Below are 61,660 nucleotides of genomic sequence, written 5' to 3' on the forward strand. Positions count from 1 at the left end.
AATAATCTAAATGTCTTTGTTCCATATTCTGTCCTCAAATGTCTACAGGACTCCTATTAACGTTCCTGATGATCCTTGCACATTCTAGGTCAAAATGAAATTATTTGTAGGGAAATGTCAGAGGTGGGGCTGCTCCATAGCTTCCCTGTGGGGCTGTAGGCACTCCCTACAAGTTGTGGCAACCTGCTTAGACAAGGGTGTCCCATACCCTGAGACAGCATCAGTCTCTAAACCACTAACTAAAACTCAAAAATTGGCATCTGCACCTTTAAAAAACAAAACGCAGCCATTACTTAGCTGCAATGCTTGAGCGCAAGGTCCTGACCTGGCCCTGTTGTTCTGGGCTAGCAATGAAGAGCATCTCCTCTTCCACTCTCCTGTCTGGCAGAGTCCTCGTTAATCCCAACAAGGCTGGGCCCAGGATTCCTGGGGGGCTCCACCCCCAACCCTGCTGTGTCAGGGAACATCACAAACAGTGTCTCTGGAATATCAGGGCAGTTCACGGTCTGTTCCTTGTAAGTCTCAGGCCCTGGCTTTGCTGTAGGGATGCTGTGGTTTGGACACTTGCTCTGGTGGTGGCCACACGCTCTCAGGCTCTAAGTGGTAGGACCCTTCTTCCCAGTGTCGCCCCCGCCCTGTCAGGGTTACGATCTAAGCCTGGCCTGCAGAGCCCCTTGGCTGAGGCGTCTTCCTGCGCTGGGCCTGCTGCCCAGGGTCCCCCTCGTTCTCCTCAGCTGCTCACTGCACCCAGCTCCGAACTGCTCCAGCCCCAGCTCCACCACTCTGTCTCTGCTGCTCTGCCTCCAGCTCCCTGGGCTGCTTCTCTGGCCTCTCTGCCTCTGGTTGCTGCAGCTCTGCTCCCAGGACAGGTCTGCTCTGCAGGCTGCTTCTGTGACTCTGCTCCCAGCAGTGACCTGCTTCCTGGGCTGCTTTTCTGGCCCCTCTGGTTCTGGTTGCCGCAGCTCTCCTCCCCAGGCAAGTCTGCTCTCTCTGGGCTGTGCCTCTGGCTTTGGGGCTGCAGCTCTGCTCCCAGGACAGGGTCTGCTCTCTCTGGATCTGGCACAGCTCTGCTCCCCAGCTCAGCTTGCTCCCCTGCTTTCTCCTTAGCTCGGCCCCACTCTGTCTGACCCAGGCAATTCCAGCTCACATGGAGGACAGGGCCTCCCTGGCCTCCTGACTCTTTGATTAGCCTGCCCGCCCTGTCATTCAGGCCGACCTGGAGCATTGGCCTCTCCCCATTGTTCCTGGGGGCTGTCAGTCCCAGGGTCCTGATTCCCCATTGACCCTTCTTCCTTTTTAGTACTGGGAGCTAGTAACTAAAACACCCCCCCACTGAATGTTAGTTAGTAAGGGGGCAACAGTCCCCTTACAAATAGTGTGGTCCTGCTAAGTACATTTTGAAAATTGTATGTGGGGATTTAGCTATTTGGTTCTGATACATTAATAGGAATTGCATAGCAATTATACACTGCAGAGCAGTTAGACAATATATCCTATGATACCGAGTCCTCTTTACTGCACTCTTGACATGAGAACAGTGAAAAGATGCCTTACTGTAATGAGAATTCAGGCCTTGCATGCTCAAGCCCCTTTGTGCTGCTTTTAATCAGTTAATTGCAGACAGCTGCTGTTGTCTTGTTGACATGCCTGTCTGAGATGGGCATAACTGCTACTAATAGATTGTGTTTTACTTGTTTACAATTCACCCCAAATAAGAGTAAAGATTATGTGGTAGAAGAGGGCTGATTTCATGGGGGCCTGCTATCAGTCATAACAGAAGTTGTTGCTAGTCTGACATCAAACATCTGTTTCTTGTCAAATTAGCAACAAGAGAAGATGCATCATTTGCTGAAAAGCTTAGCAAGAGGGAACTTTAGTTTTGGAAAGTAAAGATAGCTTTGATTATTTATTCATATTCCAAAAATGAGTGGAGGCCCAAAATGAGATCATGGCTCCATTCTCCTAAGCACTGCACAAGTGTGTAGTAAGAGTCCCAGCCTTGAATAATTTACAATCTAGAATGACAAGACAAAGGAGGGGCAAAGGAAATATCATCACCCCCAATTTACAGATAAAAAACTAAGGCACAGACTAAAGGTTTGATTTCCTCCCCAGTGGCGTTAAGCACTTGCAGTTCCCTTTGACTATTGGAAATGTGGGTGTTTTTAGCATCTCTGAATATCAAGGCTCTGACTGGCCCATGATCAAACAGGTAGTCTACTGCAGCCCCAGGAATTGAATTTATATCTTCTGAGTACCAGTCCTCTGTCTTAACCTCCAGTCTGCCATTCTTCCATAATAGGTTACCTCTATGGAATAATAACTTTGGTGGAGGGGACTAATGGGGGGAAAGCTCTGATTAGGGTTCAGTGACTTCTAGGTAAGCTTCCACAAAAACATCTACCTTAATGCAGTGTCTTTACCTCTGCACACTGTATTAGTGAATGTATATTGTGTTACTGAAATTTGGTGTCCACACTTTCAAAAAGGATGGTGACAAAGGTATAACAAAATCCAAAGATTGGAAACTGAAGCTAGACAAACTCAGGCTAGAAATTAGGTGGAACATTTTAGTAGAAAGGATAATTAACCATTGGAACAACTTGCCTAGGAATGTAGTAGATGTTCCATTACTTACAGTCTTAGAAAAACATCCAGTCTTGATGTAAAAAGAGAAGCTGTAGCTCGAACAAAAGTTATGGGCTGGATGCAGATATAATTTGGTGAGGTTCTTTGGCCTGCATTACGCTGAGGTTAGATAGAAGATCATGGTGGTCCCTTCTGGTCTTACATCTATGAATCCAAAACTCTGTGTACAATTATTTGTTTTGAATGCCTATCTAGTGATTATAATAGCATATTACAGGTGTACTCATTTCATAATTGTTTGTCAATTAATAAAAATAAGGGAACTATCCTTATTGAAACACTTTTTGACCTGATTGTCCTTTAAAACTGTTTTCCTACTGAACCGTCTGGACATGACCTACGTCAGCTGAAGGTCAATGACTTGATATGTAAATTAGCAATGTTTAACTACCAGCCTTGCAAACACTACCAAGGATTTCTTATTTATTATTCTTTATATAATAGCAGCACCCAACAGCCCTATTATATTAGAAACATAAGCAGACATGACCCCTACCCTGAAGAGCTTAAAAATCTAATGTCCTGATCCTTCAAATTGTTCAATAAGATCCCTAACTTCCATGGGGCTCTGCATGGGCACTGGAGTCTACCCAAATGGGACAGATAGATGGACACCCTACACCAGAAATAAACTGGGAGGAAAGGTAGATACACTGGAGGGTAGGGATAGGATACAGAGGGACCTAGACAAAGAAGAATTGGACCAAAAGAAATCTGATGAGGTTCAACAAGGACAAGTGCAGAGTCCTGCACTTAGGACGGAAGAATCCAATGCACCGCTACAGACTAGGGACCGAATGGCTCGGCAGCAGTCCTGCAGAAAAGGACCTAGGGGTTACAGTGGACGAGAAGCTGGATATGAGTCAACAGGGTGCCCTTGTTGCCAAGAAGGCCAATGGCATTTTGGGATGTATAGGTAGGGGCATTGCCAGCAGATCGAGGGACGTGATCATTCCCCTCTATTCAACTCTGGTGAGGCCTCATCTGGAGTACTGTGTCCAGTTTTGGGCCCCACACTACAAAAAGGATGTGGAAAAATTGGAAAGAGTCCAGCGGAGGGCAACAAAAATGATTAGGGGACTGGAACACATGAGTTATGAGGAGAGGCTGAGGGAACTGGGGATGTTTAGTCTACAGGAGAGAAGAATGAGGGGGGATTTGATAGCTGCTTTCAACTACCTGAAAGGGGGTTCCAAAGAGGATGGCTCTAGACTGTTCTCAGTGGTAGCAGATGACAGAACAAGGAGTAATGGTGTCAAGTTGCAGTGGGGGAGATTTAGGTTGGATATTAGGAAAAACTTTTTCATTAGGAGGGTGGTGAAACACTGGAATGCGTTACCTAGGGAGGTGGTAGAATCTCCTTCCTTAGAAGTTTTTAAGGTCAGGCTTGACAAAGCCCTGGCCGGGATGATTTAGTTGGGATTGGTCCTGCTCTGGGCAGGGGGTTGGACTAGATGACCTCCTGAGGTCCCTTTCAACCCTGATATTCTATGATTCTATGGAGAGGAAGGGGTTATTGGAGCCCTCATGGGCCTGCCACTCCATCCCAGAAAGGAGCAGTGGAGAGGTGAGTCCTCCAAGCAGCCTAGGCTGTATAGGAAGCAGCCAATTAGAGGGTGGCTACATGGAGCAGCCATTGAGGGCCTAGTGAGATCACATACAAGGGAGCTGCAGGGCAAAGAAGGTGCTGGGGCCTTGGGGAAGTGGTCCACGGAATTGAAGCAGCAGAGACAGAGGTTAAAGAGGCCTAGCAGGAGTCTTCTATCCACAGAGTCCCTGGGCTGGGATCCAGAATAGTGAGCAGGCTCAGGTCCCCCCACCCCCACTTACCACTGGGGAAGTGGCTTGACTCTTGATGGAGATACTCCCCTCCCCTTCCCAGCAGGGGGAAAACATGGATGGTGAAATGGCTGGAGGGTCAAGTCATGAAGAAGATGCTGCGGTACTTGGACTGAGGTGGGTCTGCAGACAATGATGATGGGAGAGACACCACCAGGAGATGACACATCAGCTGCCAGAGCTAATCCCTATGATGGCTAACAGGTGTTGCTGTGGTGAATGGACCCAGTGAGAGGAACTCATTGTAGGATCAAAGCTTAATTAAAAATATGATGCAACAAGTGATTCTAGCAAACAGGAGGAGAAGAGATGGAGGGTAACAGTAATAGAATCATGCTCATATAAGTGATCAGTGAGTACAACTTGATGATGCAGAATCAGTCACATATTTTAAGGATATTTCAAAATGATTATTATTAAGCCATAACCCCCTGCTCTCCTGGAACATTAGATGTGCTCATGTAAGCTGTTTTGTAAAATCTATTTTCTGGATTTTTTTTTTTAAATCTGAAACTTGAATGTCAAAAATGCTAGGCTCCCTGAGATCCATATTGTTAGTGGCAGCAGGATGTATTTTCAAGCTACGCTCTAGACTGTAGTTTCTATTCAGCAGTTTGCCCTGCCTACTGCCTCCTCTTATAGATCTGTCAGTGAGTCATTTTGATATTTCAGCTTCTTTTATAAAAATTATAGGGGGGAGGAATAATTGGGCTTTAGTATTAAAGTTTGGCTAAAGATGTGGAAATACAGTTAGATTTGGTGACTAAAGGGATGGAACTTAATGAATAGGGCATTGTTCTGCTGTCTCTCAGGGCCAGATTTTCAAAGTAACTCCAGCACTCACAACCAGGTACAGACATTTCAAAAATGCTCAGCTCCTGCGTAGGCACCAGTCAAGGTTGCTTCCCCACTCTGAACTCTAGGGTACAGATGAGGGGACCTGCATAAAAAACTCCTTAAGCTTATTTTTACCCCCTTAAGTTAAAACTTCCCCAAGGTACAAACTATTTTACCTTTTGTCCCTGGACTTTATTGCTGCCACCACCAAGTGTCTAACAAAATATAACCATGAAAGAGCCCACTTGGAGATGTCTTTCCCCCCAAAAATCCCCCCAAGCCCTACACCCCCTTTCCTGGGGAAGGCTTGATAAAAATCGTCACCAATTTGCATAGGTGAACACAGACCCAAACCCTTGGATCTTAAGAACAAGGAAAAAGCAATCAGGTTCTTAAAAGAAGAATTTTAATTGAAGTAAAAGAATCACCTCTGTAAAATCAGGATGGTAAATACCTTACAGGGTAATCAGATTCAAAACATAGAGAATCCCTCTAGGCAAAACCTTAAGTTACAAAAAGACACAAAAACCGGAATATACATTCCATTCAGCACAGCTTATTTTCTCAGCCATTTAAACAAAACAGAATCTAACGCATATCTAACAAGATTGCTTATTAACCCTTTACAGGAGGTCTGACCTGCATTTCTGCTCTGGTCCTGGCAAAAGAAAAACCAGACAGACAGAGAGAACCCTTTGTTTCCCTCCTCCCCCCAGCTTTGAAAGTATCTTGTCTCCTCATTGGTCATTTTGGTCAGGTGCCAGCGAGGTTATCTTTAGCTTCTTAACCCTTTACAGGTGAAAGGGTTTTTTCTTCTGGCCAGGAGGGATTTAAAGGTGGTTAGCCTTCCCTTTATATTTATGACAGCACCTGAAGTAAGGACCAGATTTTCAGTAGTGTTCAGCGCCCAGTAGCTCCCATTGTGACACTTTCTGTTACATTTGTCAAGAGAGCTCAGCACCCACTGTGCACACAATATGCTGAGTTTTCTTGAAAATCTGACTGCAATTATAGGAGCTGAGAACATGTGCCTTAATGTTCCTATGTTCATGATACAGGATGCAGATTTCAAGGAGAAAATGTTAGATATTCATAGGGTTGTCAGTTACATTGACTTCGGAATGGTTAAATTTGAAGCCTTCCATCCAGTGTCCTGCAAATTTAGGCACTTTACATAAGGCATTGACAGGTTTTGTCACTGACACTTCTATGTTATTGTCCATGTTTATTTTCAATTTCACAATTGACCTTCTGTCACTGTGCCTCAGTGGCTCACAGCTGAAAATACCTGAATCAGGACAAATTACTGAGAAATGGCTCAGAGCTGAGAGTACCAATCTCAGGACACACTGTCAGAAAACAGGGCAGATGCCCCAAACTGTTGGCATATTCCAGAATTAGATTTCACCAAGCCAGTAACAACTATACACTCCTGAATCACTATGCCAGTATTACCATAATGTCACAAACAGTCCCCTTTAGGTTCTCCAGCACATCTTGCCTCCCAGACAAACTGGACTTTGGGGTCAGGAGTGATTGTTGGTTTTAATAACCTTTTATCACAAAGGCCCACTCATTTACCCCAGGTCAATGGATACTCAGGATCTCACACCGAAGACAACACTATAGCAAATTTCTCTAGTAAACTAAATATTTATTAGCTAAGAAAAAGAAATGAGTTATTGAGAAGTTAAAGCAAGTAAGATACATTATAGGTGAGTCTAAGTTTGTAGTCCAAATGATAGCAGAGAGGTGGTTTCCATACTTGCTAGATCTACATAACCCTGACAGACTTATCCAGAATAGTGTTGGGCACCTCTGTCCAATCACTCAGAATTTCCCTGTCAGAATCCATCAGTCCAGATATATAGGATCATTCCTTTAAGTCAGTGTGTATATATAGGTCCTGCTCACAGAAAACAAGTAGACAGGTGTCTTAAACCATGTGGGTCCTTTCTTTGATGAAGAATCAGCAATGCAGACAGTCTGGGAATTCCTTTTGTTAAATTCAACAGCCCATGGTTTGAAGTTTAGCATGCTTCTCATTTAGAGTTCTAAGGCTTCAATCCCAGTTAATGGGCAATCCAATTACAGAGACATACATAAAGTATTTAGTTATAGCCATCCAGACCATCTTTCATTAGTTTTTATGAATAAGGCTAAAATAAATAAATAAAATAAAATAATTTCACACAGGTCACTGATTCCGTGACTTCTGCAGCTGGGGCGGCCCGAGGGACCAGCTGAATTGGCTGCTGCTCAGGTGGCCCTAGGCATCTGCTCCTGGGCGCTGCCCTGGAGCAGTGGTCCAGTAGTACCAGCAGTGCCCTGGGCCACCTCTCTCTGCCCGCTCCGCCCGGAGGGCCCCCACAGACCAGCAGTATCTGCTGGTACATCCTCCCTTCCCCAACACCTAAGATTTAGTTACAGGTATTTTTTATTAAAAGTCATGGACAGTTCCCTGGCCATGATTTTTGTTTATTGCCCATGGCCTCTCTGACTTTTACTAAAAATACCCATGGCTAAATCATGGCCTTATTTATGAACAATGTGATAGCCAGAAACAGTCCTTCATTAGTTTTCATGCAGTTTTACACATTAAGTAAATTCTCATTTAAATGCTAATACCTTCTTTGATCTAGGGCTAGGTACAAAGATAGCATTCACATGAAAAACAATACTATAACATTCCTTTGAACTATTCTAACACAGAAATGAATTAGTACACTTAACACTACTTTGAGATTCACATCCACATGAATTGTTCTAACTCTGACCTGAGCTGGTCTGTCAGCATCACAGGTGCTATCTCTTGTGTCAACAAATGGTGAGCAGATTTAACCAATTAGAAGACTCCTGAAGATGATGTCTGGAATCACTATGGCTGCATTACTGCAGCCAAGACTTGAATGGGGACCTCCTGGTGCACTGACAACAACTTTGTCAAGTGAACCAGAACTGTAATAGTTGCTAGGATCAGTTTCTCTTGGCTGTAAATTAAAACTTTATAATTTTTAAAATTTTCCTCTTTGTCTGCAGGCTGCATGTTGAAGCTAATCCTATCCTTGTTGCTTGTCAGCTGGTGGCTGGATACAGCAGCTATCTTCATGAATTAATAGTCTCCTGGCAAGTGACTGGATTAAACTTGTATGGCACCTGCACATTCCCAAAGATGAGATTCAAGCTGCTTCCAGGGACTCTGTAGGCAGTGTGTAGCTGGGTATTTTTAAAAAGGTGGTAAGTTTTTTTGAAAGATTTTTTTCCCCACATTTTTCACAAATTGAGAGAATTTTTCAAAAATCTCTAAGAGGTAACCCAAATACATAATCGAAAATGGAATCTTTTTAAGACCAATTGAGTAGATGTGCTAAGTTTTATCAGGTGAAAGTCACTCTCTTTGCATTCCTTACAGTACTTTTAACTAGAGGCTTACCACAATTGTTTACTGGGGTCACGTGCCATGATCTAAAACAGGATGTGTGTTTGAACAGACATGCTGAGTGGATGACATTGAACTTGGGTCAAAAATTCAGCATGCGCTTCTTTAGGACACCTGTTTTGAATGCTATCCAAAATTACCATTTTGATTAGTTATCTATTTTTGCCAAAATATAACAATGCCATCCTGTGAGGAGGAAAAGGAGCTGTTTAAGGGTAGTAGACAGAGCCAATTCTCCCAGTTATTGTATAGTGGTATATATTTTTGTGGATCAGATTTTTTTTTTTTAATTTAAGGCATTAAGTTCATTCACATGCAATCATATTCTACATCACATGTAACCAAAATGCATTTTTCAACAGTTTTGACTTATTCATGGATCTCTATCTTTAGTGACTGATTGTAATATAATCAATAAAATGGGAACCATTGGTTATTAAACCCCTTCATTAACAAGCACGTGACTTATATAAGAGGAGCTGCTGTCCTAATTAATTCAGGTATACAGCTACTTTCCCTTAGTGTCTGGGCAGAAACTTGCAATAACAACCTCTCATTAAGTGACAGCACTATTGTTCTTCCTTCTTCAGAGTAAAATAAAATGCTTATGATTTTGTGGGAAACAATGTCCTAATTTCAAATGAAAACATTCTTACATGTTATGTTCTTTCTGATAAGTACAAAAAAGTCATTCCAAAATTCTGTTAATTGTCTGAAGTGACATTATTGTGAGTCATCACAATAATCCCTTGAGATAGATTCCTCTTCATCCCTTAAAGGCATTTGGCAGACAGGTTTATAAGCATGATGGACAAGTCTGCCACAGCAACTGCACCTAGCAATTTCCACTCTGTGGCCCAAAAAGGGGATCCACTCTCCGGTCCAGGCTTTTCCGCCATCACTTCTCTTGGTGGAGATCTACATCTCCCTCTATCCCTCCTGACTGGGATATTTCCAGGCTGCAATCACTATGGCTGCATTACTGCAGAGTCAGAGTCAAACCAATGGTCAGAGCTGGAATTGGAAATCAGGGGTAGGGACCAGGAGCAAGGAAGGAGAGCAAGGCTCAGGGGTCGTGCAAGAAGGCAGGGTCCAAATGTAGCAGCCAGATAGGAATTTATCCAATTCATGGACAACTTCCTGTGCCACCTTCTGACTTAAGTAGCACAGCTGGGCCAATTGGTGGGGCTGGATGGTCCTCAAATCAGGACACGCATGAGTGGTACCACTGGTAGGGTCAGGGTTCTGTTAGCTACTCAACTCACTAGTTACTAGCAAGCCTCAGAAGGGCTGCCAGGACGTGAGAGTTGCCTAGGACCCATGGATCAGGTAAAAGACCCATGGATAGTCTCTGAGGGCACTCCCTACCCAGGGGACTTTAAGGGAGTCACTGGACTGGGTTTTTAGGCTGTCTCTTATCACAGAATCATTGTGTTAGAAGGGAACACAAGGGTAATCTAGTCTAACTCCCTGAAGGATTTTTGTGTCTAACCCAGCCAAAAAAGATAGCTACCCAGCCTCCTTTTTCCTTCAACATTCTCTGTGTAAAGTTGAAGTACTTATTCCCACAGCATCTAGTTGTCAGTTGTGTAATTTGGGCCCCTGTCACCACCTGGTTGTCCACCTGAAAGCAGGATACCCATTCTGGTGATTCCTGCACCCCTTGGAGAACGGGAGCTCTGCTGGTCCCATCTTTCCCCATGTATTCCACCCGGAAGGCAGTCATCTGTAGTGGTTGGAGCAGGAGTTAGAGTCAAGAATCAGCCAAGGATCAGAGCTGGTATCAGTCAGAGTCAAGGCAAGGGTTGGTGCTAGACTTGGAGACCAGGGGCAGGGGGCAGGAACCAGGTGCAAAGCTGGGGAGTGGGGCTCAGAAGTCGGGCAAAAAGGCAGGGTCCAACATAGCAGCCAACCACAAACTCACCCAGGTGCATAGATGACTTCCTGTGCTGCCTTCTGGGTTAAATAGCACAGCTGAACCAGTTAGTGGATACTCCTCCAATCAAGACACCTGTTAGCTGTGCCTGTAGAGGAAGCTGGAGTTCCATCAGCCACTCAGCCTACCTGTTACTAGCAAGACAGGATACAAAGGTTGCCTGTGGACCTGGGTTCAAGACCTGTGAATCCTCACTGTGGTCTGTAACATTTTGGTCAGTTTCAGCAATTGGATTTAGCGTGTGGGTGCTGAGTGAGGTTGGTGGTCTTAAACTCTATGGCTGTGTGAGCACTACACATCAGAGGCGGCAGTGTGTAGTGAATGTATAGTTATGAACAGCAGGTTACAACACTAGGGAGGTGGTGGGGCACTACCTGGCTAGTGGCAGTGTAGATGGGGAGTGTAGTTGGGTGAGTAGAGAGTCATGTAGGTAGGGTATACACAGGTACACACCCACAGGCTTCTGGCATGACTTTACTCATCTATGCTGCTATTTATACCCATGCTTTGGGGCTCCCCATGCATGTACTCTGGATGCTGCTGAAATAAGTATGCAGTGTAGACATGCCTTATTATTTCATTTCTCTGTACCTCATTTATTTATATTTTTATGAGGACAGTGCTTTCCTATATTAGAGGCCTCTTTTGAGGATCAAATCATTTGTTTTTGTGCATTTGGCTAGTGGATGATAATTGCCATCTAAAAAGCCTATAAATAAATTTCAAAACCCCATATCCTTTATTAAATGGCTCACTGACGCATTTTATGAGGCAAAGGGAAAGGTGTATGACAACAATGTGTATTTAAAATGTCCTTTATGTCAGAATAGTAAACAAAATTGTAGTGTTCTGTAACCCCCCCCCCCCAAAAAAAATTATACAAAACCATTTGTGGAAGTTCTAAATACAATCAGTAACTCTTTCTGTAAAAAGTCAGTGTTTGGGCATTTCTCTCAGTCTGTCTTGTATACTTAGTTGTTTAGTACTAAGTAACTAGCTTCTGCCTTAGCTCAGTCAAATTTCACTTTGGCATGGCCGTTCACTCACAGTTACATTCCTCTGTCTGGACAAACCTGCAGTAACTCCTCTTTGTTTAGGGATAGGATTTTAATTTATTTCTGCTACTCAGTAAAACTCAGATTCTGCTTTCAGTTAAATGTATGCTACCCCACTGCAGGCAAGGGTGTTACATACATACAACAGAGCAGAATTTAGCCCTAGGTAGACTCTGTACCCCTCAATGCCCACCTATTTTCAGTTCAGTGAGTCTAAGCTCAGTGTGCACTCCTACTCAAGAGCTAATATTTGATTTGATTAGATGATGGTAAATCAATATCTGGAGGTCAGTATGAGGAATTACTAGGGAAGCCCAATGTCATAGCAACCAAGGCCGGCTTCAGCATTTTTGCTGCCCCAAGCGGCAAAAAAACAAAACTAAAAACCTTGCCGCTGAACACGGGTTGCTACCCCAGAGCCCGATGTCCTGCTATCCCTTTACATTTGCCACCCCAGGCACCTGCTTGGTTTGCTGGTGCCTGGAGCAGGCCCTGATAGCAACCTACGGGTGACACTTCTTAAATACGAGTTTGAGTAGTTGGTCATTGCTCTTTCCTATAAAGATCCGAGCACTGTGGCTGTCATGTTTTCCTCCATATGGTCAATTTTGATTTGACTGTGGTTTGAATCTAATCATCCATGGCTATAAATTGCTAAAGCATGGTTTTGAATGCTACTGATGGAGAAAAGCTCACCTCATCCTTCTGGTGTAGGCTATGCTTTGACCTGAAATTTGTTTACTTGTTTATGTTCTTACATCACATGGACATGAAGTGTAGGTGAGAGAGGAAACTTTTGATATCTCCCTGCTCCAAAAACTGGAATTGAACTGGGGAAAAATCACATCTTAGCCTCATGGAGGGCTACATTTTTGTGTGTGCATTTTTATGAAACAGAAAGGAAGAACCATGGGATGATGGGAATATGTACAGAATTTTGCATATGTAGAGCCCTGGAAGGAATGAGTCCTATGGTGTGTTTTGCTCTAGAGTAGAGTTATATTCATATTCCTGTCATAGAAACAATATGAATTTGAGTGTTCAAATGGGAAGTATCATTCCAATATGGACCTTCAGCGGAAGCTAGCTGTTTGTTGTTCTCCCATCTCATAGTCCGGCAGCACACTTCTGGGAAATACAACAGGAGTCAACTGCATGGGCTAAGGAAGATGTGGAGAGAAATCTTGGCCAATGCCACCATGGGAGACTTTCTCCTATTTTGGCTAAACTGTTGAACAATCTAAAGGAGACTCAGTACAAAGTGAGGTTTGGAAGATCTCTGTACAGAAAGGAGAGCCTTGGCCAGGCAAGTTAAGGAACAGCTTCAGTCTCATTGCAATAATGTTCTGCGTGCTAATCTTAAGGGAGTGTTTCTGTATCAGACAAATTTTCCATCCATTCAGAGTCCAATATATTATTGGACTGTTACACCCTATCACATGGCCTATGGTAATTGCTATTCTGTTATACAGTGATAGATGACGTTTTAGCATTTGAACTGCATTAGTCCTCCTAGTTTACTGAAAGTGATTGAACAGAAATCCTAAGCATTGGCAATTGATGTGTGGCAATTTTGTCATTGCTGGATAAGGTTTGGCTTGTATCCTTTTGTTGCAGAACTGTAGGCAAAGTCAGTGAGTTAATAACGGTAAATTAGGAAGAAGAAGGATGTGAACTTTGCTTCACACTAATTCAATTAATTCTGTCCTATTGATCTTCATAAATGTAAGCAATGGCTCTTCTGTCTGAGCCCTCATGTTGGTATCCTTCCCTCTCTAAGTATCTGAATTTGGGTCTAATTTGTATTTTGTTCAGTTGTTTGATATTTATACACCTCTGAACTTAACTTGAATGAAACCCCTAACAACAGAAGGGGAGACGCTGAAAAAAAAAGAAGTATTGCTAGTCAGGAATTTTTTGACAAAGTGGTGGTGGTTGGAAAATACTGAATCATCAAAAATGAAACATTCTGGGAAAGGGCCAGTTTTGACAAATTTATTGTTTCAAATATTGCCTGGAAAAAGTTTTGAAAATGTCAGAATGTCCCATTTTGACTTTCAAAATGCAAAATTCCATTTTTTTTATGTGAAACTATTTTTCTGTTTAGAAATTTAAGCTAATTATAGTAATAAAATTTTACAGTCAAAACTGAAAGGAAACAGAAATAATTAAGCAAAATATTTCAATTGACCTGAACCTAAATTTTTATTTTTGTTTGGATGGTCACTTTGCAAAAACTTTCAAAATTTCAAGCTTTCCAGACAAGAAAAACTTTCCAAATCTCAAAAATGTTCCTGGAATGGGAAAACAATTTCCTGCCCAGCTCTAGAAATACATTCTTTGTTCTCCTATTTCTCAGCTTGTTTCATATAGATTTCTCTCAGCTTCCATTCAGATAGATCTCATATGTATTTTTCATGTATATATCTAGTCTTTACTTTCATTTCTCATGCTCAAGACTTTTGGAGTGCCCCAATTATAGTATATGAACTTTATTAGTGATGCAATGCTGTTACAGCAGAAAGCTAGAGAGACTTAATGACAGCCACTTCACCTGTGTCTATTGCATGTACTTCTTTAGCCCTTAAGCAATTCTCACTTTTGTCATAATAGCTCCTAAATCTTCTGACCTGGGACACAGAAAGAACACAGCCACCTAGTGAACTTGCTAACAGGAAGTCCTCCAGGAAAGATTTTGTTTAGAATCCTCACTAGTATGTAGGGAAAAAAGAAAGTTCCTTATCTTATCATTCTGTTGTATGGAGATGGATTATCTTGTAAGATTCTCAGTCCTGGGTCTTCTGCTCCTTGGCATTAAATAGGTGAAACTCCCCCGATCACTAACGGGTTAAAGCATGAAGCTTGGAGAATTCTGCTTGTCTTACCCTAGGGAACACAAGATTCAAGGAGTGATAATCCTGCCCAGCTGGTATCTTTAGAAAATCTTTCTTCCTTCTCTGTGTACCACAAACAGTGTGGAGTTGTTTGATTTTGCTGTTGAAAGTAAACCTTTTGCTCTCCAAGTAACAATTGAGTCCATATTTATACCTTTGAATAGCTAGTCCTCCAGAAAACCCAAACACATTATAGTAGGACATTTTTCTGAAATTTCCCACTCTCTCCTTAGGTTTGTCTACTAATGTATTAGACAGTGGATAAAGGCTAATGTCAGAGCTGATCCTGAGTCCACTGTTTATTGATAATGCTCATCTCAGCTATTGGGTATTAATACTGTGTGGGACTTTAGGATTTGTTCCAAGTACTAGAAGCTGTCAAAGTGTAAGGAGCTCAGAGATGACACTGCAAAAGCAACATTTATTGGTTCTAATTATTGAGACTTCTTTCTTTGCCTTGGAAATAAAATTAAAAGTAAACCCATCCAACATTACAGTAAGTTTTAAAACAACATAAAATGTTTGGCTTTATTCAATACACAGAATAAAAGTTGAGGCAAGCTTCACCATATCTGAAATTTTTGATAGGCTAGTGCACCTATTGCATTGTTGTCTAAAGTGGATTTTTTTGTTACAGTAGAAGTTAAAATAACTATAGCTAGCACTGCGAGTGGCTTTTCATTCATAGATTTGAAAGGGATTAAAAAAGCAAGGTAAGCATTATTATCGAAATGTAAGAGAAGCCCTAAAAACTTGCATAGCATTATCTTGTTTATAAATGGTTTGAAGACCTACTCTAAGTCCAAAAGTCAGAATTTTATCCATAAACGCAATTTAGGTTAGAAATGACACATTGTGAATTTATCATTGGTAAATTTCCCAATTGATTACAATGTGCAGATGGTTTATACAATGTAATTAAACTATACATCTGTTTGAAGCCAGCCTACATTACAAGTTTGTAATGGGCCTGACTCACCATTGCTTTGCACTTTCGCTAGTCATACTTGTGAAGTGCACACAAACCAGAACCACAGCATTTTTTTACATCAACTTTCTATCCATCTATCCTCAGTTCTGATACGATGCCCATTGCTGTACTGTCTGAGCATCTGAGGATGTAGTTATTCTCACAACACCCCACTTAAATAATTACCACTTTTTTACAGCAGGAGAACTACGTGACTTGTCTAAGGTCAAGGACGAGAAAGGTGGCCAGGAATTAGGGCCCTAGCCTAGGATTTGGGAGACTCCATTTCAGTTGTGTGCTCCACTTCAGACTTTCTGTGCGACCTTGGGCAAGACAGTTAACCTCAGTGTCTCAGTTCTCCAGCCTTAAAATGGGGATAATAGTACTTCCATGGATAACAGGGGTGTTGTGAGTATAAATACACTGGGAGGAACTCAGATACTCAGGCAATGATAGGTTTCAGAGTAACAGCCGTGTTAGTCTGTATTCGCAAAAAGAAAAGAAGTACTCGTGGCACCTTAGAGACTAACCAATTTATTTGAGCATAAGCTTTCATGAGCTACAGCTCACTTCATCGGATGCATACTGAAATGGCCCAACTTGATTATCATACACATTGTAAGGAGAGTGGTCACTTTAGATAAGCTATTACCAGCAGGAGAGTGAGTCTGTGTGTGTGTGTGGAGGGGGGGGAGTGAGAAGGCCCAACTTGATTATCATACACATTGTAAGGAGAGTGATCACTTTAGATAAGCTATTACCAGCAGGAGAGTGGGGTGGGAGGAGATATTTTTTTCATGCTTTGTGTGTATATAATAAAATCTTCTACACTTTCCACAGTATGCATCCGATGAAGTGAGCTGTAGCTCACGAAAGCTTATGCTCAAATAAATTGGTTAGTCTCTAAGGTGCCACAAGTACTCCTTTTCTTTTTTTTTCAGGCAATGATGCACATGTAAGTACCTATGATAGATTACAGAGGGAACCTGTGGAGGAGCAGGAAATTGAAACCAACCTTATCACTTCTTTGCATAGATGTAAATGACTGCACAAGGTGCAGAGCACTGGAGAATCAAAGTTCTTACAGAGAAATTGCACGTTATCCTTTATTACTGTATTCTTCTGCAACTGAAGCTTAGTTGAATAAGCTTTATGCTAGACACAGAGGCCATCTTGTGGTAGAATGTAGGTAGTAACACAGAATGCTTGTAATTTGGAAATAAAGTTCTCTCACAATAGTTTCATGATTGTGATTACGATTTATATTTGTATTACTGTAGCACCTAGGAACCCTCATCATGGACCACTCCATTATGCTAGTTTCAGCTATGTATTTTTACAATATCTGGATCTAGAGTTGCTGCAGAATAAGTAACTAAAGAGAGAAAGTACTCAAAATAATTGCTTTTAATGGACGACTAATGTGTTAGCACAGTATGTATTTGTCATATGTTGAACTGGAATTCATTTGCAAATTGGATACAATTAACTTAGGCTTGAATAGAGACTGGGAGTGGCTAAGTCATTATGCAAGGTAACCTATTTCCCCTTGTTTTTTCCTCCCCCCCCTCCCCCCCCAGACGCTCTTGTTAAACCCTGGATTTGTGCTGGAAATGACCCACCTTGATTATCATGCACATTGTAAGGAGAGTGATCACTTTAGATAAGCTATTACCAGCAGGAGAGTGGGGTGGGGGGAGGTATTTTTTCATGCTTTGTGTGTATAAAAAGATCTTCTACGCTTTCCACAGTATGCATCCGATGAAGTGAGCTGTAGCTCACGAAAGCTTATGCTCAAATAAATTGGTTAGTCTCTAAGGTGCCACAAGTACTCCTTTTCTTTTAGCACAGTAAGTGACCTAAATACAAGATAGCTAGATTCAATTGCTATTGACAAAATGATTGGCACCACTTAAATGTAATCTGGTTTTAGTGGGCTTTTTTCTTTTTAAGAAAAAAGAGTGCATATTTTTGCACTTATGTCTCACTGAATGGACCAAAGTAATTCTTTTGCTGTTTCTAAATTGCTTAAAAAAAGTGGTGGTTGACAGCTTCAACCTGAAGAATTAATAAATTTTCTCTTACTTCTATTGTAAAGCTGTAGTTTTCTTACATGTGATAGCTACTTCGGGATAGTCTAATAACATGAGCTCCAATAACTGGATATCCGGAACCAAGTTATACAAGTTTCCTAAGGTGAAAACATCTAGAAATCTGTCTTTCAGTTGTCCATCTCAAACCAGTGTTTTTGCCAAGTGAATGCTTTATTCTCCCACTTGAACCTGAGCTCTTCTGAAAGATCACTTCTGCCACTCTTACGAAGATAACGAGATAGGAGTCGCTGTTTATCAGCTGATCTTGGAAGATTCTTTTTCCAGAAGCAAAGAAGCTCATAGATCTGATGTGTGAGATTATCAGGGCACTTCAGTCTAACAAGCTGAAGAGTGCTCCGACGGATAGGCAGGTGCAGAGAGAGCAATGATGCATTATCTTCTGAGAGCTCCTCCGCAAGCCAGTACAGCAAGTTATCCCACAGGGCCTCTGTTAGTCAAAATGTAAATGCTTGAAAGGTGTTATTTAGACTTTTTAAAATAATATTACAAATATATTTTAAAAGATCTATAAAATCATTTATTCCTGATGCCTTCTCCTAGACAAATGTTTAATTTTTAAAAAGATCTCCAAAGCTGAACATACTGTAGACTATGGGTGAAATCCTGTTCCCATTGAGGTCAGTGGGAGTTTTGCCACTGACTTAAGCAGAGTTAGAATTTACCCTGTCTATGCCTGTAATTTTGCATTCTAGCACAAACTTTGATTATTAACTTCCCTGACTCAGTAATGATCATTATACTTTAATTGTGTAGAGGAAATCAGCAATAAAATGCAGCAGCTCAAATATTTTCTACAACAGACCAGGGAAGAGAACACACCTTCCCGAGGAAAGGGCTGAGGGAAGGCAGGAACTTCTTTGACAACCACCGCCTGAACGTTCCTCCCAGAGGGGCACGTCACTGGAAGATGCAGGCCACTGCAGAGATGGAGCAACGAGCGGCAGCAGACCTCTGTGGCAAGAGGGCTGCCACACCATGTTGAGCCGTGAGGAGGCACCAGTGATGAGCTGACCTCCTTCACAGGACTATATAAGCTATTTGTTTCCCTGCTAAAGTTTCTCAGTAACCTTTTTTTTTTCATTTCCTTTAATATCATTTATTTACATTCTTCTGACTATGAAAGGGTCAGTTTAATAAATGAAAATATTGGCACCAACTAGATTAGTGTAACTTAATAAAAATAACTTTAAGAATAACTCCCATCTAGTGCAAAAAATAGCTCTTACCTGATGAATCAGTAGAAATTCTTTTTGTGCTTTGTGGCCGGTTGATTGATTTTTCATGCTACCAAAGAAAAAGTATTTAGGGAGGGAGAATGAACAAATCTGCCTGGGGAAGGGGATATGAGGGTGGAAAACAGTAAATCAACGTTTCAAGCAGAGTGCTGCTTATGCCATTACCACATACTGGGCCAGATTCAAAGCTACTGTAAATCAGCATACTCCAAATGAAATAATTGAAGCTATGTCTCTTGCAGCAGCTAACAATGGGCCCACTGTACTTGACAGTATGTCTACACTGCAATCATAAGGTGTGATTTGGAGCTTGTGTAGACATGCCCAATTTAGCTTTAATCTAGCTAGCTAATCCAGAGGTGAAGGTGTGGCAGCATGGGCTTCAGCACTGGCTAGCTACTCAAGTAATTTTCCAGGGTTCTTATGGGTCTCAGTGCCCTGATACTCATGTTATCTAGACCAGCGATTCTCAAACTGTGGGTTGGGACCCCAGGGTAGGTCAGGACCCCATTTTAATGGGGTTTCCAGGGCTGGCTTTACACTTTCTGGGGCCCAGGGCCAAAACCCAAGCCTCACTGCCTGGGGTCGAAGCGGAAGCTTGAGGGCTTCAGCCCTGGGTGGCAGGGCACAGGTTACAGGCCCCCTGCCTGGAGCTGAAGCCCTTGGGATTCAGCTTTGGACCCCTGCCACCATTAGGGGGCTCAGGCTTTGCGCTCCTCTTCCCCCTCTCCCCCTCCTGGGGCAGAGGGACTCAGAGGAGCGGGGGAGCTTAGGCTTTGGCCTCCCTCTGGGAGTCATGTAGTAATTTTTGTTAGAACGGGGTCATGGTTCAATGAAGTTTGAGAACCCTGATCTAGATTAAAGGTGTGTGTGTGTGTGTGTGTGTGTGTGTATATATATATATATAGCTTGGGGTATCCTTTATGAACAAGTTGCTGCATTTGTGCAGATGTGCACAGTAGCAGATGTTCTAAGATATGATTCACATTGCCATCTATGTGTCATATGACAAATCTATTATGAAGGGGTGTGTGTGTGTGTATATATATATATGTGTGTGTGTGTGTATATAACATGAAGGAATGGAGTCTAATTTCAGATACTGAAAGAAATGTGCCTGTGCACCTTGAACTTCTCTAATCTGGCACTTTCTGGTCCAGCAACATCTGTAGTCCAGCATAGGTGCCGACTCTGTGGGTGCTCCAGAGCTGGAGCAGCCACGGGTTAAAAATAGTGGATGCAGATCATCCACCGGCACCAAGCTCCTTGCGAGCCAGTGGCCCTGTGCTTACCAACTCCTCTGCCTCCCTCCCAGCGCTTCCGGAGCACCATAAACAGCTGATTCACGGCGTTCCAGCTCTGGGAGGGAAGGAGAGGATCTGGGGCCAGCGGCCGGGCCCCCAGGGAGGGGGCCATTCTGGGCGCAAAGCCTGGGGGCTGCTGCAGCACTTCCTGCACGTATGGAGACCTGCTGGCACTCTGCATTGACCTCCCGTGGTTCAGCAAATTCTCTAGTTCCAAGGCTGCTGGACTAGAGGTTCAACCTATACATGCAAGTGTCACTGTTTACAAAGATGATGATACCTAGCACATACCTAGAAATTGTTGGCTTATTAATTTCATAGCACAAACTTTAGGAAGGGCACACTCTAATAAACATGTTTTGTGGGTTTCACTGTACATGAGGAAATGTGTGAAACTTCTCAGATGTATAGATTAATCAATAATTCTACCATTGCAGCTACACTTACTCTTTTATTGTCTGGTGCAATATGTAATTTTAACACATTAAAAAGATCATTATAAGCAATGGTCTGTATTCTCAATGATAAAGTGCAGTATTTTTTCCTACTGCCCTTGATTCACTGAGTTGGGGAACAGAGCCAAAATATTGCCTGCTTTATTCCCCTTTCCCTGCTCCCTTCTACCTGCTTGGGATGGGGAAATTAGAGGTATGTAGCCCCTACTCTTACCTCCCTCTAACAGCAATATGGGGACTACTAACATGGTGCTGCGTGACTTGGCCTCTACCTGACCTTACGTTAACAACCTTTTGAAAAGAGAGACTTCAAATGTTGTTTAAAAATTGGAAAGAAGGAACTGAGGTCCATGGGTATTGAGTTATGTATTCTAAAAGCCACCACAACCATGAGTTCCCTGCTCACCTAAGGTTTAGCCTCAACTCTGAGGCTGATTGCTAGCAGTCCAGAAGGTAGGGATCCTAATGTGGATTTTGTGCATGGCAGTGCAAAACCCAATCAATCTTGTATGCATCTGAGGGCCTAATTCATCATTGTAATACACAAGTTTTACAGCAATGCAACTCCCTTGCAGTCAGTGGAGTTGTACCAATATAAAATGATCACAAAGTCCTAGAAAAATAAAGTATTAAATGAAATGGGATGAGAATCTCTTCCAGAGGGGGCACTGTTCTTCTTTCAAGATGACAATGGTCTTTATTTTTGTCTTGCTCAAATAGGCAGTTATATTTAAACATGGAGTTTAATTTGCTAATGGGGATTTAGAGCTAATGGGGGGGGGGGGAAGGAGGGGGGGGAAATCACCTCTTGGAATCACTTGATTGTTTTCTCCTCATATTTACTCCACTTTTACACCCGTGCAGTTAGTCCTGATTTATACCAGTAGACTTGAGTTCAGAAACAGGCCTATTGTTTTCTCTTTGAGTTAAAAGGAAAAAGTTGAGGTAGATGTGACGGGGTATATCTGGCCCTTTGAGGCTCCCCCCTGGAGGCCCCATGGTCCTACCACTCCCTGCCCCAGGAAAGGAGCAGTGAAGGTGGATCCTCCAGGCCTGCCTAGAAAGGCTGCACAGAATCAGCAAATCAGAGCCCAGCTGGCTCAGATAAAAGTAACTGCAAAGCCTGCCCAGATCAGTTCCTGGGTTGGTGTGTGCTTGCTTGTTGCTGGTCACAAGAGCTCAAAAAGAGAACCAGTAGATGAATTTTGGTGATATTTGTATTCAGTGAGGAGGAAGAGGCTCTGAGAACTTCAGCACTGAGGTACGGGTGAAGACAAAGGGGCTACATGGGAAAAGGCCCAGATAATAGTATCAGGTAACCAAAGGAAGCAGTATGTGGCTGCTGTGAGGAGGGTCCCTGGGCCCAGGTCTCCCCACCGGCCACAGGGCAGTGGCCTAAGCCCTGAGAACGGGACAAGTCTCCTTTAGAAGCCCAAGCAAAGAGCTGGAATTAAAGGGCCCAGAAACAGGGCTGAACATCCTGTTGAGGGCCGTCAGGTAGTTGGACTTTCCCTACCCTGGAAGGGGTTCATCCATTTTACACTCTGGCTTGTCTGGAGGGCTGAGCTACTGAAGACCTACCTAGTGAGGTCAACAACCTACAGAGGTGCCTGGGGCAGGAGAGCTTGCAGCATCACATCCAGCTGACAGGAGGTACCCACTAGAGGTGAGTGTCACAGTAGGCAACAAAATTCTTAAATGCAGTTAAAACAAGATAGCTCCATCACTGGGTAGCGCTGCTGAATACCAATGTGATATTCTGTGATATTGTGGCACATAAAAATATAAATGTGAGGAGAATGGTCATGGTTTGGATGACACCATTATTTTTTTAGAAACTCATTTTTCAGGAATTTTATGTTGAAAAATAAGAAAAAAATGAATATAACACTGGAAAGTCCAAAACGTAACTTAGTTTGCAAACTTCTGCTTAAGATTGGATTTATCAGCAACTTCTTTTGATAATATTTTAACTTATTAAGGCTTGGAATATGGCCAGTTCTCAGTGTCATTCTGACTAAAATTGAGAAAATAGCTAATGCTCAGAGCAGGCAGGGGTACATGGAGTATTTAATTTCCACCATTACTGGTTCTCCCCATAATGGAGGTGCCAAAGAGGTCTGCTGTCAGAAGAGAGAAATTAAGGCCAAGGTTAATTGTGGAGGAAGATACTATTCAGTGTGAAGAAGGGGTTACAAGGTTTGGATCCAACAATTTTTAGGAAGAATGATTTTGACATTTAGAATTCCAATGGTCAGTGTACGTATCAAAGTTATCAAAGAAATCTGCTGAGGGTATGCTTCCTATAATAAGGAAGACTGAAAAGGGGTCTCTGTAGGTTTCTGGCTGGCTGGGTTCCTGTTGAATTAACTATCTAATGCTACTGGAATTTCATTGTATTGCATGTATTTTTAATGGTGTATTACGGTGCCTACAGCCTTGGATAAGCATCTCTTTATTATTTTGAATCTAAATAAAATAAGGCCGAGTAATATCTTTAAATAAAAATACATTAGGTGGGTGTAAAAGAAAGAGCTCTCTCGGAAGTTATAATAATTCAAATTGGTTTGCAGTCCAACTTGGTGAAAATAATTTTGTCCTATGCAATTATTCTCAAATGAGCATTAAGGTGAAATCCTGACCCCAGAGAAATCTCTGGAAAAACTACTGGCTTCAGTGAGGCCAGGATTTCACCACTAGCATCTAAAACACATAAGCTTTTGCATTTCTTGGGGGTGTGTGTGTGTTTTTTTTAATTGGGGGTGAGGGTTGGGGGACATAACTATTTTTCAAAAAGTTAGCTATAGTTAAAAGTCTCATAATTTAAAAATGACACGTAATATTAACCTTAAACTTTCAAAAAATATTCTTTTGGGCAGAGATTGCACAAGAAGCATTCTGGGCAGTAAAGAGCTTTGTGTTTTTTTCCCAAAGTTTTACAGGATGCAGATTGGCCTTATAGGGAAAACTAGCTCACCACATACTAACTCACTATCATATCACTGTAATTAAACACACTTAAGGGGGAGCTGAATACAAATAACTGAAAATATTGTCAGGTGGGTAAGTAGTGGGTCATTTTAAAAGAGATCCCATTTGTTCATGTCACCAAACAACCAAACTGTCTGCTTAGGGGATATTGTTGGCTGGTATAAAGTGTTGTGGGTCAAAATAATGGTGGCTTCTGTACTGAGATAATTGCTCAGTGTTTTCCTTTATTGTTGCTATTGGTCTTTCACTTTCATGAATATGAAGCTTAATCCACAAACAACATTTAAATTAAATTCAGAGTTTGTGAGAGCAAAGTGGTAATTATTTACAGTTCCAAATAGTAATTATAGAGAAAAATACATGAACTGAGGGGCCAGATTCTCATTTTATTTACACTACTGCAATTCTGGGGTAACTACATTGTAGTGGTGGATGTGAGATGTTTTAAGTGTTGTTAAATTTAACATCCTCTAGATGCCAGTGTCATGTCTACATTTGCCTTATGTGAAACATGCTTTGAGAAGAAAAAGTCAAAAGCCTGTGGTTAAAGAATAAGCAGTTATGGTATAGAAGGAATGCTCATTATTGTAAACTGGATATTTTTTAGTTTGGATACACTGATCTAAGTGTAAGAAGAGTTATGGTCATTTTAACAAACTATATTTTGTTGTAGTAGATTGCAATGCATTTTATTTGTCTAACTGGAAGAAAATTGGCCCTTTATTATCCCATAAAGGCGAAAAGCCAGTGTTGTTAGGACTGATCCTGGATCTCAAAGAGGAAAATTTTAGCAGAATTTGGGGGATGGGTGCACGTGTGGATTTAAGAATATATAAGCCCCTCCATTTTCCGTTTAAACTGATTTTTTTTACTGAAAAATTCTTGAGCTTTTAAAGAAAGTATTCCATTTTTTGATTTTTCACCCTACTTTAGTATCATTCAAATATATAAAAATATTTTTTTAGGAAAATGCAATACATTGTATAATGTATATATTACAATAATGCATTAGTCTGTGTATATGCAAAGCTGCCTGTTGAAGTAAGGCTATGTATTAGTCTAGAAGATACACACAACAAACTGGTTTCAGAGTAGCAGCCGTGTTAGTCTGTATTTGCAAAAAGAAAAGGAGTACTTGTGGCACCTTGGAGACTAACAAATTTATTTGAGCATAAGCTTTCGTGAGCTACAGCTCACTTCATCGGATGCGTCCGATGAAGTGAGCTGTAGCTCACGAAAGCTTATGCTCAAATAAATTTGTTAGTCTCTAAGGTGCCACAAGTACACAACAAACAGGCATGCTCACAAGCTCTGAAGTATGTGTGCATCTGAACGTACTAGCAGTGGTGAGCTGGAGCCGGTTCGCAAGAACTGGTGGTTAAATTTAGAAGCCCTTTTAGAACTGGTTGTTCCGCGTGGGACAACCGGTTCTAAAAGGGCTTCTAAATTTAACAACGGGCCAAAAGTGGCACCTTAGGCGCCGACTCCATGGGTGCTCCAGGCTGGAGAACCCAAGGGGAAAATTTGGTGGATGCAGAGCACCCACTGGCAGCTCCCCACCCCGGCCCCAGCTCACCTCCACTCCATCTCTGCCTCCTCCCTGAATGCGCCACCTCACTCTGCTTCTCAACCCCACCCCCCCGCCTTCTTCCCGCAAATCAGCTGTTCGTGTGGGAAGCCGGGGCGGGCTGAGAAGCAGGCGGTGGCTTTGCACTCAGGCCCAGGGAGGCGGAGGTGAGCTGGGGTGGGAGGGGGGCAAGGAGGGCCACCCGCGCCACAGCAGGTAATCTGGGGGGGGGCTGCACGCAGGGGAACCACTTCCCGCCCCAGCTCACCTCCACCACCCTCGGACTGAGCGGGAAGCCACCGCCTGCTTCTCAGCACTCCCAGGCTTCCTGCTGAACAGCTGATTTGCGGGAAGCTGGGAGGGGGCGCGGAGAAGCAGAGCTGGGTGGTGCTTTCAGGGGGGGAGCGGAGGTGAGGTGAGCTGGGTGCGGGGTGGGGAGCTGCTGGTGGGTGCTCTGCACCCACCAAATTTTCCCCGTGGGTGCTCCAGCTCCGGAGCACCCACGGAGTCAGCGCCTAAGGTGCCACTTGTGATGTGATCAGTGGGGGAAGTGGCTACCCCCCCCCCCCAACTATGCTCCCCCAACCCTAGGAGCCAGAGGGACCTGCCGGATGCTTCCTGGGAGCTGCCCCAGGTAAGCACCTCCAGGACTCCCGACCTCACCCCCCGGCAGGTCCCTCTGGCTCTTAGGGGTGGGGTGGGCACCCACTATGGTGGCCCATGAGACCATCCTGCCTGGTTCTGGGGGCAGTCGGGGGACAGGGGAGGGGGGTGGATGGGGCAGGGGCCCTGGGGGGGGCCTCAAGGAACGCGGGGGGTTGAATGGGGCAGGAGTCCCGGGGGGCGGGGATGGGCAACGACCCCCTCGTGGGGTGAGGAGGGAATCGGTTGTTAAGATTTTGGCAGCTCATCACTGCGTACTGGTGAATCTCACACCCACTATGTAAACATTTCAAGCTGTTAGCAGATAATGGTTTAAAGGTTTGACACACTAAAATTGGAAGAAAACAAAAATCTGTAACAGAATATGTTTCAGAACACAAGGAAGCATTTGAAAGTTTTAAAAACAAAAACAGGAGAAAAGGATTAAATTGAGTGTATGCACTGCAAATGGTGTGGCCCAATTATTAAATGCAAACATTTATTTAAATGTTTTTAAATAATAAAAAACAGAAAATGCTCTAAGTGCATTAACTCGGCGGAGTGCTTCCACAGTACTGAGGCTAGAGTTGACTTCCGGAGCGTTGCACTGTGGGTAGCTATCCCACAGTTCCCGCAGTCTCCGCTGCCCATTGGAATTCTGGGTTGAGATCCCAGTGCCTGATGGGGCTAAAACATTGTCGCGGGTGGTTCTGGGTACATATCGTCAGGCCCCGTTCCCTCCCTCCCTCCGTGAAAGCAAGGGCAGACAATGGTTTCGCGCCTTTTTTCCTGAGTTACCTGTGCAGACGCCATACCACAGCAAGCATGGAGTCCGCTCAGGTAACAGTCATCGTATGTCTCCTGGGTGCTGGCAGACGCGGTACGGCATTGCTACGCAGCAGCATCAACCCCTTGCCTTGTGGCAGCAGACGGTACAGTATGACTGGTAGCCGTCATCGTCCTGTCCGAGGTGCTCCTGGCCACGTCGGCCAGGAGCGCCTGGGCAGACATGGGCGCAGGGACTAAATTTGGAGTGACTTGACCAGGTCGTTCTCTTTAGTCCTGCAGTCAGTCCTATTGAACCGTCTTATGGTGAGCGGGCAGGCGATACGGACTGCTAGCAGTCGTACTGTACCATCTTCTGCCGGGCAGGCAAGAGATGTGGGTGGCTAGCAGTCCTTCTGCACCGTCTGCTGCCAGCCAAAGATGTAAAAGATAGATGGAGTGGATCAAAACAAGAAATAGACCAAATTTGTTTTGTACTCATTTGCTTCTCCCCTCCCTCCTCCCCCCCCCGTCTAGGGGACTCATTCCTCGAGATCACACTGCAGTCACTCACAGAGAAGGTGCAGCAAGAACAATAACTTAGGTGCACCATTTCTTATTGGAACCCTCCGTGAAGTCCTGCCTGAAATACTCCATGATGTAAAGCCACCCCCTTTGTTGATTTTAGCTCCCTGAAGCCAACCCTGTAAGCCATGTCATCAGTTGCCCCTCCCTCCGTCAGAGCAACAGCAGGCAATAGTTCTGCGCCTTTTTTCTGTGCGGACGCCATACCAAGGCAAGAATGGAGGCCGCTCAGCTCACTTTGGCAATTAGGAGCACATTAAACACCACACGCATTATCCAGCAGTATATGCAGCACCAGAACCTGGCAGAGCAATACCGGGCGAGGAGGCGATGTCAGCGTGGTCACGTGAGTGATCAGGACATGGACACAGATTTCTCTGAAAGCATGGGCCCTGCCAATACATGCATCATGGTGCTAATGGGGCAGGTTCATGCTGTGGAATGCCGATTCTGGGCTCGGGAAACAAGCACAGACTGGTGGGACCGCATAGTGTTGCAGGTCTGGGACGATTCCCAGTGGCTGCGAAACTTTCGCATGCGTAAGGGCACTTTCATGGAACTTTGTGACTTGCTTTCCCCTGCCCTGAAGCGCATGAATACTAAGATGAGAGCAGCCCTCACAGTTGAGAAGCAAGTGGCAATAGCCCTGTGGAAGCTTACAACGCCAGACAGCTACCGGTCAGTTGGGAATCAATTTGGAGTGGGCAAATCTACTGTTGGGGCTGCTGTGATGCAAGTAGCCCACACAATCAAAGATCTGCTGATACCAAGGGTAGTGACCCTGGGAAATGTGCAGGTCATAGTGGATGGCTTTGCTGCAATGGGATTCCCTAACTGTGGTGGGGCCATAGACGGAACCCATATCCCTATCTTGGCACCGGAGCACCAAGCCGGCGAGTACATAAACCGCAAGGGGTACTTTTCAATAGTGCTGCAAGCCCTGGTGAATCACAAGGGATGTTTCACCAACATCAACGTGGGATGGCCGGGAAAAGTACATGACGCTCGCATCTTCAGGAACTCTGGTCTGTTTCAAAAGCTGCAGGAAGGGACTTTATTCCCAGACCAGAAAATAACTGTTGGGGATGTTGAAATGCCTATATGTATCCTTGGGGACCCTACCCCTTAATGCCATGGCTCATGAAGCTGTACACAGGCAGCCTGGACAGTAGTCAGGAGCTGTTCAACTACAGGCTGAGCCAGTGCAGAATGGTGGTAGAATGTGCATTTGGACGTTTAAAGGCGCGCTGGTGCAGTTTACTGACTCGTTTAGACCTCAGCAAAACCAATATTCCCACTATTATTACTGCTTGCTGTGTGCTCCGCAATATCTGTGAGAGTAAGGGGGAGACATTTATGGCAGGGTGGGAGGTTGAGGCAAATCGCCTGGCTGCTGGTTACGCGCAGCCAGACACCAGGGCGGTTAGAAGAGCACAGGAGGGCGCGGTGAAAACCAGTTTCATGACTGGCCAGGCTACGGTGTGAAAGTTCTCTTTGTTTCTCCTTGATGAAACCCCCCGCCCCTTGGTTCACTCTGCTTCCCTGCAAGCTAACCACCCTCCCCTCCTCCCTTTAATCATTGCTTGCAGAGGCAATAAAGTCATTGTTGCTTCACATTAATGCATTCTTTATTCATTCATCACACAAATAGGGGGATGACTATCAAGGTAGCCTAGGAGGGGTGGTGGAGGAGGGAAGGAAAATGCCACAAGGCACTTTAAAAGTTTACAACTTTAAAATTTATTGAATGCCAGCCTTCTTTTTTTTTTTTTGGGCAATCCTCTGTGGCGGAGTGGCTGGTTGGCCGATGGCCCCCCCCCACCGCGTTCTTGGGTGTCTGGGTGTGGAGGCTATGGAACTTGGGGAGGAGGGCGGTTGGTTACACAGGGGCTGTAGTGGCAGTCTGTGCTCCAGCTGCCTTTGCTGCAGCTCAACCGTACACTGGAGCATACTGGTTTGGTCCTCCAGCAGCCTCAGCATTGAATCCTGCCGCCTCTCATCATGCTGCCGCCACATTTGAGCTTCAGCCCTCTCTTCAGCCCACCACTTACTCTCTTCAGCCCACCACCTCTCCTCCCGGTCATTTTGTGCTTTCCTGCACTCTGACATTATTTGCCTCCATGCATTCGTCTGTGCTCTGTCAGTGTGGGAGGACAGCATGAGCTCAGAGAACATTTCATCATGAGTGCGTTTTTTTTCTTTCTAATCTTCACTAGCCTCTGGGAAGGAGAAGATCCTGTGATCATTGAAACACATGTAGCTGGTGGAGGAAAAAAAAAAAGGGACAGTGGTATTTAAAAAGACACTGTTATAAAACAGTGGCTACAGTCTTTCAGGGTAAACCTTGCTGTTAACATTACATACATAGCACATGTGCTTTCGTTACAAGGTCACATTTTGCTTCCCCCCACCGCGTGGCTACCCCCTCAACCCTCCCCTCTCCCTGTGGCTAACAGCGGGGAACATTTCTGTTCAGCCACAGGCAAACAGCTCAGCAGGAACGGGCTCCTCTGAATGTCCCCTGAAGAAAAGCACCCTATTTCAATCAGGAGACCATGAATGATATCTCACTCTCCTGAGGATAACACAGAGAGATGTTGTTTGAACGCCAGCAAACATACACTGCAATGCTTTGTTGTACAATGATTCCCGAGTACGTGTTACTGGCCTGGAGTGGTGAAGTGTCCTACCATGAAGGATGCAATAAGGCTGCCCTCCCCAGAAACCTTTTGCAAAGGCTTTGGGAGAGAGCCGCGAATGCCAGGGCAAATTAATCCTTTCACATGCTTGCTTTTAAACCATGTATAGTACTTTAAAAGGTACACTTACCGGAGGTCCCTTCTCCATCTGCCGGGTCCAGGAGGCAGCCTTGGATGGGTTCGGGGGGTACTGGCTCCAGGTCCAGGGTGAGAGAGAGTTCCTGGCTGTCGGGAAAACCGGTTTCTCCGCTTGCATGCTGTGAGCTATCTACAACCTCATCATCATCATCTTCTTTGTCCCCAAAACCTGCTTCCGTGTTGCCTCCATCTCCATTGAAGGAGTCAAACAACACGGCTGGGGTAGTGGTGGCTGAACCCCCTAAAATGGCATGCAGCTCCACATAGAAGCGGCATGTTTGGGGCTCTGACCCGGAGCGGCCGTTCGCCCCTCTGGTTTTCTGGTAGGCTTGCCTCAGCTCCTTAAGTTTCACGCGGCACTGCTTCGGATCCCTGTTATGGCCACTGTCCTTCATGCCCTGGGAGATTTTGACAAAGGTTTTGGCATTTCAAAAACTGGAACGGAGTTCTGATAGCACAGATTTTTCTCCCCATACAGCGATCAGAGCCCGTACCTCCCGTTCGGTCCATGCTGGAGCTCTTTTGCGATTCTGGGACTCCATCATGGTCACCTCTGCTGATGAGCTCTGCATGGTCACCTGCAGCTTGCCACGCTGGCCAAACAGGAAATGAGATTCAAAAGTTCGCATTTTTTTTTCCTGTCTACCTGGCTAGTGCATCTGAGTTGAGAGTGCTGTCCAGAGCGGTCACAATGGAGCACTCTGGGATAGCTCCCGGAGGCCAATACCGTCGAATTGTGTCCACAGTACCCCAAATTCGACCCGGCAAGGCCGATTTAAGCACTAATCCACAGAAATCTATTTTAAGACCCCTTTAAGTCGAACTAAAGGGCTTCATTGTGTGGACGGGTGCAGGTTTACATCGATTTAACGCTGCTAAATTTGACCTAAAGTCCTAGTGTAGACCAGGGCTAAGTCTTATACAATGTGAACTAGCCAAGGGAAACAAGAACCCCTCTGCCTTCAAAGAAAAGAATGAATTCCCTTCCTAAAGACAGCTAGCTGAGTGAACTCCAAATTAGATACAGCTGTGCCCGAGGGGTGAGGCTCTGATTCTGAAGTGCTGTTAAGTGATAGGATAAGTGACTTACTTTCCTGTCTGTCTTCTACAGATAGACTCTCCTTTTCACCATCTGAGAGGGAAGAGGTTTTTTGTTTTTGGTACTGAAAAGCTTACTAATTTTAATTGCTTTGCAAAATTGAATTATCGTAAGATCAGGAACTATGGCTGGCGTAACTCTGCTCCCATTGAAGCTGGTGGGAGCAGTATAGGGCTAATGCTGAATGCTTCTGAAAATCTCATCCTAAAGCAAAGGAAGTACAAAGTACTAATAGTTTAAAACAACGTTCTGTATTGACTACTAGTGTGACTCTTGTTCCCAATCAACCAAAGAGGGAAGAAAGATGCATCTTGAAAGCAAAAATAAACTCCACGTATATAATAGTGCTAAGGGCTTTAATACTTAATGCATGCTAAAAGGACAGACCCTTTCAGGGGGGCTATGACAACCGGAATAGTAGTCTACAAATAGACTGGGCTGTATTGTTATCCCTATACCAATACCATGCACACACTCTGCGTTATCAATATGCCAGAGATGAACAGTACTAAGTAGAATGAGCATTGTGTTTACTGTGCCTGTGAGATACATGGTAGTATAACCACTGTACAGGATTAACATAAACCTCATAGAACTGGGTAGAGAAGAAACAATGTAGCTTCAGTGTATCTGATAAACAGAAGTGGGTTACATATTCTGAAGAAACAATGCTGTAGAAGTGTATTATATACTTACTGTAATATGGCAAGTGTGTAATATAGGCAGGAAGTTAATTGTGCATGGGGGGAAGTAACTGATTAAATTTCTTGATGAAATGACATAATTTTATTCTCTGCACACTAATGTGATAAGGGTATTGTAACTGCTTCATTAAGTACATCAAACACTGTGTATTAACATCACATGGAATTTGAAATTGCCTGCAGTAAGTTATCAACATTGCTATTGTAATTGCATTTGTAAGCATATGAAATTGTATGGCGGGCCATGAATGCTCACACAATTGGGGTTGGGGTGCAGGAGGAAGTGAGGACTCTGGAGTGGGACTAGAAATGAGGGGGTTGGGTGGGGATGGGAGGTGAGAGCTCTGGGTTGGGTTTGGGGTGTAGGAGCATGCTCCGGGCTGGGACCAAGGGGTTTGGAGGGCAGGAGGGGAATCAGGGCTGGGGCAGGAGGTTGGGGGTGGCTCAGGGGTGCAGGCTCCAGGCAGGGCTTTCCTCAAGCAGCTCCTGGAAGCAGTGGCATGTCCCCACTCTGGCTCCTACATGGAGGTGCAGCCAGGCGGCTCTTTTGTGTGCTGCCCCTTCCGCAGGCACCACCCCTGCAGCTCCCGTTAGCCGTGGTTCCTGGCTAATGGGAACTGCGGGGGCAGCACCTAGGGCGGGGGCAGTGGGCGGAGCAGAACCCCCTTGCTGCCCCTAGGTGTAGGAGCTGGAGAGGGGACATGCCACTGCTTCCAGGAGCTGTGCGGTGTGGCCCCCCAACCCTACTCCTCAGCTGGAGCGCCAGAGCAGGGCAAGCCCCAGACCCTGCTCCCCAGTGGGAGCTCGAGGGCCGCATTAAAACAGCTGGCGGGCTGTAGTTTGCCCACCCCTGACTTATATGCATACCTATCCTTGCTTGTCTAGTTTTACTTGTTTTATTAAGATGCTTTTGTTCTTTAGAAGCCAAAATCAATGGGAAGGACCTCTATATAATTAAAATTTGTGGATCACACCACTGAGCTTAAAAATTAGGATGAACGTTTTATAACAACTTGGCCTACAGACCTTTTTGCCATGTTAGTAATTTTAGATCAGGTTATAAAGCACCTTAGCTAATCAAAATCTTCCTTTTAGCTACTAGAATATTAAACTGAGTAATCCATATTATCAGACTCATGGAACCCTTGTCCTTTGCTATGCCATTCTGTTTTTGACTCTGTCGCCCTCACTTCCAATGGCATGAGTCAAACTGTGCACTCTCGACCTGTGCCCACTGACTTCCCTGTAAGCTCTTCTGGGCAGGGGCTGAATCTTTCTTTTTAATGTATTTTGTTAAATGCCTAGCAGAATTTTTGGTGCTATAAAATAACAAATCATCCTAGCTTTGCTATGCTATCCCAAATCACATATAAAGATCAAAGAATAATGACACAAATTGATTAAATACAAAAATGATTGGCTTTCATTGTAAGCCAGATTCTGACTTTCAGTCAAAACAAAGTGGAAGGAAAGGCCTGGTGCTTACCCAAATTCAGCATTGCACAAACTATTGCAAGAGTGTTTCTTTCTTTGGCTCATATCTCTTTGTAGCAGACTCTTGGATGGGGTGTTTGCAGGGACTGAATCCAGAATCCAACAATCAAAATATAAGTCCTGTACTGCTTGAACTAAACCTATTAGCTGGAAATAGCAGCAGCCTCAAACTTCACATTGGCAAGCCAGTAAAGGAGGACGAAAACTCTTTGGATTATACTTCCCCCATGCTTGGGACTATGAATCCCAAATGTCTACAGTTCATAGCAGTGGAATTCCCCATATGGAACATAAACTCATAAACCACTCACGTTGACCAGCCAAAAAGAAAGGACAAAGGCCTGGTTTACACTACAAAGTTAGATCAACGTAAGCTGCCTTGTGTTGACCTACTTGTGCATGTGTCTACACTTACATTTGTTTCCCACCAATGTAAGTACCCAGTTATGGCAACCTACTAACCCTGAGTAGCACTGATGATCGATGTACTGAGGTTGACGCAGCACAAGTGTACAAACTGTTAACTATGTTGACCCGAACAGTCCTCCAGCAGCTGTCCCACAATACCCAACACTGATCGCTCTGGTCTCTATTGTAAACTCCTCTGCCCAGGGATTACATAGACTGGAAGGCCCCCTCCCATTTAAAGCCCCGCACATTTTTTTAAGTGCCTTTTCCTAAGTGCACAGCTTGGTGAGCACACCTAACAACTCTCCATTGTTTTATGTAATTTCCCAACCCTCCGTGTTGGCTACATGCCCCAGCTTGGAGTAGACAGGAGATATTGGATCCTTTGGGGAGAAGAGACTGAGCAAGCACAGCTCTGGACCAGCCATAATAATGCTGACATCTATAAGCAGATCTCCTGGGGGATGCAGAAGAAGGGATATGAGAGGGACCAGTAGCAGTGCTGTGTGTAAGTGAAGGAACTGAGGCAGGCATACCAGAAAGCCAAGGAGGCCTTCTGTCAATGCTGTGCCAAGCTGCAGACCTGCCACTTTTATAAAGATGTATGTCAGACTTGGTGGAGACCCTACCACCACCCTGCATGCCACTCTGGATTGTTTCACTAAGCTTATGACCGAATAAAATTCTATTATTTGGAACATAATTAATCTTTATTAGTTCACAACATATGTCGCAGAGTGCCTACCAATTCTGAAGGCACCCACTTGTTGCTGTACAGTGTGACACATCTCATGGGATCAGTGACAAACACACTGTAATAACCATAAATCAAGCACCACACAATTCCTAACAGGCTCCCAAACAGCCAGGCCAGATACAGCACAGTGCACAACACAATATTGTGGTTCACTGTTAAAGTAAGAGCTCCTTCAATGCTTCCCTAAGCTGCATAGTTCTGCATTGAATTCTTCTAATATCCTTTGTGTCTGGCTGTTCAAACTTAGCAGATAGCCACTTTCCCCCTTTGCTTCACACATATTATGCAGCACACAGCCGGTATCGATAACCACTGGGATATTTTTCTCACACGGATCAAATCTTGTGAGTAAACGATGCCAGCAGCCTTTCAATCTACCAAAAGCACATTCAACTCTCATTCTGCACCTCCTAAGTTTGTAGCTGAATCTTTTCTTGCTGCTTTCAAGGTGGCCTGTGTACAACTTCATGAGTCAGGAGAGCAAGAGGTAGACTGGGTCTCCCAAAATCACTATTGAGTGACATTTCAACATTTGCTAATAATCATCTGGTAGTTGGAGGGGGGGTGCAGAAGTCCCTGCTTGTAGCTTTTTGTGTTCTTAAAGATACAAGTGTCATGCACTTTCTGTGACCACTTCACCAGGGATGCATCACCAACATCAGGGTGATCCACCAATGTTTGCATAACCATAGAAAAGTAGCCCTTTCTGTTGATGTACTCTGTAGCAAGGTGGTCTGGTGCCAAAATATAGGGATATGCGTGCCATCTGTCACTCCACTACAGTTTGTTGAAAATCCATCCAGTATCCATCCAAGGTTTTTCGCCTTCCTCTGTAGCATGGGGGATGGGTCACTTGCTGGAGGAGTCTCTCCTTCTTGAAGTCTTTAAACTACGATTTGAGGACTTCAGTAGCACAGATATAGGTGTGAGGTTTTTTGCAGGAGAGGTGGGTGAAATTCTGTGGCCTGCGTTGTGCAGGAGGTCAGACTAGATGATCATAATGGTCCCTTCTGACCTAAATATCTATGAATCTCCTGCATGTTGCTGAGAGTCAGTCCTGCCTAGCAGAGTTGATTTAACGGCCCTGCATACTTTCATGACAAGAGCCCCACAGTGTTTTTTCCAACTCCAAAGTGATTGCTATCAGTCAGTGGGTAATTGGGCATTACAAGTTTCCACAGTGCAATCACCACCATTGATCCACTATTAGTGAAGCTCTCATTCTGGTGTCCCTACACTGGAGGGTTGGGGTGAGCGTGGCACACAGATCCAGGCATGTGGCCTTTTGCAGCTGGAAGTTCTGCAGCCATTGCTCATCATCCCAAGCCTGCATTACGGTGCAATCACACCAGTCAGTGCTTGTTTCTCAGGCCCAGAAATGGCACTCCATCGTATGCAGCTGCACTGTGAAGGCCATCAGTGACCTTGAATTGGTTCTCCAAGAAATCATCATGTTCCCTGCTGATTCATTCTTGCAGCTCAGCAAATAGCGGAGGATCATGGATCCTGTGCTTGCAATGCTTATGACAATAGTGGAGAGCTGTGCAGGCTCCATGTTTCTGTCAAAGATGGTGGATAGTGAGGAGGGCCATACAGGTTTTTGGAATTTTGAAAAAGTTTTGACAATTATGAGACGGAGACTGTTAAACACTGAGAAGTTGACACCTTGGTTCCAGGCCCCCCTGCATGATTTGTTTCAACCCCACCATGCATTGCCAAAACTTCCTAAAAGACTATATGCTGGACACTGGCAAGTTGCACACTGGGATACCTATCCATGGTAAACTGCTCTGTGCATCGATATAAGCACTCTTTGGGTGGATGTGCAGTGCTGACGTAAGGAGACAAGTATGCCCATGCAAGCGTGATATGCTAATTGCGGTGGCTTAATGATGCTGTAACTTGCATCAACCACAGTTTGTAGTGTAGACATGGCCAAAGTCTAACCCTGTATTCATGAGGGTTTCATTACCACTAAAATGCAAATGACATTCCCATTGCCCTTTTGCACGTAAACCAGGGGTAGGCAACCTATGGCACGTGTGCCAAAGGCGACACACGAGCTGATTTTCAGTGGCACTCACGCTGCCCGGGTCCTGGCCACTGGTCCAAGGGGCTCTGTGTTTTAATTTAATTTTAAATGAAACTTCTTAAACATTTTTAAAAACTAAAAAAAAACACTAGTTGAGTTATATATTCTAGACTTATAGAAAGAGACCTTCTAACAACATTAAAATGTATTACTGGCACGCAAAACCTTAAATTACTCGGCACACCACTTCTGAAAGGTCGCTGACCCCTGATGTAAACCAATGTCTTTTAAGAGACCGAAGTTGAATTAACTAAAGTACTTCCAGTATTTGTCCTTTTTCTTGCTAAGGTTAAAAAGGACAGAAGGCAATTTAAAATGGCAATTCTTGCCAACTGTTTCTAAACAGATGTTGGTTCTGTACACAAAAAATATTTGCAAGAGAGAGAGATCTGATTATGATGCTATTTATTCTACTCAGTCTTTTGTAGAGACGCATTTCATTTTTTGGGGGGAAGTGAAGTGCAAATCTTGCCATATTTGAGCATTTCTAAGAAATTACTTTTTTTTTAAATATTTTCATTCAGGGCAGAATCTGATCCCTTTCAGTCTCTCCTAAGTTTTTCTCCTAAAAACTCATCACTACAAACTAGAGGAAGTTTCTTTGGAAACCCAAGGCTTGCACTGATCCCCTGAAGTTATGTATTACTTCATACATACTTCTGTTATATATTTCCTATCAAGAAACACATTTTGAGAGTAATAAGGCCTATCTTGCTCAAGGGAATTTTGAAATTGCTATATTCAATATAGAAACTGCATAGCAGAAAAAAGGTTAACTTATTCTAGATCCACAGAAGAACTACAACTCTGACATTTCATCAATGCTTACAAATAAGCAAGGAAGACCCAGACTTATTCCTGGTCTATTCCATTCTAATCTGTAGAATAAATGCGCATACTGCAATTTCAGAGTTATTTAAAGCAGCCTGATACACACTTTGAATTCTGAAGAGGCAGGTATAGAATTAGGACACTTTGAGCCATATGGTGGCTGGCCCTGTGCAGACTTTCCCATCACTTGTGCCCATTTGCAAAAGGCAAGCCACAGTGAGGCTAGTGAATATGGTACCTGTTAAATGACTTGTGCTGCGAGCACCCTAAAAGGGAGATGGCTCCACGCCCCACACAAGCTAGCTCTGCTGGCCAAGCAGGAAGGGGGAACGCATGCTGCACCTTTTCTGAGGGTGGCAGACATTCTGCTACTGCATGTGTTTATCTGGGAACTCGAGGAGAAATTGTTTGCTGCTTCAGCCAGAATTCCCCATGATGGCATCTAAGAATGGCGTGTAAGGAAACCACTCGAAGCAGACTGTTTTTTCTCTACCTCAATTCAGGCCCCTCTACTGAAATTATTCAGATTGAGCGGGCTCATTTTTAAATATTGAACCCTCAAAATTTACTTCCAGGGATGTGTTGGGGGGGGGGGAGTCTCTCCAATAATAGAAGTTTTCCAGTCACTACAGAGCAACTACCAAATTACCAGTGTTCCCGTGCTTGCTTCTTTCATAACCATTGGTATCAGTTCAGCCTTAACTTCCTCACCACACTGGGATTGGAAGGTTGTATTGATAGCAAAGATGACCGTACATTTAAATGGGGCGGGGGGAGCAGGGGCACATGTAATTACTGCAAATTGATAGACTGTCCCATCAGGACATATAAGGGCTCATGTTCTTTGCAATAGAATACAGAAAGCAATAAAAGGTCTTGGCAGGTGATTAAGTACCAAAGCAAAGCTGAAGCACTTGATACCTGCAAATGTGATTTGTTTCAAGTACCATCCAATGTCATACATAACATGATTCTTATGCACCAAGATGAAAGAAGATGGAATAAACCACAGAACTGGGGTGGGAGGAGGGAAGGAAACAAAGTGAAGCCTGGGTCCAAATAAATAGATTTTCTTTAAGTATCCCCTTTGACTCTCCAGGGAAGTGCCACATATAACTGTTGTAGATCACTTGTGAAGGAAGGCTAACTTTCTGCTGAAAAATTAAAATAAATAAATAAAAAAGGAAAAGGAATATATTGTCTTTTATAACGGAATTTTGAATTATATTTTACTTAAATAAAACGTATCCTGGTGCAAAAATGTACACAACTTAATTCAGTTTCAACCTTTAGATAGCAAAAAATAGCAGAGGGAGAGAGAAATAAAGAGTATGGTAATGGGGAAACAACAACAAGGAAGGCTGTTTCAGATCTGCAGAAAAGGGACTCATAGCAAGAGTGGTGAAACTACGTAAAGGGACAATGGTGGGAGACTAGTGCTATAAACGTGGGAGGAATACAATGGGAAATGGAGACATTGACAGTTGATGTAAATTGGCCTTGACTTTGATGGAGCTATGGCAGTTTACAACATGGTTCACAAGGTCTTGCAGCAAATCTGGTGAGGATTTTAAAAACAAACAGAAGAGTTCTGTAATAAATTGGGAGATGGAGTAGAGATGTTTGAGGCTGAAGGTGACACAATTGGTATTGGAGGTCAATTGGCATTTCTTTATCTGGAGATCTGGGTCTTGAGGAGGCAACCAGTGACATTACAATGGTCAAAGTGAGAGAAGATTGTTGAAAATCTTATGCATGTCTTAGAGATGGAGACAAGCCAATAACGCACATGACAAAGTTACAGAGACTTACCGGGCATGCAAAGGGATGGAGTATTCAGGTTCAAAGATAACCATATATCTATGGATACTTAAGGAAAATGGATAGTCTAAATTCTTCCCTGAGCTCCCCGTGAAATTGTGGCTCTGCACCTTCCCAAACACTGGTCTCTGCCTTAAAGGCATGGTCCAGCCCCCATATATTTAATAATAACTTCCGATACTGACCACTTGTAGCCATTCCATGGTATGTTTTGGAGAGCAGGGGGCGAATTGCAGTGTCCTGGATAAACTTCAACTGGGGAATTCTCCCCACAGTTTCAGCTGAATGAGATTCTTTATTTCCAGTCCTAAATTAATACCCAGTGGAGCTGTGCAAGGTGAAAAAGCTACTATGTTTCACCCCCGCCCCCAGTAGTGACATTTTATAGATGGGTTATTTCTGTGTCTGACTGTAGATTGTAAAGCAAATTAGGATCCTTACTGATAAAGGATATATCAATCTCACAAAAAATGTCTGGAAGAGAGAGACTTCAAATAGTAAGGAGTTGTGGAACTTACCTTTGGTAAGGTTAGTGCTAACTTGCATAAAGGTGACTGGTCCTGATAGTCATCAGGCAGAAGGGGTTGATCCCACTTCTTGGCTATTGTTTCTCTGCTCATTTTGTAAAATACTGCAGTTCCCTTGTAATGAGGTGAGCTGTAGTTACCAAATTCATCCACTTCTTGGAGTTGGAGCTCCAGTCTGGGCTTTCTTTGTGAATGAAAAGTAAGCCTGTAGGCTTTTCCAAAATTCTTCCCATCATCTGTATTCATTATAAAAAGATGTATTTCTTAGACTGAGTTTTAATGTCTGATTCTCCGGTATATAAATACAAAATCTTTTGCGGAGCAAGATAAGTCAGTAGGACTTATACAAATAAAATCATACAAAACAAATTGTATTCAGGCCTGGGACCTAAGTATGAAACACAGAGCAACAGCTACACTTTCCTGGCCACTTAAATTAACGGTTACATTATCTTTTGCAGTTAGCTGCCTCATAGTGCCTCTAAGGAGAGATGTGTTGCTGCTTGAAAAGCAATGCACATGGAGATGATAAAATTAATGAAATACAAACCATGGAGAGACAAGAAATGAAAGTCCATGTTGACAATGAAATTAGTACGAGCAGAAGAAAATATTGTATCTAAGGCTCTAGGAAACAATGTGTACTATTTTGTTAAATGTTACACTTTTTGAGGTGAGCAGCTGGTCAAACTTCAGGACCCTTGAGGATGTTCCAGTTGGGAGGGAAAATTGATGATGGAATCAGGTACCTTTGATGCAATCTTGTTTATTTACAAAGAATGGACAAAGTCCTGTTTCCCTGAACACAGGAGAAACCAAAAAACAGGACACACTCTCCTTGCACACTGGTGCAAACTCCTTCAGCCTGCACTCCCTCCATCCCTCCCTTACCACTCCACCCCCCCCCCCAAAATGTTTTCTCCTTCTATGTCACTCTCCTGTTTCTGGCTCTCTCAGACCTATTCTTGCCCAAACAATAGCCAGCAGAGTTCTCCACCTACATAGCTCAAATTTTTGAGTAGCCTTGGATGCCCCTCTTTGAGACTGCTATTGTTTCTTATATTTAACCTGAATGAAGGGAGGCTGCTATACTCATCAGTTTAAGGGACTTTAACCCAACTGATAACATGACTATTTGAGATGTGTATTGTCATGTAAGTAAACCTTGTATTATAATGACTACAGAAAGGGGGAAGAGTTGCATGTACATCCATAAGTTTTGCATTTCCCTGTTTTTTGAGTACTTAACTCTGCAACCGTAACATTTTCTTCACATATTTTGTATAACTATGCAATATACTTGCAAAGCTAATACTATTTTTTTCACACTGATTTTCTTTGGATGGGTTTCCCTGGGAAGAATTTATGTAATGTGTACAATGTGACCTCTGAAGGTGGTAAGCTACACCCTCATAATTAATTTTAAAACCTGGCAAAGAAGAGCATAAATATTTTGGGTAGGCTTTTCAAAAGTGCTTAGTGTAGTGAATAGTTTTTACCATGGCAATAGTGAATGACAGCAGTTAGACCAACTGTGAGCACTTGTGAAATTTCTAAACAATAGGCTATCATCACATGAATTAATTCAGAGGGCCACCAGCAACAACATTAATATGCCCTAGATGCCACTATCCCTTAAAGTCAATTGAGTTACTCCAGATTTACACTGATGTAAATGAACAGAATCTGTCCTTTTTTATTTAAAATCCATTTAACCCCAATGAGATGTTCTTAAAATGACCATAAAAGAAGATTAGTAGAAAAGGGAGGGCTATGGGTAAAATATTGACCCTATTGAAGTAATTGACAAAATACCAATTAATGTTAAGTGGGCTAGGATTTCACCATATGAACTTCTTTTCATGTAATCAGAGTGGAGTGGTTGCCTATCGAATTACAAGTTTACAAAAAATAAGGACTGAATGACAACAGTGAAGTGTGCCGTTTCAAAGAATTACCTAAATGCAAGCTCACTATTTGCAACAGGTGGAAGCAAGACAAAGTTCTATATTATATGAGATCCGTTCACTTGATAGGTTGTATTTATGTACAAGAAATGGCCAGTTTACCTGAGGCAAATATGTTGCCACTAAATCTAAAATGAATCTGCTCTCCTTCTCTTAGTTGAAACTGTTGCGTTGGTTCTGGAGGACCAAAGTATCCCTCCTCACGCAGGTTTTGCAGCTCCCAGTTCAGTTCTTTGGACAGAACCAGTGAAACAACTATTTTATGAGGGTTTTCTTTTTTCCGATATAGTACGACATTAGCCATGGTGCTGCGAATGGCTTCCTCCAGAGCCTGCATAAATAGAACTAGATGTGTATTGTCCATGGCAAATGAGAGGCGGATGACAATAAAGCTGCATTAAGAAGAAAAGAAGAGAGAAGAAAATAAGTAGTCCCTGAGGTGACACTTAATTCTTTATTGAATTATAAATCATTTTATTTACCTTTTGCAACTTATCAAGCAAGATAATATAGTGGTTCAGGTAACTGATGACCATTCTATAACATTTTTCCTCCTCAAGGTAGGAAACAAATGCTCAGATTAGTTTTCTGGAATATGACATCAGGCCAAAAGTCAAGCTGTTCAGGATTGAAAGCTTTATTGAAACATTCCCCTGTTGTACCTCATTTTTCTCCCACTAAAGGCCATAGGTAAAATTTTCAATTGTGAGTTTGGCACTTATCTTAAGTCCCACTGACTTTCAACAAAAATCCCATTGATTCCAACTGGGCCATTTAGTAGTAAATTTGAAAGGGAAACAAAACATCTTTTGTGCTGTGTACCTTTTGGATCTTATTGCCAGAGGATATTATTGAGTTAAAACAAAATATGAAAGGCTAGATATGTATATGAATAACTCATGCCTCAGAGCATAAGATAACCACAACTTGGGGGCAGGAAAGAATTTTCTTGCTGTCTTACAATACGCTATTGAATAACTAAATGATCTTGGTTGTAATGGGAAGGTTATACCTCCATCTGAAACATCCACCAGTGGCACTGACTGCTGTTACACAGAATATTAGAATAAATTCTCAGTGATCAGTTCAAGTATGTTAATCCCTATGTTATTTCAGTTCTCATGAAAACTCAAAACCCAGCTGATGAATCAAAATATTGTAATTGGAATAAGAGGGTAACTGGTTTTGAGGGAAGTAGAATTAATGTGTATCAAAAATGTATAGAAATGATGACTAATATATAGTATGTAGGATCTTCAGCTGAAATATATATTCTCATATTTGATCAACTATATTGTAATTGCAAAGTATAGTATGTACATTACAGAGAATAAATACAAAAGCCATCTCATTTCAGACCTTTATATCATACTAAATTAAAGATTTTAAATAAGTATTTAAAACAACATGAATTTATATATTCGTTTCATTTTATATTTTTAAGATATGATGAAACGGAGGCAATTTTTTTTACTTATTTTAATAGCAGTATATTTATGATTCAATATGTAGGGAACTGGTTTTTTCCCATGTTTCTTCCTGATGTGTTTACAGAGCTTTTCACTTCTAGAGCCATTTAGAATATTTAGCTGGATGGAACAATAATGCAAGATACGATAAGCCTCTCTAACAACAGACTCAGATGTAAATCTGGATATTTGACATGAGTAAGATACACAACTTGTTGCTACTTGTATGAAACTTGAGTGTTAGGTGTTTAGTGTTAGGGCATATCAAAATATCCTCTATTTTGCTTTCAAAATGACACAGTAATAAACTACAGTGAATGACAGAGGTAATTGCTGCACATGTACATAGTAATCTGCACTTTCACCAAACTCCCAAATACTTCCCAGTTCAACACAATAAGGTCTTTATTCTAATGTTCATGGTTTTGAGAACACAGTCCTTATTTTTGCAGAACTCCCATAGACATCAATAGGGATTTATCCTGCATAAACATAGCAGCACTAAACCCAATATGTATGAAATCATGTGCATAAATTCTGGGGAAAACAAATCACAAATTGATTTTCAAAGGTTTAAATGCATTTGAGTCAACTGTGGTTAGACTCAGGTTGTTTTGGTTCCCAGGCATGATCTATCATACAAAATTTGTTGGCAGAATCTTTACATAAACAGAGAATTTTAAGTGAATACTGGAGAATATATGTCAACCTGAAATCTTAAAACTGACAGTTATGCTCATCCAGCCAGGGAGCAGAAATACTGTCCAATCAAAATTAATTACTATAACTTAAATTTCAGATGTCAAGTGCATTCTGTGTTATGTTTGTGCACAATATGCAGATGAAAAATTATTTACCAAAATAATTTTTGGCATAATTATTCATAACATACAAATCTAAGAAAGTCATCCGTATCTCATGAAACATTTACAGACTGGAAGAGCCAAACTTTGGCAAGTAAAATAATTCTTAGTGAATGATTTCTCAACTCTAGTAAGTTCCCATTCATTAATTTCTTTGGATATGAATCTTTTACCTAAATAATTGAATGAAATTATTTATATGTTACCTTTCTAAATACTCATCTACTTCAAATGATACAAGTCCATTTCGTGCATTCCGCACAATAACATCATCAAGCACAACCCACTCCTCTTCTTTGCTTCTGTAACCCAATACTTTCAAGGATTCACCAAGATTCTCTCCATGTTTTCTCACAGAGGCACTCATTGCCCTGGACAACCACAAGACAGGAGAAATCATTACAAAGGTTAAAATAAAGCTCTGTGGATATTAAATACTTGTGTTGTAGCAGTGTCTTTTCCCTTCTCTTTAATCTGCCTAGCTGCAGACCATCTGGGATGGTTTGTCTCTTACTGAAAAACTGCATCTAGAAAATGGCATGTATGGACTGGTTTGCGGGTATACTCAGGCTCTGTAGTTTGGAAAGGTTCATGTCCAAATGAATGTAGTTAACCTCTAGTCTAATATTGAGCAAAACTTATATCAAGGTTTGCTTTTGACAAGGTCATCTGATTTACACTGATCCACCAGAAGTGGAAATACACGTTAGCCCTGTGTAAAACCAAAAGTCTGATCTTGGGGAAAATAAAACTAGCCTTCCAAAACTAGTTATAGTTGTTACGTGAACCAAAATATAAACTCATAATAAGACAGTTAACAACAACTGGGGAAATTACAGACAATTACACACTAAGATGCTGTCTATCGGAGCCAGAGAAACACAGCAGCTAGGAGACATGGTTTATTTCTGACTTCTTCAGCTAGATCAGAGACCTCAGCAGAAAGGCCACCTATCAAGGAAGAACAAAATTAAAATAGTTTCTGCTGAACTGGAGTGAACAGTCTGATCACATGGGACAGACTCAATCAGGGTCACAAAAAAACCACAATGTGACTTCCTCCACCCAGCCTATCCCTATAAACAAAGCTTGAATTTTAAGGGCCCAATTTTCAAAAAAGCTGAGCTCCTTCACGTCCTGTGGTCTTCAACTAGTGCTGTGGGAAATCAGGTGTTCTGAAGAAAGCCTAAATATACTCTAAAAAATGGCCTGAGAAATTCTGCAGATATCCAAAGAAAGCAAAAGAGTTTGCATCAAGATTATATGGACACTGCACAGTATTTCATGAACATGTATGTTCAGTGGTTGAGCTTTTTGGACAAACTACCTCCCTTCCCCCGCCCCCCATACCTGTGTCCTTCAGACGTTTTGTTTTAGTTTGAGCCCTGTTTTGTATAGATCCTGAGTCTCTTTCTGCTCTACATTACATGTATGTGGTATAAGATTATGCTTTAAAGAGTTCCAAGACGTTTATTGGTTAAATATAAAATGGTTCAAAGTACTAGGAATACGTGAAAATAAGTTGCAGTTTGTTGTTTTATTTTGTGTTAATCCAGGCCTTGAACACTATGTAATGTATAGGAGCAGAAAAGCTTAAAACTATGTGGCTCGCTATTCTTAGGCCATTGAATCAAGTTATTCAGCCACATTTAATTGTGTTTTGAGACATTTTAGTTTGACCCCTGTTTTATACTCTTTCTCCTCTGCATTACAGGTATATTTGTACTAACTGAAGTAATGAAGTATCCTGGGTCTTCAAGGAACAGAATCCATGTTACAGGCACACTTCAAATTAGAACCTAGCATAAATTCAGGTACATCTGAAGTTCAAGTCATGTACTTTACACAGCTCTAGGCTGACAGCATTGCTAAGTGTGGGCAGGTGAGATGCAAGCATTTGTGCACTATCGAACACCCGTGGTACAGGATATCAGTTTAGAACTTTCTATAAGCAGTGATGACCAACCTTGCCAAATCACAGGGTGCATCTATGATGAGGATGAGGGTCTACAAGGGATTAGAATGAGACTTAATCCTTTTTAAAAAGTGATCTAAGGAGGTTTCCAGAAGTGAAAAATTGGAACAGTTATTCCCTTTACCACCTAAACCCCTGCTTGTGCGGCAGCCTATTTGATTTTACATGATGGAATATATATTATAATTTTCAAAGGATCAGTAGGATTGGTTAAACCATCTCTTTGGGATTTAGAGGAGCAACATTTCTAGGCTGACAGCAACCTGCTCCAACTGGCCCCTAAAAAGAAATCCCACTACCTCTGTTCCTACTACAGGGTTTTATCCAGGCTTTCACCTAGGGAAGCAGACAAGTGGGTTTCGTTGTCAGGAGCACTTCATTAACCTGCCAGTTAAGAACTACTATTAGGAATTGTCAACAAGATTACCAAAAGTGACTAGTGATTACAGCTGTCTCTATTTTCTAAGGGGGAGGGGCTGATTTTCAGAAAGAACTTGGTGCTGTACGTCCACCCTCTGATCAAGCTGAGCATAGGCGGCAAGTTATATGGGCCTGTGGTGCCTATACTCCACCACTATTTAGGAACATGGGCCCGGCTCCACCAATGTTTGGGCTTAGCGCACTTTGGGGGGCTCTGTGCTTCAGCAGGATGCTGGGTCCAGGGTGGTCTGAAGGGCTAGCGGGGAGCCTGGTGCTGGCAGCAGCAAGCAACGTGACCCAGCGCCAGCATGGCCCTACTCCACCCCCTCCCCATTCCACCCTTTTCCCCCAAGCCCCCACTGCACCTCTTTCTGGCTTCCACCCCATCCCCCAAGCAACGCCGGGGGCTGGGCAGAGCAGGCTTGGGCCAGGTTGCGTCGCTTACTGCTGCCAGCACCAGGCCCCCCACTAATCCTCCAGGCCACTCTGGACCTCGTGTCCCCCTGAAGTGTGGGGCCCCCAAATCACGGGGGCCGGGGTGGTTGTCCCAGTCCGTTCTATGGACGGGACAGCTCTGTTTGGATCCATTCTGGGCACCACCAAAAATTATATAAACCTGGCACCCATAAAGCTGAGCAGTGCTGGGCACCGTGAAATTAAGGCACTCAAAAAATCACTAGGTTTTGGAACTCTTGACCCATATAACCTTCTGACCTTTTAGAGTAGAGCCCAGAGACCAGGCTGGCCATCTGCCCATTATAAGGTTGTTGTCCTTGATCCTTCTGTGCTTTGAACTATTTGTTTCACATTGTACTTGATGTCATTAATGGCCATGAAGAAGCATTGAGTAGGAAACGGAACTTAGAGTGAGTGGGTTTTTTGGTTTGTTCTGCTAGGAAATAAACTCAGCCATCTACAGCAATGAAGGGTGAATCCTGGACATGATCGTAGCTGCCACCCTGACTAACATTGAGTTGTATTCTGGACTACTCATGGAATAAAATACTACTCAGTGTGAGTCAAGCTGGCAAAATCTGGAGTTAAATAAAATGAAAACAGCAAAATTCTTCTTTACTACATATGTCTCAATTTTTCCCGATCTTCTGTTAAAAACCCTGGGTGAGATCCCCAGCTGGTGTAGGTCAGGGTGGTTTCATTGAAGTCAATGGAGCTATGTTTTACATCAGTTGAAAATCTGGCCAATTATATTTTTTGAAGAGGACACCTTCAGAACACTTTAAGGTGAAGAATATATTTTAATATAAAACTAGTTTGGTCAGGGCTATTTGCAATTCCATTGATGCCTTGATCTTGCTGGATTTGTAGGTAGAAGTTCTCACTTACCAAAGATGATATGCAGTTGTAACCCTGGTTACAGTGGCACTAGATGCTCTTCCATGTTCTGTTGCATCTCCCGATCTCTTTTTTTCTGGATTTGGAGGACAGGGTAGAATAACACTGACTGACTTGTTAAATGGCTGGGATGAAGGATGCTGGATATGAACCAGTGGGCTAGTAGACACTACTGCATGGTACATGTCATATTTTGCCTTTAATATGGAAACCAGTGATGGCTCAATTGGCTGGACCTATGTATAGCAAGTAACAGAATAATTAATGTACAAGTACTTAAATGTTGCTTTTTTAAAAATCATTTTAGTTTAACTTCAGGAACTGGAGGAGAGTTGCATTTCACAAAATCTCTTCCCATTTTTTAATTGAGACCGTCTAGATTTTTTTCTTTAACTCTGTTGATGAGCTCTAAGATTCTTCCTTTCCCAATCATTTTACCATATGCACAACCAAGTGCTTTGTAACAGTGTCATCAGAAACTGCTGCCATTGTTAATTAAATAATTTGGACTCCTGTTAGTGTGTGTGATTGTTTTAAAAGGTAGAATTTATACACTACCTTTTTGTCTGTACTCTTATATTCATTTTTATGACTCTTTTAATACACATTCTGCTTGCCAAGGATTTTAAATTCATGCTCTGATTTAACTTGTTGTTTTCATTTACATATTACAGCTAGGTCAAATCTTGAGGTTCTTAGTCAGAGTAAACTCTCACTGACTACACTGGGAGTTTTGCTTGAGAAAGGATGGAGGTGAAGACAAGAGTATTCATCTCATTATTAGTAAAAGTAATTATTTACACATATTTGCAAAAATAGGGTCAGATTTTCTGGATGCACCACATCAGGGAAGCTATAAGGTAGCCAGTTTTCTCTCCCAGATTCTCGGTCCCTAGTACAACAGCCTTCCAGTTCTCTAACTTTGGACCAGCTGGTTATAATCCCCTAGGATCAATATATTATCTAGGAATAGCTGAAGCGTATCATAGTCCAGCCATTCCTGACCTCCCAACTCTAGGAACACCCTCTGTGCTTGTGACTCTAAGGAGGAAGGAATAGGAGCAGGTTTTATAGGCTCTATTCCTGCTGGGGACATCCACACAATGAGGTATTCCCAGCATCGGACTTATAGCAGCGGTGCCCAAGCTTTTCCTATCATGCCCCCTCTTACCAGTAATGGAATCTGTCTGCAACCCCCCTCTATTACTGCACAGCTGGGGGCAGAACTGGGGCCAGAGGCAGAGCTGGCTTTGGGGCAGAGAGGGAATGAGGGCAGAGCCGGGCTGGGGGTGGAGAGGGAATGAGGGCAGAGCCGGGCTGGGGGTGGAGAGGGAATGAGGGCAGAGCCGGGCTGGGGGTGGAGAGGGAATGAGGGCAGAGCCGGGCTGGGGGTGGAGAGGGAATGAGGGCAGAGCCGGGCTGGGGGTGGAGAGGGAATGAGGGCAGAGCCGGGCTGGGGGTGGAGAGGGAATGAGGGCAGAGCCGGGCTGGGGGTGGAGAGGGAATGAGGGCAGAGCCGGGCTGGGGGTGGAGAGGGAATGAGGGCAGAGCCGGGCTGGGGGTGGAGAGGGAATGAGGGCAGAGCCGGGCTGGGGGTGGAGAGGGAATGAGGGCAGAGCCGGGCTGGGGGTGGAGAGGGAATGAGGGCAGAGCCGGGCTGGGGGTGGAGAGGGAATGAGGGCAGAGCCGGGCTGGGGGTGGAGAGGGAATGAGGGCAGAGCCGGGCTGGGGGTGGAGAGGGAATGAGGGCAGAGCTGGGCTGGAGTGGAGCAGGGGGTGGAGTAGAACTGTGGCTGCGAGCAGAGCAGGGGGGTGGAGTAGATCTGGGCCAGGCCTGGAGCTGGGCTGTGAGCGGAACGGAGCTGGGACGTTGGAAGAGCAAAGGGTGAAGTGGGGCTGAGAGTGGAGCAGCGGGGAGAGTGGAACTGCAGCTGGGATCAGAGCTGGGCTGGGGTTGGAACAGGGGTGAGAGTGGAGCTGCGTCTGGGGACATCATGGAGCTGCAGGTGGGGTCGACGCTGGTCTGGGGGCACAGCAGGACTAGGCAGTTTTCAACCTGCCCCCCAAGGGCTGGCCAGGGCTCCACCAGATGGCCTGTCCTGCAAAAAATATTCCTCTGCACCCCCCAGGCGAGCATGCCCCACAATTTGAGGACCACTGACTTATAGGGAGACAATGACTCTTTTGCACTTCCAGATTAGCTCAAAGGGAATGGATCAGAGCGGAGAAAATTTGCCTACAGAATACACCACTGCCTGACCCAAAGACTTCATGTACTGTGTAGATTTTTTAATTATAATTATTAATATTGTTGGAGACAGTCTTGTTTCCCAGAACATAGCAAGCATACAAATAGCTACTGCTTCATTTATATCTGCTGTGACAGGGTCAGGCCAGATGGCTATAGGAGAGTAATAGAAGGCAGATATATTAGCCCCAGGCTAAGTAGGTCCCTTTTCCCTGGGTAAGGTAACAGGGAAGGTTCCAGAACAATCAGGAACCTTCTGGAGACAATTAAGACAGGCTGATTAGAACACCTGCAGCCAATCAAGAAGCTGCTAGAATCAATTAAGGCAGGCTAATCAGGGCACCTGGGTTTTAAAAAGGATTTGACATGAAGCCCAGGTCTGTTATGCATAAAGGTTGCAGAGTCCCTCTTAATGTCCACTCCATATCCACCTAGCTGTCTATGCAGTGGAACCACAGTAATAACACTGTTTGGAGGCCTTCATCATTATGATGGGTTTCTCTTTGGAACTACTCATGTGACATGGACATGATGCGAAGAAAAATATGAATATTTCACACTTACCTTTAACTGCATGGTCACTGGAGAACTGAACGTTTCTGGAGGGTAGTAGAAAGAGATTCTAGAATCCATGCTTAGCTTTTGTGAGAGCCCTTTCTTTGGAATGGTGAATGTTTCTTTTTTTAAGCATGAAACCACAGAAAAAATACCAAGCTGGCAAATTTTCACCTCTGCAAAGGTCCCCTTTGGGAGAAAAAGGATGCTACAATTGTTAGTAGATTATCATTTCCAGTGGATGAACTAACTGTATTCTGAGAAGCAAAATGAAAATAACTTAAATGTTATTACCATTTTGACAGCCTGGTTCTCTACTGTGTTACTCCAGTAACTTTCAGTGGTGAATAAGGCTCAGTGTCATTAACAAGTTTTCATCCTATGTTTAGTCAGTGGGAGGGTGGGTGTATGCAGATATAAGTGTTACTGTTCTTTAGGTTAAATGCAAAATAATCTCTCCTCTGTTTCATTTACCAAAGAATTGTCAACTTCACACGCATGCTCACATTTAAAACAAAACAAAACTGTAGAGTCATCTGTATTCTGGGGCAAAGTACTTCTCCAATTAATGTTTCTGAAGAGATGATGTTAATTGGGGAGTTTTGTATCCAATCAATCATGGGGAATCTTGGAGAGAGAAATACAATTTAGTCTAGAAAAAAATCAGGTTAGATCCACACTGAACCAAATTATACTCTGAGCCACCTGTGGGAGGAAGGGAGGATAGGCAGCTTTAGGTCACCTTTATGCCTCCCTATCTTGGGGGTTGTTCTGGGGGCGTGAATTAGCACCTGAAGCTTAAGGCACCCAAAACTAATGGTCACCTTAGAAAATGTGGGTCTTCGTATTTAGGTAACCTTGGCAATATATGAAATTCATGATGGAAAGCATGGCTTATTAATCACTTCTTTAATTGCAAAATTTAACTCAACCTTAACTGTTCAGCCACAATAGACCCTGTCATAATACTCAAATAAGAATTCACCAACCTTCTGGTTTCCCTGGTACCCATCAAAGGAAATGGGAGTTAAGTAACTTGATTGAAAGTTCATATTGGTCACCTTCACCATGATGTCTCGATAATTTCCTCTGTAGCGTGCAGTGAATGGGATTGCAATGTTGATAGGAAAGGGGATTAGTTTCCCCTGGTCTAAGCACGCAACACTGATGACATTGCTGACCAGCGCCTCAGAATCTTCCACCACCAAGGAACTCATGTCATTGATGATCCTGCATACTAAATTTTCGAGAGTGATGGAAGGTGCTGTAATATAACAGGCAACTTCAGGTTCAATATTACCACTCACTTCTGCTAGAAATCTGCAGAAAAATACACAATATTATTCTCTGGGCTTTTTTTGTCCTATATTATGTAAGCAATAAACCAATTTATATATGCATTTAATATATTTAAATAATAAATATATCCAAATTATCCACCTATCTTTTCAGTTTTTATAAAGCAGAGGGAACTGATCAGTAATACCTTGCATTAACTAACAAGTGCATAGGACCTAGAAAAATATCAGTAACACTGATTAAAAATGTATGTTACAAATTATAGGAAAGCTGCCTAATTTTGGGACCTGATCCAAAGCTCATTGACATCAATCAATGAAATCTTTCTACTGATTTCAATAAGTTTCAAATCTGACCTTTTATGTGCTCAAGATTTCAGGAAGCTACATTAAAATCTTCAGTGCAGAGTTACATTTTTATTTAGTGTCCATACTAAAGGGTGAACTGCCCTTTATGCACGTCCAATGGCTGGAGTGCACGCAGATGTGTGTTTACAAATAGTCAACTTTTTCATACTTACTCTTTGTTCATCCAGGGACTTGATCTTTCCACTTCTTCTGAATCATTTGTTGAAAGATTCATAGCAGGTGTATTGCATATATTCTCCGACCTTGCAGACTCAATTGCATTGTTTGTGTTGTTCCCATTAATCTCATAAATTTCCTCCTTTTTCTCATCATCTTTTTCTTCTTCACATGAATTCTCTGTTGGTTTGTGATCTTCATATTCCATCTGAGTTGGAGGTTCTTCACTTACTGCCTGTTCTTGATCAGAAAGATTGATTACAGATCTATCACAGATATCTTCGGACTTTCCAGATACAATTATATCATCTCCATTGCTCCCAGGAACTTCTTGAAAAGCTCTCTTTGGGCATTTCTTATTATAAGGCCTTGCTCCATGACTTTCATCCTTTCTGTTGCAATCTTTTTGCTCTGTATGTGAACTCTGTAGGAGCTTGTGATCTTCATTTTCCATTAGCTTTGGGAGGTCTCTGCTTACTGCCTGTTCTTGATCAGAATTTTTTTCACTTACTGATATAGCAATTTCTTTTTCCACTGTTTTGTTTTCACTTGACTGGACTTGGTGAATGTTCGGACTTTTCCTTTCATTCATGGGAGAAGTTACCTGGAGTCGCTGACGTACACCAGCAGATACTTTCCCAGAATGTGTCTTTTCTCTTTCGCACACAACTATTTCATTGGAAACATCTTGAACAATCTGGGATTGAGATTTATCATCATGTCTGCATCTAATATCATAAAATTTGTTTTTTGCCTCTTGAAGATGTGTAACTGTATCCAGAAAGAGTTCATTTATTTTCCGAAGACAACCCACAAGAGCGATGATCTCTAGAAAAAAATGTAATTAATTGAGTGTCACTGAAATATTAGTGATAGTATGCAAAAAAAAGTCAATACACACACGAGAGACAACACGGGTAAAGTAATACATTTTACTGAATCAACTTCTGTTGGTGAGAGAGACAAGCTTTTGAGCCCCACAGGGATCTTCTTAGGTCTAAAAAAGGTACTCTGAGATCTGAAAAAGAGCTCTGTGTGGCTCAAAAGCTTCTATCTCTCTCACCAACAGAAGTTAGTCCAATAAAAGATATTACCTCACCCACCTTGTCTCTTTAATATCCTGGGACCGACATGGCTATCACTATATTACCTAATACATACACAAGGAACTGTGCACAGCTATGCAAATGGCTTATGTATATGCATATTGGATAATATATTCTGTTTCTTTTCTTTCATTTTTTATTTAATACACAATAAAATATTTATTTCAAAAGCAAAGTGAATTTGAGTGACTTAGTTGATGAAGAACTGGATACTGACTTATAAAACTATAGTCTCAGCCCTCCCAGAACTTCTAATTAATACTAGTTTAATGATCAGACAGTAGCTAAATTCTTGAAGACAACCAATTCAAATCAGAAAACTGCTGCATAATAGCTGTAATTAGCTCAGGAGCAGTCCAATATTCAATCTTAATTATTTTTCTGTCCAGAAGGCCTCATTCTGCAAGGCGCTGACCACTCTGACCCTGATCCAGCAAAGCAATTAAGTATCTGAGTAGTGACAGAGACTTCCCACATGGTTAAAGTTAAGTGCCTTGTCGGATCAAACCCTAGACATGGTGGAGATTTCTTCTAATGAAAGCTGAGAACACTCCTGTGCGGAAACACAAGAATTAGCTGTTGTTTCTATAACAACTGTGTGACAGGTATGGCAATTTCTTGCCATATCCTTGGGAGACCTTACTGAATTAAGTTTAAGAATCTTTGAGGTCCTTTGTGTTACATTAATTGTTTATGTAACTTCTGAAAGAGGGAGAAGTGAAAGATGTGAGACTTGGGGGTTCAAAGGACTATACTCAACAATGTGCCAGACAAGAATGGATTTATGGAACAAAAAGTGTTAAGTGGTTTTACTGGGGAATACCTAATGGAAGTTAAATGCAAATCCCCTACCTCCAGTTATGCCAAAAAACCCAACAAACCAAAACCCAGCCTTTTGAAATTATGCCCTGAGGAGTGGGCCGTTGTCTGCTGATCACCTCATACATGAAGCCAGAAAGGCCCAAGCTGTGTAAAAGAAAGACTGAACTATTCATAGCTGTACTCATTCTGAAGCTGAAATAGTTATGAACTTGTAACCACAAGGAAAACCCAGTTGCAGGTGTTGAAGGACTGACACCTACCAGAGATCGAGGTTGGAGTTGGGGTGACCTTTTAAAGCAGGTTTGTAGGTTCTTTTATTGTTTTGAATATGTTCTCTATAATTCTTTCACCTTAAGAATGAATGTGCTTACTTACAGAGAGCTGTATGGTAACTTGTAACTGAGGGCAATTATGCTGTTCATAGCCTCTAGAGAGAAAATAAAGCATTGGTGCTGGTCTGTTTAGGCAGTCTGGCTTGCTGGGAATATCACAGTGTTGGCAAGGAACTTTGCAGCCTGGAAAAGCCCCTGTCAGGAGGGGGAGAGATGTGCATCTCTATTCAAGAGAGGTGTGACAGCTGAGGAGCTGGGATCCCGGTGTGGTGCACTTAGTGGACGAGGGAGGAAGGCAGATGTAGTTCTCCTGAAACTGTCATATATGATGGCAGTGTATGAGGGAATCTATGACAGGGTGAACTGTCAGAAGTGCTAACAGCAGTGAAAGCAAATACTGCGTAAGGAAATAGCACAGAGGAAAAAGTCTCATGCTGTTTTAGGGAAAGGAATAGAGAGAAGAGAGACTGGGTGAGGGGGGAAATGGGTTAAGAACAGCTGAAGAAAAGTCAGCAGCTTGAGTTATGTAGCGAAAGGCAGTGCAACCCTAAGGAGTGGACAAAGGTGCACCTTGTTGACTTGCTGTTTTCTGATGACGGGAAGAGAAATGATGGCTCAGGTTTGCAGGGAACATCCAGCCCATTGAAAGAGGGTCCAACAGGTGGGGAAAATCTTGGAGCCAACTCCCTGGAGATAAGCAAGGAAGAGGCTGCCAGAGGCAGCAACTATGTCTCATGGGGATTGAACGCCTCACTGCAACAGAAATTGTGGACAGACTGACAGAGTACAAGAGGCTGGAGAGGGACAGAGTGCGACTGGAACTCTAGCTGTTAACAGACCAGGAGCGGCAGTGCCAGGATGAGAAAGAAGAGAAGAAGAACCAGAGCCAACAGGAGGAGCAGCATGAGGAAAGAGGACAGGGAACATACCAGCTTGAGATGGAGAGACTGTGCCAGGAAAACTAAGCTGGTAGATGAAATCAAACCCCCTGTACCTGTCTCTCTGAGTGGCACACACTTCAAATTATTTCCTCATTTCAGGGAGGGGGATGACAATGTTTTTGAAGTGGAGTGTGAATTGAACAAGGTGGGAGAAAAGAACATGATGTGGTGGGTTGCTTCACTACTGTCAGGGACAAAGGACTTGGACATTTTCACCCTTATGGACAGAGAGGACTACAAAGACCAAAGGCACTCACACTAGGCTACCAGCTCCTCAATCAACATCTCTCGGATGGAGACCCTCTTCTCTCTTCCTTCTATCTGGGGTTTTTCCAAGCTGCACAGTTCTCTGCCCACACTGTGATATTCCCATGAAGCCAGACTGCCTAAATAGGACATTGTCTGCATTTTGCTTTCTCTCCAGAGGCTATGAACAGTGTTTCCCTCAGTTACAAGTTACCACACAGCTCTTTCTAAGCAAGCACATTTATTCTGAAAGTGAAAGATTTACAGATAAAACAAATTTAAAACAATAGAAGAACCTACATGCATGTTAAAAAGCTTATCATACCACCTGAAGTCTCAAGTTCTGGTGTCAATCCTTCAAAACTCATAACTGGGTCTACCCTGTGATTAGAAGTTCATAACTTTCTCAGATTCAGAATCAGAACAACCATGAATAGTTCAGTCTTTCCTTTACACAGTTTGGGCCTTTCTGGCTTCATGTATGAGGTGATCAGCAGACAATGGCCCATTCCTCAGGACATAGTTTCAAAAGGCTGGGTTTTGGTTTATTGGATTTTTTTTTTGGCATAACTGGGGTAAGGGATTTGCATTCAACTCCTATTAGGTATTCCTCAGTTAAACCTTGGGCCTTAGATCTTGGCCTCATATACAAGACAGTCAGTAGACAATGGCCCACTCCTCAGGACATAGCTTCAAAGGGCTGGGTATTTTTGCATAACCAGAGGTGAGGAATTTGCATTCACCTCCCATTAGGAATTCACCAGGAAAACCACTTAACACTTTTTGTCCCAAAAGTACATTCTCAGGCACATTGAACAATATAGTCTTTTGAACCCTCGGGTCTCACATCTGTCACAGCTCCATCCGTCGAGAGATTACATACTATCCCAGCCCACAATAATACAAAAACCATGCATGTAACACAATGGATTCCAAAGATACATAAACTTAATTCAGTAAGGCCTCCCAAGCATATGACAGGAAATTGCCATATCTGTCACAATGTGACCTTATAAGAAAAATGGATTATTTTATTTTCCTGATTTGTCTTGTCTTATGCCCTTTCCTGGAAATTCTTGCAAAGAAAAACGTTCAAGGATTTTAGATGTATTACTTTTACAGCAACCCTCAAGCCTTTTGCTGTCAACTCTGTAGCAATTGGAGAGTTTTGGAACTGTCTCTCTTCATTTATTAGATGCATTACAAATCTCTGGGAGCATTTCTCAGCATATTTCTGTTCAGTACTGTGTGATACTCACAGGCTTGTTTTTGAGGTTAAATCCAGTGCAAGTCAAAACAAATAAAAAAGTGATAGAGATGAAACACCATATGCAACACTTACCACTTGCAAAAGATTGAGAGAGGGGGGGGAAAGGACACCAAATAGGGTGATTCTCTTCTGAATAGAATCCAATGACTCACTTTCACTGCTCCTTCTTTCACACCTAATGAGGAAGCTGTCTAGATTAATCAATACCTTATTGTTTTCTACATGGAAAAATAATTGTATTATATGATAATGTTATTGGTGTGATGCGATAGATTAGATGGGCCTTTTCTTTCAGTCCTAGTTTTCAGAGGCTTATATAAATCTGTCTCCAAAAATTACATTTTCAAGAAAGTTTTTTATATTTGTCCTCAGCCAAGGAATTAACATTTGAAAGATCCAAAGAAAACGTATTTAATGGTTGTTCAATTACCAGAGTATGAAAAGTATATATTTTTTTTTCTGAAGTTGGAAAAAAATTGTGCAGATGCATTTTTTCAATCTAGCAACTGTAAACTGCCTTGGATCTGAGATTTCAAACTTCAAAAAAAAATGTAGATTTCAATAAAGAATGAATGATTTCATAATGTGAAAAAAATGGTTGAAGAATAAAGAAATGAAGAGAGTGGATATAGCATGATTTGCATGCACCCTTACTGGCTTAAGTATGTGCCATTATAGGGCTAAATTGTGCATGTTGTTTACTAATGTAAAGCTGAGTAAATCTGAATTTTACTAATGTAAAAATTCCACTGTCTTCATTAGAAATGCTTTGCATTTACAGATTTACTAGAAGAATTTGGTGCGTGGTTTGTACCGTAAATATAATTGATTCAAGATATCTTACCTTATGGACCAGCTAGCATATACTTGGTAAGGTAACAAAGGGAATCCCAAAATGTCCCTATACCATTCTGGCCTTAAAGAGGGCTTCATTTAGAATAAAGTCCTATTCTCCTGTACCTGTCCCTACTTCATTATCTACACCAGCTATTTCCAGCCCACCACCACACTAGCAGTCAGAGGCGCAACTGATTCCTAACCCAATGCTCTTCCAATATCTGCAACTCAGCCAATATGTAAAGGTCATGTATTCTGTCCATTTACAACAAAAAAAGTGGTTTTATTTATATGTATTTTGATTTGTAATGTGTCTAGTCTTAGAGCTCTATGCACTTCTACCGGATGTAAAAAAATCAGTTCATACCATAACTCACAACAATTAAAAATTAATACTGAGAAAAGGATCCTCCACTAACTTAATTATCAGTTTGGGGGCAATCATTCTGAGAATATCCCAATGGTCATCTCAGGAACGTGATATGGGAGTAGCTCAAGTGTGGTTTCAAGATGCCCGACTAGGGTAAAAATTCCTATTGTTTTACCAATCCTTTGAGGTAAAACCGAATAAGAAAGGCAGAGGGGGATGTGCTCCATTCCTTCCTCTATTTGTCCAATACTTTCTCAACCCTCAGAGTAGATTTCAAAAAAAGCACCTGAACTGCTAAGGTTTAGTGGGTGTATTCCTCTCCCTCACCCACTTGTGAAAATTGCCGCCAACGTGTAATTAAATTATGGGATTTTTTTAAAATTTAAATTAATCATAATCTCTCTCACACATCAGATACATGTATATGGATGCACCTAGTGCCATCTGTGGGGGAGTCTACATTTTGGATCCTAACTGTATGGAGAGAGGGATTCCAGAATGGATGGATGGACTAAGGGGCTATGAGGAAGATCAGTTTCCAGTTGCATCTGAGATCCACTTGGTGTAACAGAGAAGGGGAGCAGTAGCTGGACACAAACTGGCTTCAGGGGTTTAAGCAAACAGTTAATACTGCTTATATCACCTGACAAGGCTTGCAAAACCTATTGAGCAATCTTAAAACTATTTAAGTGACCAAACTGTTACCTAATACTATAAGTAGGATCCAGAGCATAAGACTATTACAAAAACATCACCATGGTTGCCCACTACAGCAGAAACTATTTGCCTGCATCTAGGTGGTTTCAATTTGTGTGTTATTTACTAAATAAAGTTGCAGCCATTAAGCCATTGCACCTTAAATTTGTCTCATATTTTCCTTACAGCCTACACACCAATTTACGTACAGCGAACATGCATATTAAGGCTTTAAAGCTGACACTAGATACAGTAATACAAAATATTGCTACAGATGCTATGGATATTACATGTAAACTCCAGTTATGCAAACCCCCATTACCTGAAATTTGGAAATAAAAATGTAGGTTTTTATTTGGAATTTTCAGTTTTCCCCAGTTCCATTTTTTTCATATATTCTTGAGCCATTCTGAAAACTGAGGTTTGCCTATCCTATGTACCTTTGAATTTCCTGACCTGTATGTGTTTAAAAGCTGAACCACATCACTGCATAGTAATTTTAGACTATTCACCAACATTGTGTTAAAAGAGCCTTTCCGCACGTTGTTCCAATGTTAACCTTGAAATTTCCTGCTGTGCATTTTTTAAAAGCATGTGATCACTTTAAGGACTGTACTTTCCTTGTTTTTCTGACCTGAGATAACCCAGTTTCAGAATACAGTGGCAGTCTATGTTTAAGTGTCTCCTAACTTCTTTACTAACTCGTTATTTTATATGAAAGAGAGAGACTATGGAAAAGAATCTTTTTGGAAAAAGAGAATCAGAGAGTTCTGAATGAATGAAAAGTAGCTAATACAGATCAGATATACATAGTTGGGAAAACCAAATTGCAAGCAGGTCTTTTCTCACTAGAAAGCTCTTGTATGATCTTGGATATCTTACGAAAACCATAGAGTTAAGACTCATAAGTACGGGCATAGCTGAAGATCTGAGTCAGGAAATTGTATCTCTGTCTCTTAATCCTGGTGTGCTAAACTAAAATATTATTAAATGCAGAGATTGTATTTTTCTGCTATATTTTGCTAAATATTCTTGATGTGGTGGGATTTGGGGGAAATCTTTGGTTTGCAAAAGCATGCTATCCTTTGTTCAGGATACTATTTTTAATGTGAATCCCACATGAAAGCACATAATTGACCCATTAAATGTAAATTTATGTAATTAAATACTATTAGCAGACCAGTTTAACAGTACATTAAGAAGGGGAAAATCTAGAGTAATTTAGTTTCCTCAGGAAAGACTGGAGGAAGACTTTCTGGTTTGCTTGAGCTATGCAGGATCAGAGGGCAGAAGAGCCAAGAATTGGCCCTTACTTGTTTATTTTTATACAAATAATAATACAAAACAATATAGATAAGGAAACTTTATATTCATTCAGTTTAATTCATTATTCTACATGGAAACCTTTTTTAAATCACTATCTCTTCAGAAAAATACATGGAGAGAATAAAAAGTAAAATATATTCTACTGAAAGAACAAATATTGAAGTTCCAATTAATGTAAAATGTGACTTCACATGAGCATCAGAGGGCAAAATTTGGCTTACTATATATTAAATAAATTCTCTTTATGGTTAAACTCATCTTTACTTGCCTTGACTTGAAACCAATTGCTTGTGTTTGTTTTGAAGAGTATTCAATAGCTGGCAGGTGTCTTGTAGGATCTCTGTATTGTGTTGTAGCTGTTGGCTGAGGGAACTGCTGAGTTCTTGCATGAGAAAGATCAATCTAGGCATATACTCCGCTGTATCTTCATTATCTTGAAGGTCACCCTTTAGCAGTGTTTCTCTTGTCATTAGGTTTAGATGCCAAATCTGTTCCAGTACTTGACTTGATTTATCTGTACCAGGTGTTATCTTACATTCAGCTACTTCCATTTTTAAATATAAAAATATTATTGTAACTTCTCACATTCAGAACACTTCCAAAATATTGTAGCTTCAGTTTGTAACTTAATTAGGGCATAAGAAAAATGTTGCATCGTAGTCCTACTGAAAAATCAAGTACCTAGCTCTGAAACTCTGAGCTTGATGTTGACTATTAAAAAGTTACTAGGTGACAAAAAGGAGTGGCTTTCCAGGAACTAAAAGGACTACTGTACAAAGAGATGTCAGTGTGTACCAAACTGATTTCAGAACATAAATGTGGCAAGATTACATTACTGGAGTATACAGCAGTGCTGTGATTTTCAAGGGATCTGAGCACCTGCATTTCAATAAAACTAGTTCAGTAAAATAAATAAAAAATAGTTCAATAAAAATGGTCAACCCCTCTGAAAGTCAGACCATAAATTTCTGTTTGTGATTTTTGCAGTGTAGAATGTGGATAGCATACCTCAATGAGTGACCCAAAGCTCTTGAGAACAAACTGGCATTAACTACAAAGAGTCCTTAGGCATGCCAGTTCATAAATTTCAGGTGAATCCATTTAATTTATAATTGTGTTTTATCAGTTGGTGGGATGAAGTATATGCCACCCAGGCCCCAAATGCAGACCTGTGAGGTCAATTATGTTATTTAC

General features: G+C 42.4%; 1 protein-coding gene across 1 annotated transcript; it reads right to left on the bottom strand.

The window, feature by feature from the left end:
- Positions 1-17,840: 17,840 nt before the first annotated feature.
- On the bottom strand, positions 17,841-52,643 carry DTHD1 (death domain containing 1; the record flags this gene model as incomplete). The annotated part of the gene is made up of 9 exons (XM_084625762.1): positions 52,517-52,643; positions 51,687-52,017; positions 50,707-50,886; positions 47,886-48,130; positions 44,353-44,517; positions 41,917-42,206; positions 39,839-40,083; positions 18,960-19,017; positions 17,841-18,160 (listed from the first exon to the last, which is right to left on the bottom strand). Exons 1-9 carry the CDS (start codon positions 52,576-52,578, stop codon positions 17,841-17,843), a joined length of 1,896 nt encoding a protein of 631 aa, XP_084481888.1. The 5' UTR covers positions 52,579-52,643.
- Between the last annotated feature and the right edge of the window lie 9,017 nt (positions 52,644-61,660).

Source organism: Lepidochelys olivacea (genome assembly GCF_965140295.1).
Source record: "Lepidochelys olivacea isolate rLepOli2 genome assembly, chromosome: 4".
Lineage (NCBI taxonomy): Eukaryota > Metazoa > Chordata > Testudines > Cheloniidae > Lepidochelys > Lepidochelys olivacea.